The 71,513-nt window shown below is 47.6% G+C and overlaps 1 protein-coding gene across 4 annotated transcripts; it reads right to left on the bottom strand.

Annotated features, from left to right (window-relative positions):
- Nucleotides 1-4,923: 4,923 nt before the first annotated feature.
- On the bottom strand, nucleotides 4,924-21,326 carry METTL22 (methyltransferase 22, Kin17 lysine). Of its 4 annotated transcripts, none has more exons than XM_065411862.1 (12): nucleotides 21,247-21,326; nucleotides 16,973-17,121; nucleotides 16,400-16,504; nucleotides 14,071-14,111; nucleotides 13,841-13,985; nucleotides 12,845-12,916; nucleotides 12,110-12,163; nucleotides 9,680-9,760; nucleotides 7,719-7,821; nucleotides 7,347-7,379; nucleotides 6,797-6,965; nucleotides 5,015-5,129 (listed from the first exon to the last, which is right to left on the bottom strand). In XM_065411862.1, the coding sequence occupies exons 2-12, from the start codon at nucleotides 17,103-17,105 to the stop codon at nucleotides 5,097-5,099; spliced, it is 969 nt and encodes a 322-aa protein (XP_065267934.1). In that variant the 5' UTR covers nucleotides 17,106-17,121; nucleotides 21,247-21,326; the 3' UTR covers nucleotides 5,015-5,096. The 4 variants fall into 4 exon arrangements, with proteins under 4 accessions (XP_065267933.1, XP_065267934.1, XP_065267931.1 ...); XM_065411859.1 differs by having other exon boundaries at nucleotides 16,133-16,504; XM_065411860.1 differs by lacking the exon at nucleotides 7,347-7,379 and having other exon boundaries at nucleotides 16,133-16,504.
- Between the last annotated feature and the right edge of the window lie 50,187 nt (nucleotides 21,327-71,513).

The following is a 71,513-nucleotide window of genomic DNA, read 5'->3' on the forward strand; positions in this document are numbered from 1 at the left end:
TTGGCATGCTTGATTGTTGTCTCAATAGAAAAGGACAGGCAGTGAAAGAGAAGGTAGGCTGAAGAACACTCAGACAAATCAGCAGGAATCTGAGCTATATCTGTTTGGTGTTGAGGGTTTGGTTTCCACTGCAGCATCTTTGCCTATGTATTCAGCTCTTTCCACGAACACTCAAATTCACTGTAAGAGTCACTTGCTCAAACTACCCACTCAGTAAAAAGGGAGAAAAACTATCAGGGAGACCTGAAGCCTGTTGCTTCTGCTACTGAACCCTAATGAGCTATATTGTTACACTACATATTCTGGCCAACATTCTAAGATCTAAAGTGTGTCCAAAACACAATTCATGCACCAAACAGTTTTCATGTCTGCCACCATCTAGGCACACTACAAGTGGATGTTCTTCAAAGGTTAATTACAACACAGGCTTAGTAGCATTTTCTAAATCATGCTTTATTAGGAAAAAAATATCATCTTGCCAAATATATAATGGAGTCATATTAGAGAAGGTGAAAACTAAATTTCTGGGTGCAACACTTGTGTACACAGTTTTTGTATAAACTTTTGGTTTTGTTGCTATCAATAGAACAAATTAAATTGCTTTAGGCTGAAATGTGCAAGTCCTCAATAAGATCACATGGTATTAGTACTACTTAAAAGTGCTGTTAGGGCCAGAAACATGGCTATGTAAGAGCTGCACATTCTTACTCAAAACTTTTACTCTAGGTATGCTGAGTAATACCTGCCTAACTTTCTGGCATAGGTTTGTCCTTTTCTTATATGTTAGTACTGGACAGTGAAAGTTCCCTTTCTGGTTCTTGCACCCCCAGAGCTGTTACCTATTTTTGGTTGCAGAATTTGTTATTGGTGATAAGGGGCAACACAACAGGACTTCAGACAAACTGCAGCCACAGCCATTTTTAATCGTAATGGGAGCAACTCTAAATGAAAGTCATTGGTCCAAACATGTAACCCAGGGGTCGGCAACGTTTGGCACGCGGCTCGCCAGGGTAAGCACCCTGGCAGGCCGGGCCAGTTTATTTACCTGCTGACGCGGCAGGTTCGGCCGATCGCGGCCCCCACTGGCCGCGGTTCGCCGTCCCGGGGCAATGGGGGCGGCGGGAAGCCACGGCCAGCACATCCCTCGCCCGCGCCGCTTCTCGCCACCCCCATTGGCCCGGGACGGCGAACCGCGGCCAGTGGGGGCCGCGATCGGCCAAACCTGCCGAGTCAGCAGGTAAATACCCTGGCGGGCCGGGCCAGTTTGCTTTCCCTGGCGAGCCGCGTGCCAAATGTTGCTGACCCCTGATGTAACCAATATTTTTTTTAAAAAAACAGCATCCCTTTTAGAGTATAGCCAAACTTAAACATTCCAGAGAGATAAAAGAATTACCTTTGATTAACTAAAAAATTCTTTATTTTAAGTGAATAAATACCACCCTCCCTTTTATTTTAAACATAACTGGCTTTCACCTTCCCTCATACAATGGATCTCAGCATGCAATACTCCATTTAGATCTAATCAGAACCAGTTATGTTAAAAAAGGTGAATAAATCTACAATGTCACTCTACCTGTATGATTCAAAGTTTCCTTCTGCTGATGGCTGGGTTGACTTTTCAGGCTCCTCTGAAAGTAAAAAAAATCTGCACAGAAAAAGTAAAAACCCTCCCTTAACCACACACAACTTTTCCACATAAAGGTTCTGTTTCATTTATCTTGTTACACCACACTTTCAAAACACAAATTAATTTTCAAAGTAAAATTATGCCTTTAGTATTCGCCCAAGAACAACACAGACTTTCACCACATTAATTACATAACAAAACAGTTTTGCAAAAGCACATTCCACAACTGCAAAGGCTGTGCTTCCTTTCAGCAGTCACCACTGACCCAAGATCTCCATATTTTCTAAAGCTTATAACTTGGTTGTAAAAGTTTGCTTCTAGCTGAAACTTCTTTGGCAGCAATTTATTGACATTACGCAGCAAGCTAAGAAATTTGAAACAATTGCTCGTTTGCTGTCTTAATATCACTTTTAAAAATGCAAAAACTGCAGAGTTTTGATATATTAGATAAATGCTGTAAGGCACATTTCAACACACCTATTAAATTGTCAGTATATTTTAAAAAATTAAATACAAGTCGTCCCCCCCCCCGAAGAGTGATCAACACAAACAGCTCAGCTCCAACTTAGGCACCTACATGAAGTGGCCAGACTTCTAACACTGCTCAGAACTTAGCAGCAGCTTGTCTACTGCTGGGCATGATGCAGTTTTAAAGAGCTGGCCACTTCTTTAGATGCCCAAATGGGAGGTGCTGGGCTCTTGAAAATCTGGCAAAAATCTGAACAGTCAAATATTCACATGAGCAGACTCTAAATGCATGTTCCCCCAAACAGTCCCCACCAGGTGTCACATTTCAGTCTTCAAGAAAAATACATATTTTAAGTCTTCTTGGAGAGATTTTCTGAACCACAAGAAAACGGACAGATTTACTTCATGTAAGGTTTGTGACTCAAACTGAATATATACAGAAAAATCTTTTAATCCATTTTAATAAGTTCAGATAGAATGCATGTGCACACACACCCACTCCCTGACCTCAGATCACACAAGATCCCTAAGACATTTTTCTGTCACTTGGACCCTAAATCCAACAAAGCATCTAAGCATGTGTTTAATTTTAAGCAATTTTAATTTTGAAATCAATTGGACTACTTGCTAGTTTAATAGTTTTGCTGAATTGGAGCTTCAGCTCCCTTCCCTCCGCTGACCAACTGACTGTATCCCTTCTTCCTGGACATTCCTCTGCAACTGGCAGCTCCACTCTACCCCTGGCTCTGGATCCTGTTTCCTCTACTTGTAGCAGGGCCCCTAGTGGAAGCAGCTAAGTTGCCTTGTTATTTCCACCTATTTTTACTGGTTCTTTGCAAAGAAGAGCCTGGATATTTGAAGAAACAAGAATCAGCAGCCTGGACTACATGAACTGTCAATTCTATCAGATCACCAGTACGCGCTCTGCAAAGTATCCCACGGACAGCAACTTGGAAACCCTGGATTAAAATATGGTTTTTATCATTGTATTTGAAATTAAACAATACTAAAGAAATTCCTGTTTACAGAAGCATTTTTGACATTCATTATAGCCATTACATACTCCCACCTCTTTTAAAGGGGTGCAATCCATTTGCATTCAGAGCCACAACTTTGCTTCTCTGTATGTCATTGGGGTTAGTGAACTTTGTATAGCTTTTAAATAACAAAGTTCAAAATTAAAGATGCTATTCAGTACTTAACTCAGATGGTTAAAGAAAACTTGTACGTTATGAATAAAATGTCAGACTAAAACAGTGTGAAGTTTATGACACAAGATGATACTACCTAGAAAAACAAAGCTAATCTCAGATTTCTATATTCATTAAACAAAACATCAGTCCCAATGGAATTAAGTCATTCTTACCACATATTATCCAAGATACAATATGTAGCCTCTTTGATCAATGCACCTATCTGAGATAATGAATTACACCTGGGCTAAGATCATCATTACAAAATAATATCCAAGTGTTTTAAAATGGTTAAATAAGGGGTTTCACAGACTGATATGCTACACAAATCTAGTCAAGGATATATTAACCATATGGTTAATGGATCAACTGTGCTATCTAAAGTGCTTCTAACCAAAAAAACAAAAACAAAACCCTCCCACAAAACTATTTTAACCCAACTAAGAACATCACGTGGAAATAATATCCTCATGCATGTAAAGAGAAAAGCAGTAATTACTTCCCTAAAAGAATTAACCAAATCAAGCATAAACCCTCTTTTAAAACTACTACTAGAGGCCTTGTTTGGCCATCTAGTATAAAGCACAACACATTACTACATGAAAGATCACAGCTCTCTGGGCTGGAAGAACTATGGAACTAGCACGTTCAGACACTGGGAGCAGCATGCAGCACTTTAACCCACTTAAAACAACTCTAGAGAAGAAGTCTAGAGCTCTTCAGCAGGAGGAAGAGTTCCCATGACTGCACGTGGGGAAAGCGGGTGACCATGACAGACTACCTCCACCAAAAAAAAAAAAAAAAAAAAAATTATGGCAGAAATATATAACATATATTGTGGGGTTTGTTTTTTATTAACCAGGAGAGCTGTGATCAACAAACCCTACTTTTATTTAATAGCCAAGAGGTCCAAGAATATGCAATGTGGGCAATGCAAAAGAGGCTCCATGTCATTAACTTCCTCCTTCTCCCAAAATCTCACCCACCCACAGGTATGTTGTGAGACTAGAATTCCATGGACTGAAAGAGGGTGGACAATTCATGCCACCCTCAGCTTGGCAGGGATTGAACAGCATAAGGTGTGAGCAGGATTGCTCCAGAGGGAGGCATACAAAACCTGAAGGCTGAACTCTGTGCTTCAGTTGAAATCCTGGCCTCTACACTAAAAAGGTCCATGTAGGGGAAAAGGTAGTCCTCCATTTTCATAGTTCATTCCAAAGTTTTAAAAATAGATTGCTCTGAACTGAGAAAACAACCACCTGATGAAAAGCAGCTGGGCCTATTGCAGATCACTCCACAAGAGTCTATAATATCAACATGGTATGGAAGTAGAATCTGGGTCTGACTGAGTTTACTGATTATTAGATATAAATGTAAGTGTATGAGACTGACACTTCTGTAATATGGAAAGAGGTTGGATAGGTGGTTATTAGTGTACAGGGACAAAGTCATAGAAAAAAAATTACTGATCCCAGGAGTAGAGACACCTTATCACTACTATTAGAAAGCCAGTATCTGTGGATCCATCACAAAGTTGACAGAAGTAGTTAAGAGTAGGTTTTCAGATCTGTACTATGAGGAGCAATTTAAAAACAGCATCATATAATTAAAAACTATAAAGAAATCATCCTCTAAGTGATACAAGATATATTTAATTAGTTTAAGGCAAATCTGCATCAAATTCAATTTCTTGGCTTGTGGTTCCATTGGGAGCACATCTTCTGGAAAAAACTCTAGATTGTTTTATTTGTAGAACAGCATTAATTTTCTGCCTCAAGATTTTCAGCTGTCTAATGTGAAAGAGGTCACTAAAGTGGTTCAGCAATGATCTTCCACAGCTCCTGTGAAGAGGGAAAAAAGTGTATTTTCAGAATGCACTCAGGTCACTATATCATGATAATTATTAAGGAATATTAAATTAGTTTCAACACCTGCCCCTTACATAAATTGGCTTGCAGCATGCATAAGGTAAGTATCATCTTTGAAGACTAATTAATTTAGCTATTATTCTTGGAGCTTTGTACTTTTAGCTGCAGCAAAAGAAGTTGAATCTACCTATTCCTGAAGTTAGCAAGGGAATTCTGTATTCTAAATAATTAACATTGCCATAAATTAAATATCATTACAATAATTTCACAAATTCTGGGGTCTGCAGAAGGTACGTTTTCGCTGATAACCTGTTCTGTGTTTTTTGCTTGGTTCTGCAAATGGTTCCTCATAATGCCTTCGAGGGTGTAACTGAATATATGCACTCAATATATTTTACTACAAAAATGCGAGGAACAGGAGACGTTGAAAAGTATCTCTATTTCTGGATAATGAACAATAGCAGATGTGTGTTTGCTAAATGGAACATTAGAAAGAAGACTGTCTTGGTCACAAGTGTAATTTATAGGCAATCCTCCATCACCACCATATTTTAAATTGTGATTAGAGATTTTACCTATAGTTTCAAGTAGAACAGAAACAGTACATTCAGTTTTTATTACATACAGATTACTAAAGACCTACATGATCATAATATAATCTTTGGCAAAAAACATTTATGAAGTCAGCATATGAAGCCTAGAAAATACATAACACAAAAATAGTATGTTGTTATTTCTTATGGTTTTGGTCATTTTACACATCAAAGCTGAATAAAAAAAATAATTAACTATGAAACTAGGGCTCCGTCCAAATCAGGTCCTATTACAGACAGGTATTTTAAAAGGAAAAAAAACAAAAACAAACAAACAAAAACCCACACAGAATATTTGACCAAATGAGTTTCAATCTTTATGAACCTCCAAGAGATTCAAAATCTAGTTCAAGGTTACTTATTTCTTCTGCAACAGCAGATAATAATCACTAACATCTAAAATGGTACAAACTGTTACATTCTCTATGTGACTTTAGGTATTACTGAAGTCATATACAGTTGGGACAACAAAGCCCTCTGGTAAAGTAAGTAAATATGGAAACCATTTTAAAATTACTGCATTTGCTAATTTTTAAGATTATTAAAATTTATGAATAATTTGATATTATCTCTTTTTCAGTAAACTTTAAGTAACAAAGTTTTTTGACTCGAAACTTGGAAAGGAGCTTTTATTACATAGAGAAACATATCATGGCACTATTATAGACATTTACTAGCAAATAAATGAATATATTTTAGTTCTGTTTTGTAGTTACTCTGAAAATCATGTTTTCCATTGCTCTAGTGAGCATGTTCATGATGCGGATTATATTAATTTACTCAAAGATAAAATAATGCTTATCAACATAAGCTTTGCCACGGTATGTTATTAATTGATAAAACCTTGATATGCTATGACATAACCCAGCATAAAAAATGTAAATATAAATGACAGGTCATTTCTTGGGCAACAAATAGCTTCTTTATGAACATAAATAAAATGGTGAATTGTTTGTGTTTTTACTCACTATATTGACTAAACAACTGAAAACTAATTTGATGTGATTCTCTTAACACATTATATTTAGTTTGATAAATACCACTCACCAACTGCTCAATCCGTTCATAAACAAGAAATTGGCAGAAAGCAAGCTTAATGGGCTCAGAAGTATATTTCATTTTGCTATCTTGTAAGGTTTCCAGATCATTCAAAGTATTTCGAAAATGATTGTAAGCTTCACATGTAATGTCCATATGTCTTAAGGTGAAGTTCAGCCTGGCAAGAAAGTATCCATTTAAAGTGATATCTCAAAACATTTTTCCTGTCCCTTGTATCTTAAATAGCTAGTTAACTTCCCCAAATATAGCAGCAGATAGAAAACGCAATATAAATTCTTTTTATTGATGTCAAACAATAATGACCATGTTCTTTTCATAGCAAATGTGTTATCTTAATTAGGATCAGAATACTGATAAGTTCTGGATAATATTTCTGTCTCATAAGAAGAAATTACCCTCCCTTCCCACCAATTTTAGGCCATTTTCTCCAAATGAATTCAGTCTTGTAGTTTGTGTTTCTACAGAAATGATGCCAATGCCCACATAGAAACCCATTATTTGCAGCTCTACAGAGACTCAAACAAGGCCTGTTACTCACATTTTAACACGGGAATACGCAGTCACATTCATTCTTACTCAAAAAAGAACACAAGGCAATTTAGTACAAGGAATTATATTAAAATACTATTATGGCAGTGAATTAAAACCCACAAATAGTCTATATCCGCTTATTTAGCTACATTTGCATAACTCTACCCAAGAATGGCATGACATGATACATAGCAAGAACAATGATAGAGAATCGTAACTCTTTCTCTTGATTTTTGTAGGTTCAGAACCTTAGAATGCTAGGAGGCTAAAGTGCACCGAATATTCATTGAAATGTCTGATCAGTTAACGTTATGAGAATCAAAAGATTTAATTTTGAAGCAAAAACAAAGATCTTAAGGAAGGTCAAGGTGGCACTTACCTCTTTTCTATTGATAAGTAAATTGTGCAAGAGTTTTTCAAGTTGTGGGTGATTTTGTACAGTGTTTTGAATAAAGCATCTGTTAAGTCATCATCATAAAAAACTAAAATACAAAAGAAACATTAACATAGTGATGAACATTTGACTGTTTTAGTCATACATGATCTTAAACATAAAACGATCATCCTTACTTACGCAGATTATTTCTAATGAACAATCTTTGGGACAAATCCAGACATTGGTGTAGCAGAAAGTAGGAAGAGCTTTTAATGGCAACAACTGACCCTGCTATATTAATCACAGCTGCTTTTTGTCAAGCCTTCACCAGTTTTTCAAATGTCAATGCAAATCATTAGCCTGGCAACTTGCATTATCCATAAACAGGCTCTCTCCTGACCAAGAAATATCTTACTGTACGTCTTAAAGGAAGGAGGAGACATAAATCCTGAGGCCTTATGTCTCACATCAGGACAAAATGGTAGTGGTTCCACTGAACTTGACGGGGGAGGGATAGCTCAGTGGTTTGAGCATTGGCCTGCTAAACCCAGGGTTGTGAGTTCAATCCTTGAGGGGGCCACTTAGGGATCTGGGGCAAAATCAGTACTTGGTCCTGCTAGTGAAGGCAGGGGGCTGGACTTGACTCAATGACTTTTCAAGGTCCCTTCCAGCTCTAGGAGATAGGATATCTCCATTAATTTAAAAAAATTAAATTTATTTATGTAAGTCAAAGTTAAACTTGTGTCAGAAGAGAATCAGGCCCATCAAGTTCCTTAAAGTCAAAAAGATATAGTATGCCAAAAAAAGCCAACCAGGGACTGGTTACATCATCAGCAACAAAATCATATGATGTATAAGAAACTTTGCCTCCTGATCTGACTGTCTAAAGACACTAGGTGGGACTTACACAAACAACTGAATTCAACAAATTCAGGCACTACTTACTATGAAACATACTGCAGAACAGCTACACTAGAAAATTATCACCAATTTAGGATAGAAACGAAAGGCTGAAAGTGTGATCAAATTAATAAAAAGAGCAAACAGCATGGTTTTCGAGGAAAAACGTCTCTTTTTTCCCCCAAGGTCTACAGTGAAGGGTACAGAGTTCAAAAAATACCATCTAGAAAATTTTCATTTTCTGAGAGATAAGGTGTGGTAACTTCACTACTGACTGTATGAACTGTGCTCCGTTTATAACAAATTTGCTTCAGAGAAGTTAAAATTTCATATGTGGTAAAAGAATATCAACACAATCATAACACTGCCTGAAACATTTTTTACCCAGTATTATTAGAAGTAACACCTATGACAATTATAACCCAAACATAAGAGAAACATGTCCCATCAGTCTATTTACTTCATTGCCAATATTTCGCTGTTTCTCCTATATGGTGAGGTCAGTCTGTTAGCTTGTTCTGTTATTTGTATGGGTCTTCCGCTCAGCAACAGGACAGAGAAAAACCATGTAAGAAAATAGGAAAATATAAAACCACACAAGTTGGCAGGGAGACTCTGGGCAGATGTAGTTCAAGAAACTAGTTGCAACTGTTTTAAAAAATTTACTAGGTTTCAAGTTGCTGCTTCCGTTAAACAGTTTATCCAGATTTTGTTACAATGTTTATCATCACAAATGAAAGAACAGGCTATGTTTCAGAGTTTTTCAATTTCTAATTTGTAATTATAACCTATAATTTTTGAAGAAAGACAGCAAGATACTTCAGATAGTGAAGACTAACATAACTCCCTTGAAGTCAATTAACTTCAACAGAGCTGTGATAATTTACATCAGCTGAGGATCTGGTCTACTTTCAAAAAAAACAAAAACAAAAAACAAAAACAAAAACAAAAAAAAACCACCAACAACAACAACTGAGTTATCCTATTCAAAGTTAAGTACTTGACACTTGCACATTCAGATGTCACTTTCATCAAGTTCCCTGGCTTCAGTTACATTCTCTTACCATCAGCTGCCAGTATCACCGTGGTGTGGTCATGCAAATCAGCAATCTCTGCTTCAGACCAACTGTAGGGAGCTTCAGGGTCTATAACAAAGAACATACAAATGGCCTTACTGGGTCAGACCAATGGTCCATCTAGCCCAGTAGCCTGTCTTCCAACAGTGACCAATGCCAGATGTTTCAAAGTGAATGAACAGAACAGGGCAATCATCGAGTGATCCAGCCCACTGTCCAGTCTTTTCTAAACCCAGTTATACTTTTGGCCTTCACAATATCCCCTGGCAATGAATTACACAGACTGACTGTTCGTTGTGTGAAGTAGTACTTCCTTTTGTTTGTTTTAAACCTGTTGCCTATTCATTTCATTAGGTGACCCCTGGTTCTTGCGTTATGTGAAGGGGTAAATTACACTTCCCTATTTATTTTCTCCACATCATTCATGATTTTTTAGACTTCTATCATATTTCCCCAGTCATCTCTTTTCCAAGCTGAAAAGTCTCAGTCTTTTTAATCTCTCCTCATAATCTCTTCATCATTTTTGTTGCCCTTCTCTGTACCCATTTTTATTATATCTTTTTTGAATTGGGCAACCAGCACTGCACGCAGTACTCAAGGTGTGGGCATACCATGGATTTATATAGAGGGATTATGATTTTTACTGTCTTCTTGTCTATCCCTTTCCTAATGGTTCCCAATCTTGTTAGCTTTTTTGATTGCCGCTGCACATTGACTCAGAGATCTCTTTCTTGAGTGGTAATAGCTAATTTAGAACCCATCATTTTGTATGTATAGTTGGGATTATGTTTTCCAATATGTATTACTTTTTATTTATCAACACTGAATGCCATCTGCATTTTGCTGCCCAGTCACTCAGGTTTTTGAGATTTTGTAACTCTTCACAGTCTGCTTTGGACTTAACTATCTTGAATAGTTTTGTATCATCTGCAAACTTTGCCACGTCACTGTTCACCCCTTTTTCCAGATCATTTATGAATATATTGAACAGTACTAGTCCCAGTACAGACCCCTGTGGGACACTATTATTTATCTATCTCCATTCTGAAAACTGACCATTTATTGATACCCGTATTCATTGCCCCCAAATTAGCTGTATTGATTTTCATTTATTCAGAACAAAAAGGCCCCGATCCCAGTTATGTGTGCCCTCACCAAATATTTAAAGTATAGCAAGTTCACCTCAAAAAAACAAACCACCCCCCCAAAAAACCCCACACAAAATTGCATGCATCCCATCACAGAGCTACTTAATTGTTCTAACCACCCCACCCTGCCCTTCCCTTCCCAAAGGTTTGGAAGAATAGATGGGTTTTGCAGCCAGACAGGTCAACAGATTGGGCATTAGTGTATGTGTACGATGTGCATAATGTATGCTTACACACACACACACACACACACACACACACACACACACTTCACCACAACATTAAGATAAGATCAAAATGTGACAGGTCTAAGATCTTGGAAGCATGAAAACTTCAAAAGACTACTATAGTGAGGAATGCCAGACACTATAGTCCCATGGAATATTCATAGACTTTGGTATCTCTTAAGTACGGCATAGATCTTTGAGAGCTAGGGATTGCATTCTGGCTCCATGCAGAAGAGATACAGAGCTTCCCCAAGGAACTACAATCTATGAGGGATATGTTCTGCAGATTCTGGGACAGAGAAGCAACTCCAGAGAAGTACCACCCCCGAGAGGGTATTGCACATACTGGTTCTGACCAGGTTCAAGCAGCACAGTAGGCAAAGAATGGGCTTTTGGTAACAAGGGGCAGCCTGAACTGACTCAGGGTCCCTCATTTGATCCTTGAACTGGTATGAGACTGTAACCAGGAGGTCAAAACTGTTGGAAGAGTTTGAAGGACTGGAAACCTACCAGTGTCTCCACATAGTAAGCTTAGCAAGGGTGTAGAATATAGTGGTTTGTATGTTTTTTCGTGTAATGATTTTGTCCTAAATAAATTTACTGTACTCTTAAAGCTGGGTGGTCACTCTCATAAGCTCCTGGGAGATAGCAGAAAGGCAGGAATAAGACTAAGGTCAGAATTGCTGGGATAAACACAGTACATTGCAATAAGACGGCAAGCGTGAGTCCCCAGTCTGGAGGGAGATGGATACGAGTCCCTGCTCATAGAGAACTGATGGCTGGAGGCCTGAGACCTAAGGGGGCACCCCTTGAGGAGACCACAGAGGGAGAAGAACTGAGACACTTATTGGTTTAATGCAGACTTTCGTAACTCAATACTCCTGCTCTTGGAAACGATCACTAATTTCAGAAGGGGCCATTTCGACTTATTAAAAAGTGATTTTTACTAGAACCTGATGTAACTGAAGAGTTGTTTAGTATGTTTAACTATTTCAAAACTATCATGGAAAACAGTTTGAATTAAACGCATCACAACTACTTACCTATACAGAACTCATCTTTCAGCCAGTCCAGCTCTTTTACCTTAACTTCACCTCCTATACACACACACAAAAAACCACAGCTGATGAGCAAATTAATTGCATCCACCCTTCAGACGGCAACTTAGTGGAGATCAAAGGCCAAAAATCAGCAGTGAAATGGTGCGGTAAGTGGAAAAATAGTAAAAAATTTGACATGAACTGATTTGGCATTCAGCCAAATCAGATAGCTACACATGCAGGAGAAAATGATGGGAGAAGTGCAGAAGAGGGAGCCTGCTTTACCTTATGCTCTCCTGTTAGCTCCCATCCCTTTGACACTTGTTTTATACATTCCAATGCGAAACAATTACATCACTTCGCCATTGACACTCAATTTACACCACTGCTGACTTTGGCCCAAAGACTTTCATGACTCCCAATTATTCCAGGTGACTCTTGAAGGATTCCGTATTACACAATAGCTTTGTGCAGCAACCATGGTTACCTGTATCTGACTGGAAGAGAGCAGTGCTCTGAAAGAGTCCTGCGCTGTGCTCAGAAGAGCAGCAGTCCCAATGTGGACCCTATATAGAGTTTTCATATCTTTGTTTCTATGAGCCATATTTTCAATTAAGATAAAAGTTTCATTATTTGTAAACATTTATAAAGTGCAGTGGTTCCCAAACCTGTTCCGCCGCTTGTGCAGGGAAAGCAAAGGCACAAACTTGCAATTGAGAAACAACAAATGGTTCTTACCTTCTGGTTCAGTAAGATGTTTGTTTAATGTTACATTTTGCTCACACATAGCCAGAAGATCTTCACCAACATCTGCAAAAAATTAATTGTACTGAAAACATTATTATATTCAGAATGTGCTGAAGCCCTAACCTACGTGATTGACTCCTTCTTGGGATGAGAGGATAGCTCAATCTCCAGGGCCTATTCATAGTTCTTGTGCTCTCTAATGACACTGCCAATAACAAAGCCCAATATTAAGGCTAGCAGTGATGAGCATATTTTATGATCTGGACACTTCTTCATGAAGAGCTGAACTTAGACTGCCAAACATTTTCACACAGACAACTAGCAGCTAAATACATAGGATGTATTTGAACAGGAGACCTAGAGCTGAAAGGCTCTCACTATCCACAAGAGCAATCGTTTTTACAAAAACAACAGTTTTCTAGAGAGTTACAATCAAAGGCAGATTCATTTCTTCTGGAAAACAAATTTAGGCAGGATCCACAATGTTAGTTGTTCTTAGTATTATCTTTTTCAGACTTTTTGGCTGTTTTAAAACTGCAGTTTTAGCAAAAGCTAAGTTAATACGTAATTGACTGACAAGGTTATCTCCAATGTGCAGCTGAAATTTCAATGGCATATCAATAAAATAAGATCCACAAAGGAATACAAAAATAGCCATAGAACTGGTTTTTCATTTGCTGGTATCAATCAAGTTTGAGACACTATGCAAGCTGCTCAAATAAAATTAAAATTCCATTTCATACTTGTAAGAAGGCACCACTTCTTTTTTGTGTCATCTACTGAGAAATTTCGTGCACGGTATTATCAATAAATCGAGAACCTGTTATTTGGGGTCAATATGTATAATCAGAAAAAAAGAAAAAGAAAGGACTAAAACAGAAAAAAAACAGCAGAAATAAGAGATGCTTCATTCAAATTTCCTGTGCTTTTACACAATTAGACTTCTTTCATGTTAGCGTTTAATTAAAAATAATTGCATCAAAGTACCTGTGCAGTACACAGTCTTAGCAACCATTGCCATGACAATGCTTGTAATTCCAGTGCCTCCTCCAAGCTCTAGTACCGTGCAACATCTGAACATATCCCGTTTGAACAAGATATAATCTGCAAGAAGAAAGGCTCCTCGCCAGACCTTCAGGAGAGAGCAGAAGGCATAGAAAGTTAAGGCTCTGATGCACAGTTCACGAAGTGCAGGATACTATGAAGAAGATACGTACTTGTTTACCAACATCTTCCAACGGTGTTGCCATTGTATGCTCTGGTAAAATGAAAGCAAAAAAATGAAATAAGTACTTTAAAAAAAAAAAATCTTTAGTTATGACTCTTATTTATGTTACTTGTTTAAAAAAATGTGGTTAAACTTAACGTCAAAGGACACGATCTTTACCATCTGGGATCATATTCTTTAAGTTACATGAATAAGGAAATTTTTAAAAATTGTATTTTTAGACTTGCACATAAAACACAGTAAAAAGTAGGGTGTGTAACACTATACATGCAGTCTCTGAACATAAGCAAGGAACTGTTTACAGTAACATAACAATGAATAGGTATTTATAAGTGGCTGTTTTTATGTTAGAACATTTATCACAGATCTTCCATTTAACCATATAACAGGTGGACTACAAGCAGCGGTAGCATAAGCTTCTTTTGTAATTTATCAACCTGCTTCAATCCTGACTTGAAAAAGACAAAACTCTAGGGATGAGAGATATTTTGTTGTGGACTCGGAGACTATCAAAAAGTATGCTAAGGTAGTGCCAGCTATAATGGTGGTTTGAAAGGTGGACAACTACCCTCCAACAACTGGACTAAGATCACATATATGCCACTGAGAGCCAAATGTTAACAGCTTTTGTTCAATACCATCTTAAGCTGGTATAGTTCAGCTGAAAAAGCTTTCTGGAATTTTGGATCCCTGGAAACCATCGGACCAATTCTGATTCCCTGTATAATCAATCCCCTTCCTAACTAAAAGTTTTAAATAGAATAATAGAAGCACTGTTATTGTAGCCATGTCGGTCCCAGGATATTAGAGAGACAAGGAAGGTGAGGTAACATCTTTTATTGGACCAACTTCAGTTGGTGAGAGAGACAAACTTTCCAACTTACACAGAGCTCTTCGTCCTGAACAAAATAATCATACTATGTAAAGAACTACACACCTGAACATTTTGCTTTCGTAGCTAAAACATGAAAGAGGCAAATATAAATAGATCACATTCTTCTTGCACTACTGATAAATACCAGCAAACGTGAATTGACAATACAAACTGCCATATACAGCAACATGTTTACAATATGTCCCCCTGTACTTTAGGATTTATTATAAATTTAAAAAGAAGAGAACCCATTTGAACCATATTAGCCGTAAAAACTACACATCTTAAGCCAGCCTTAAAAAGAGAAGAAAGTGTCTGTTTTTCAAGAAATGAAAAGATTCCAAACCTAAAGAATGACACAACTACAAGCTTGAGTTTATGCTTTGCAACCACTAAAGGCCACTAAAAGCTATATTTCAGAGCCTTGACAGGTGCAGAATGTCAGGAACTACCTGAGTTACATGACACCTGGTTGATGGGGAATTTAATTTTCAAAAAGAAAATTTCATATTGAGGTAACAAAGTGTTACTACTCAACTAAATATCAAAGCAAGAGCAAATCAAGTTGGGAGCACTTGTTCATTTGGCATAAAATAACTCAATCGATTTGAAAAAACTTAATTCTCAGTGTCAAGGCCTCCAGTTAACAGCCACAGACACCAAACCTAAGCAGAATGCTTTAATGACAGGGCTCACCAGTGTCCCAGCACTAAGAGAGAAGAGGTGATTTTGCAAACCTATAGCATGAGTTCTCAAGCATAAGCAATAAGATGTTGGAGCAGTTTTTTTGGTTGTTTTGTTTGGTTTTTCTTTTTAGTAAAAAAAGTATTTTTTAAATGTCCCCCTTGTTACATGGATGGTCTGCATAAGAAAAGGAGATGATAGGAATAAGCACTTTTCTTGGAACATTCTGAATCACCAAGCTGCTGAATCAATTAGTATTGAACAAATTTATGAAATATGCTTAAGTATTCAAAGTACATGTAGTTTCACAATATTTGGTGAAAGGGGATATGTTAAGCATGAGAGCTTCTTCTTGATCTACAGATTAGCACAAAAACTACTTGATCTACAGATTAGCACTCTTGCTACTGCTGTATTACATAGCCCATGTTTTCTTTTGTATGAACAAAGGTAACTGATTAATGTCTGTGTATCAGCCTATAGCTTTGCTTACCTATGTTAATAATATTATTGTGGGTACTTTCTTGCTTTGCATCTTCAAAAATACCTTCTCCTCCTTTAGTCAGAATTATGGGATATACTTTGTCCCTTGAAAGATCCTCCACTTCTGGATCAGACACATATCGAGGTCTTCTGACCACTTCCAAATCCCCATCATCATCCAGCAGAGCTTCTATCCCTTTAAAATTATTTGCTTCTCTTCCATTTTTGTTGAGAAAATCTAGATTATTACTACCTTTGTCACACAATTCCTTCCCACCTCTGATTTGATGTCCCATATTTTCTGTTATAAGTTCTTTTTCATTTTTTCTCTCAGACTCCTGATTATTTTTGTTCAAAAGAAGCTGGAATTGTGACAGAAATACTATAACAAAAACAGAAAAAAAGGACGTCAAAGACAAACAAAGAAAAATTAAAGATAGAATCAATATGAAACTTGCATTTTCAAAATGTATTTCAGTATAACATATAAAAATAAACATAACAGGATTTTTTTGATAAATCACTTAGTTTACATGAGAGCTAAACCAGGAGATTATGAGACTGCTCTCTGTAGCTCGAAAACTTGGCACTATGATTACAGTGAAATATGTTACTCTGTAAACATTAACAACTATTAAAATATTTTATAACTAAATACAATTAATGCTGACATTTCTGTTTGGAGGCAAATTTTTAATGACCAATTAAGAATTTAATTTAATCATTGAAACCAGGTTTCATTGTTACAAATAAGTAGGTAAATTTAAGATAAGATAAATAAGTGCAATATAAGAGCTAGGTATTTATTTTTCATCTGTAGATCACAAAGCACGCTCTGATTGTAAATTACCTGGCTGTCCAACAGTATTCAATCGCACCATGAGATGTCTTTTGCTTGGCGTGTGTAGATGAACATCAGAAAGTACAGTGTCGCTTCTAAATGTGATGTCATCCATAGTCTCTTTCTTTGCCACGTCTACCATTGTATGCTGGGGACATCTAAAACAAGACGACAGCACCTTGTGAAATGCTGTCACAACAGGAGATGCTTCTCTTCTCAATACACTTTATTTAAAATGTTTGCTCATTGGAATAACCTCACAAGACAGTTCTGGTGAAGATCCCAGGCAAGTCAGAATCATGCAAGCTTAGTACATCACTCGCCAATAAAATATTTTAAAAAACCCGTAAAGCAGGATGTTCACTGTAAAAACAAATCAATATAAATATAGCTTTGAGTTATAGCCTGGTAGTTTTAAAAATTGCCATATCATTCCTTATAAGAAAAAAATATAGATATCATTTATGCATTCAGTAAAGTTGCTGACATCTCATTCTGTCCTCTACAAAACCAAGGCTTTAATGTGCTGTCAATACCTGTTAAAACCCAGGATTTATAGGCTGACCGGCACAAATCGTGCACCAAACTGTTTGGAAAGAGAAGTTTTGTTTGTTGTTGTGTAAAAAAATATTGTACCACATTCTGAAACCATATCAAACAGGTCTTTACTTTGGTACGTACATACACGGCTCAAAGTTTTCAAAGTGACTAATGGCTTTTGGTAGCCAGCTTGAGACAGCTTTAAAAGGCCTGATTTTTAGATGGTGAGCGCTCAGCACTTTCAAAAAGTCTGGCAACTTCAATGCATTTCATTTTGGGCAACCAAAACCACCAGTCATTGTTGCAAGTTGTGGCCAGAGTGTCTAAGTGTTTCATTACAAGAGCAAAGTAAACCCCAACTCTTGGCAACATCGGTATTTCAACATACTTTATTGAACATAGGCATTCACAAATCTGATTTTCTGCCCTGCAGCTTCAGAATTAGAGGGCAAAGAGCATTTAAAAATATTAGTTACATTCTTTCTAGTCATTCATCCATACATGCTTAGGTGGACTAATGTCAAGGGCAAAACCATGCTCCCTCTACAGAAGCAAACACATAAATTAATAGAAAATAACCCCTCACTATGGAAATGTTTTTCAACATTTAAAAATCTCTATAATTTACATGATAATTTTGAACCTTATCTGTGATCCTGTGGATAGACAAACACAAACATCAGCTGTTTGGTTTCTTTTCGAAAATGGAAACTTTTGGCCCCTTTCTTAGAATACATTTTGTGGACAGTCTGTTCTAACCTAGAACTGTAACTGAATCAGTAGAAAAAATGCATTTTTTTTTTAAACTGTTCCCAAATGTGGTCTTTTATCAGAGGTGTTAGGGAAGCTGATGTGTAGACCCTAGTAGAAAATAAGAAACCAGAAGAATGCGGTAAGCTCTGGGGTGAATATAGAAGGGATCAAAAGTATCTTGTATTTTGGCCCTCGGTCTTTGTAACCAATAAAGCAAGGAGTATAAGCTATTTCAAATAAAATTTAGGCTCCTATGTGTCTTCTCAAGCAAGTAAACTCCCCCCTGACTATCCATGACTCTTCAAGAATCTGCCTCTCTCTTCACAGGTAAGAGTTACACATTCTAAGTGCAGGGGTGGGCAAACTTTTTGGCCTGAGGGCCACATCGGGTTTCCGAAATTGTATGGAGGGATAGTTAGGAGAGGCTGTGCCTCCCCAAACAGCCAGGCGTGGCCCGGCCCCCGCCCCCTATTTGACCCCCCCTGCTTCTCGCCCCCTGATGCCCCCCCCCGGGACTCCTGCCCCATCCAACCCCCTCCCCGACAGTCCCCCTGGGATTCCTGACCCATCCTCTCCTTCCTGACTGCTCCCCCAGGACCCCTACCCCATCCAATCACCCCTTCTCTCTGCCCCCCAACACCTCATCCAAATCCCCCTCCTCCCTGACTGCCCCCCGGGACCTCTGCCCCCATTCAACCCCACTGATCCGCACCCTCTGACTGCCCCAACCCCTATCCACACCCCCGCCCCCTGACCACCACCCCGAACTCTCCTGCCCTCTATCCAACCCCTCCTGCTCCCTGCCCCCAACCGCGCTGCCTGGAGCACCGATGGCCGGCAGCACTACAGCCACGCTGCCCAGAGCACCAGGAGAGGCAGCCGTGCCGCCCGGCTGGAGCCAGCCACGCCACTGCGCAGCACAGAGCACCGGATCAGGCTGCGGCTCTGCAGCTGCACTGCCGCCCAGAGCATAGCGCCGGTGGCGCTGTGAGCTGAGGCTGCGGGGGAGGGGGGACAGCAGGGAAGGGGGGTCAGCAGGGGAGGGACCAGGGGCTAGCCTCCCAGGCCAGGAGCTCAGGGACCCAGTAGGAGGGTCCCGTGGGCCATAGTTTGCCCACCTCTGTTCTAGTGGAAAGAGATGACAACTAAAGGGAAAAATGGAGTGATGCAAAATCTTTTGAATGCATTTCTGACGAGGAACATGAGATCAGGACAAATTAAAAACAAGATATACACAAGGTGGCATATAACTCTTGGTGAAGCTGCCAACAGTCAACTCTCCACTCCAGCACACATCATATAGGCATACTTTAGCTCCTGCTCAGAGACAAAAGTATCACAACAGGGACAGGCCACTAAGGATACCACCAGTGGTTGGTCCTTTAAATTTCAAATAATAGGTATCCCCCCCTTTTCTCATGAAAGCTCAGCTGCTTGTGCGCTCCTCCACAAAATGAGGCGCAAACCCCTCGATGTGCTTTCCTGATGAGGAGTAGGCTTTCCCTCCATGGGAAATAAGATAAATTTAAATTTTCTATTTGTTTTAAAATTAGGCATAGTGTTTCCAGTCTAAAAAGCAGTGTGTCAATATTACAGCATAGAAATGTTCTGAGAACATAATAGTTGTTTTGCTGTCACAGAACAAAAATAGAAGGTAATCTCTTCTTAAACATCTCTTTTCCCCATTTAATCTGTATCATGTTCATTTTAACTCATTCTTATTCTGGGATTTTTAATACGCAGGCCATGTGTTGAGTCTTCTCCAAGGACACAAACTAGAGTGTAAACCTTATGAATACTAGAAAATGTTTCTTTTTCCTGACTGCATTTATCACTTATTTGTGATCAGCAGTATTTCACAAGCTGTATACTTTGTAAATAAAATAAAAATAGTTAGTCCACTCAAAAAAAAAAAAAAAAAATCACAGCACCACAAGAACCACTGTTTAATTAATGAACATGAAAGGCTATTTCAGTCTGAATAGCTACTACCACTGGTAAACTTACTAGACAAATACCAATTCTGGTCATTTTTAACTAAATATTTTGTTTCACATTAGCAGAAAAACTCCTTAATTTCAAAATATAGTAGTAAAATGAAAGTAGAATGATTTCTTTATTTTTATTTTGGAGGGGGGTGTAAAATACCCTAGCAAAGACAAGACCTATAAGGACAGCTACAAGCTACACTTCACAACTTGGATGCAACTGCTGTATTTTGGATATTCCCCACCCGCAGGCGTCTCAATGTTTCAGGCAAGGAAGCAAGTAGGTGGTAAGTCGTGAAGGCAAGCTGTAAAGAAAAAAAAAATGGACTCGTGCCTCATCTCCCTCTACCCCGCTGCTTCTTGATGACAATTCAAGACGGCATGGGATATTTTGTTTTCCCCATAGCCGTACAGAAAGGAGAAACACGAATTCTGCTCTGTACCACTTGCGTTATTATCAACTCGGATGGGGGGGGGGGGGGGGCGGTGTTTGCTAACTGACTTTCTCCCAAACACTCTTGTTAACCAAACAAAACACGCCGGGCTGCCAAAGGTGGCGAGGAACTCCTTGTTTCAGGGACTCCGCTTCCCTTCCCTGCAGTGCGGGGCGGGCTGTGCCTGTCACAAACAAAGCCGCGCAGGGCTCTCGCTGACAGCGCGTCCCACCGAAGCTGCGGCTCCCGCAGTATGACAGACATTCCCGCGTTCCCCGACCCCTCTGCACCGCCTGCCATGACTGCAGCAGCGCCGCGGTGTCACCAGCTTCCCAGGCCCGGCATTCCCAGCCCTGGCGGTCTCCCCCGGCAGGCCCGGGGCACCGGTGCGGGACCACCGCCGGAGCCCGGGGTGCCGGAGTTTTAGGCCTGGGCGCTTGCGGGGAGAGGCCCGGCACGCTGCGGAGGAGCCCGTGCGGCCCAGCCCCGGCGTTACGGGGGGGGGGACGAAGGCTGGGGGGAGCCCGGCCCGGCGCTGCGATACCTCCCGCGCTGCCCCGCCGCTCACCTCCCACGGTAGAGCTGAGGCGGCCGCCTCCGCCGCCATTGGGCAGCCGCAGCTCCCGCATGACGCCATCACCTTGCGTCCCGCCCAGGAGTTGAAGGGGGGAGGGGCCTTAGCAGGGACGTGGCCTGCTGAGAGCCAGAGGGGGAACAAAGCGGGGCAGCAGGGACCCGGATGCTGCTGCTGTTCCCCCACTTACCCAAGAGTCCTCTCGCTAAGGGGCGGGGCTAGGCTGGATTCGCGCCTTTAAGGAGTCTGGCTCAGTGGCCTGAGGCCTGGCTTTTAACCTGCCCCTCCCCCCGGCTTTAGGCAGCTCCCTGCTCTTTGGGAACCTCACCGCCCCCAGGGCTGCCCCAATGGCTCCTGCAGCCTCCTGCATTTTCACATCCGCCTGCTCCCGGGTATTGAGAGGAGTCAGCTCCAGCGCCACACGTCTCTAACGGGCTGGCTGCCATGGCTACTGGGTGGTTTGCACAGTCACTGCCAGCACTGCGTATCTGATGAATCGGTGCTGACGCAGGATGTTCCCTAAAACCCTTTGGAGACACACCGTGGGATTGTCTCCATAGTGTGGCAATGCAGGCTACAGTGGTGTGATCAGGGCCGGCGCTTCCACTAAGCGACCCTAGGCGGTCGCCTAGGGTGGCAGGATTTGGGGGGGCAGCATTTTGCCGTCCCCGGCGGCAATTCGGCGGTGGGGGGGTCCTTCCGCTCCGCGTCTTCAGGGCGCTTTGGTGGCGGGTCCTTCACTCGCTCCGGGACCTGCCGCCGAAGCGCCCCGAAGACGCGGAGCGGAAGGACCCCCGCTGCCGAATGCTCTGAGGAGGAGCGCTGCTGCTTAGGATGGCAAAAACCCTGGCGCCGCTCCTGGGTGTGATTGCTAAGGCACACTAACCTGTTACAAATTAGTTGGTCTGTGTAGACCAGCAGTAGTCAATTATTTTATGTCAAGGTCCAAATTTCTTGGTCAAGGTATAGTCAAGGTTCAGACTCTAGAGAAAATAATAATAAAAAACAATATAAAGAGATTTTAGGATCTGTACAAAAGTGTCTGGCACTCCAGATTTAGCCCACGGTTTGCCTATTGAATACCTGCTGGTGCACGCTAAAGGTTCCCCAGTGCACTGTAATGTAAAGTTTGAAATGGTAGTACATTAAAGTGCACTAAAGAACCATAGGATGGGAGAAAGATCATACCCAATCTGTCTCCTTCTGTAATGGGCTCTGGGGTGGCATACAAAGATCTATGCTGCCTACGGCGGCCAGGGGGGCAGTTTAGGGAAAACATGAAGGGGAGGGGCAAGATATCCTAGATAGCAGCTTCCATACCACCGATGCGGTAACCACTTATAGGCAGAGGTACCGCAAATATAAAAGGAGTGGCCATTCCCTACCAAGCCATTATAACCGCTACTCCACCTATTTGCTTGTCTGTCATTCAACGATCCGAGCCGGGCGGTAGAGTCGGATTTGCCATTAACATAGACAGGGATGGAAGTGTCACTGTCAGGGGATAAATAATACTGACAGGTGCTATTCCCAGCAAACCAGGTGTGATTGCTGGACTTAAACTGTCGATAGCACACCAAACCAGGGGCCACTGGCCGCAACCTAATAGGGGAAGGGATATACGTTGAGTTGGCCTGCGGCTTCCAGGGGTCGTCCCTTAATGCATACTGGGACTCAATGGTACAGTTCTGTGACAAGGGGGTACCCGAGACATTTTTCCCTCTACTGAACCATCCCCAACAGTTATCTGACCAATTCTGGGGAACTACCCTCCAGGGTAACCCTGCAGCATGGTGCGGGATTTGGGAGCATACCCAGCAGTTAGAGAGGTTAAACTCTTGGGCAAAGCAAACCTTCAGGGACTCATATGTGTTTGTCTCTAAGTTAGTAGGGATTCCTTTCCATCCCGCATGTGCCTGGGGGGAAACGGGAGATAACAAGAGGAGTGTCTCTATGGCAAAGAGCACCACTGTGGCAGACCCTAGACCTGAACTCATATTGGGCAGGTGATCCTAGGGCCTAACAATCACAATTCCCCAAATACCCACAAAATAACAATTACCAATAGCAAGCAGATTAAAAACAACAGGGACCAGGCCACCAGGTTAGGCCGGCCCTGTGAAAATAAACACAACCAACGCTCAGAGGTCTCACGGGGAGTGCGCTGTGACTGTCCAAAGAGAGCACAGGGCATTCCCAGCAGACACTATTGTCGCCTGAATAACAGCTTAAGTCCCAGATCGTCGCTGGCAGTCTTCTCTGCAGGCTGGACGGTCCACCGTTCAGGAGCAGGCACTGCTTTCAGGCGAGAGTGATGAATCCAGTTCTTGTGGCCCTCAACCTTTACTGCTGTATGGGAGACCAGCAGGACGGTGTAAGGTCCCTTCCACTTCTCTTGGAGAGGCTCGTCCTTCCAAGTCCGAACGAGTACGGAATCGCCTGGCTGCAAGGAGTGGATCGGGGCATCCAGCGGGAGAGGCTGCAAATCTTTGGTATACCTGTGGAGAGAACAAAGAACAGCAGACAGAGAGCACATGTACTGAGATAAGAAGCCACACCCTATTTCCCACTCCCCTGCCAGAACCGGTGTACCATTCATAGGCCATGCCCTTCCAAACATAATCTCGAAGGGACTGAGCCCTAACCTGCCCTTAGGGAGAGCGCGAATGTGGAGCAAAACAAGGGGCAAAGCATCAGGCCACTTAAGGGAAGCCTCTTGGCAAACCTTTGAGAGGTGCCGCTTAAGAGTCTGATTTGTACGCTCCACTACCCCACTGGCCTGCGGTCGCCATGGCGTGTGAAGCTTCCAGGGGATCTGTAGGGCATCCGATATCTTCTGAACGACTTGGGATGTGAAGTGTGGTCCATTATCAGATTCCATCCACTGGGGGAGCAAATTGAGCCTTACTCTGTGCTACTCGATATCCTCGGAGTCCAACAAAGTTCAGGAGGCTCACAGTGGCTTTAAGGCAAGAGGTTAGACCCACAGCAGCAATTAACAAGTCATCCACATATTGCAGGAGGAGGACTTTGTCCTCGTTGTCCCACTCCTCCAAGTCTCTAGCCAGGGCCTGGCTGAAAAGGGTGGGGGAATTTTTAAATCCCTGGGCCAGCACTGTCCAGCAAAGCTGCTTTCTAACCCTCCTTCTGTCCTCCCACTCGAAGGAGAAAATCTCCTGAGACTGGGGGTCAACCGGAATCGTGAAGAAAGCATCCTTTAAATCCAGGACTGTAAAATGGGTGTACTGCCCCCCTATAGAGGCCAACAATGTATACGGATTTGGAACAAGGGGGTGTAGAGTCTTAACCCGCTCATTAACTGCCCTCAGGTCCTGGACCAACCGATATGTGCCATTGGGCTTTTGTACAGGCAAGATAGGAGTGTTCCAAGCTGACTGGCATTCTCGAAGTACCCCGCACTTTAGGAACTGGTCTATAGTCTCCTGCAGTCCCTCTCTGGCTTCCCTTTTGATTGGATACTGCTTGATTCGCACTGGACCTTTTCCTGGCAAGAGCTGAACAGTAATAGGAGTATGATGGGCTGCCTTTCCTGGGATCCCTGATGCTCATACCAGAGGAAAAACCCGCTTCTCCCACTGACTCCACTCTGGGGCTTGCATAGCTGAGGGCTCAATTGCAAGTGTCATTATCCAGGCATTCTCTGGGGGTAAGGTGAGGCTTATTTCATCTTGAGTGAAATGCAGGGTGGCACCTAAGCGACAAAGCAGGTCCTGTCCTAATAGTGGCGTTGGACAATCGGGGAGGTAAACCAGTCTGTGAGATAGAGTTCTGTTCCCCAAAGCACATTCCGCTGGGGCATATACTGGGCACTTAGTTCCTTTCCCTGTGGCTCCCACCACAGTGAGGGAATCTGCCACAGGCAGCTGAAGGGGTTGGTTTACAGCAGTTCGTGCAGCTCCAGAGTCTATTAAAAAGTCTATGTCTGAATCTCCCACCCGCATTTTTACTCGGGGTTCCGGGGGCAGGATAGTCCGTCTCCCCTGACACCCCTATTCTTGATCCTCTGCTGCCATCATAGGGGTACCTTCCCTTTCGGGGCACTCATTTTTCCAATGTCCCTCCTTTCGGCATATGGCACACTGATTGCGACCCAGACGCCTTTCTTGTAAGCCAGGGCGCCCACGCCCACGTCCTCTCATTCCCCGGCCCCTTCCACCTTCCTGAAATCTTCCCCTGCCACCAGCCTGTACTGCTGCAACCATCATTTTCACTTGCCTCTTTTCCTTTTCTCCCTCCCTAAGGCTGTAAGCCCTGTTTGCAGTTTCCAGAATCTGTGCCATTGTCATGCCCATCAAATCCTCCTTTTTCTGCAGTTTCCTTTTAATATCAGGGGCAGCACGGCTGGTAAAGATACCCTTTATAATTGCCTCAGTAGCCAGATCATCGGGGTTTGCATTAGTAGTTTGCCTGATGGTATCCCGAATACGCTGCAGAAAAGCAACCGGACTCTCTTTTGGCTCCTGTACTAGCTCATACGGCTTAGCCCAATTGTTACATCGGACAGCTGAGTGTCGGAGACCATGTAATAGGAGCTCCTTGTATACAGTGAGAAGGGTGAAATCCGCCGGCACATTGGGATTCCACTGGGGGTCTGCTGTAGGGACCTGAACTGCAGCAACAGGGACGTTTGCTGCATCTGCCTCATGTCTACGCTGTGCCTCCTCCCGTGCCTTAGACACAACCTGATTTTGCTCCACCTCAGACAGCAGGGTCCGCATAAGGACATTACAGTCATCCCAGTCAGGCTTATGACTAGCCAGACACCCTTCAAAAACCGAGATAAACTTGCTTGGATTCGTAGAGAATTCCCCTGCCTGTGTCTTAAAAGCTGCTAGGTCCACTGGGTTAAAAGGCACATGGGTATAAACCTGCATTGTAGTGGCCGGACGATTATCTGTTCCAGTACGGGCTATCCGAGTCTCAGTAATCAATGGATAGAATCCCACCGAGGGGGCAATCTCTGGGACCTGAGGCACCCTGTCTTTATATGGTGGGGGTGTTGGAGCCGAAGGGGACACCGACTCTGCCATCACAACCGGGGGAGGGTTCTGGGGACTAACAGTAGTTACTACCGAACCTGTCGGAGTCAAATTACACCTTTGCAAAAGATCTGACCTATTTCTTAACAACATAAACAACTGTACATACATATGTTCATTCCATTTACCCGTTCGCTGACAAAACAAAAGCAATTGAAGGATCGTATTATAATTAAGTGATCCCTCCGGTGGCCACCTTTCCTGGTCCTCTAGCTGATATTGAGGCCAGTCTACTGTACAGAATCTTTTCAGTTTACTTTTAATCAACGGATCTGATCCAAACACTTTCCAGTTCACCAGAATGCATTCTAAGGGCGTACACCTTGCCCTGCCTGCAGTACTCTGCCCCTGCCCCATACTCTAGGGAGACACTGGGCGTCCCCAGGTCAAAACAGGTAAAGTCTCCACTGGACTGTTCCTACCTTATCCAAGGGTCCAGTTCTGCACCGTCGCCCGCAGCTGTTTCTCCACTAATCGAGCGCGTTGCACCGTTGTACCCTCCGGGGTCGACCAAACCACGTCTCCGCCGAGGCCCCCGATGAAATCACCGGTGCGCGCTGGGCGTCGGTCGTCGCCGCAATCCGTCGACCTCCGAGAGGGGTCCGGGCAAGGCTAAATTTCAGCCTCGAGCCCACCCAGGGACGCCAAGACTGTTGCAGGCACAGAGGCCCGAGGACAGCAACAGCTGGTTCGTTGCCCGGCGTGCTTCGCGCCAATAAACACACCGGGGTGGAGAAACAATCAAAGGTTTATTTGAGATCTCAAAGTGGTGCAAGGAGACAGGCAAGTCTCAAATCGAGCACACCAGAACAAAATATTTTCTCTCTTCTTATACTTTACAACTAAGCCCTCCCTTCTCTCCCCCTGTACCACCCCCCCACTCCCCCTCCCTTCTCTACCGAAGACATGTTTATACATTTAAGCCGTTAAATCATTCTAGGGCTATAAATCTAGCCTGTTAGTAACATTCCTCTAAACAATCATTTGGTTCTATTTACCCTTAGTTTACCACCCCTCCTCCAGCTAGAAACATGCAAACCTCATCATTATTGCTTAGGACCTGGTTATAAACAAGGTCGTAATAGGTAACTGGTTATTTACACATTCCAATTCCTGTCCTTGGCTCTTGAGCTCGATTAGAGTTAAATATGGAAGGACAGAGTTTAAACATGGAAGAACTCTGGTTCATATATATATATGCCTAATAACCCCAACACCAGCAACATCCACATGGACCAATTAATGCACAACAGATTAGTGTGCTTTCAAAGTCACACACCTGCAGTGCACGTTGCCCCACTGTGTAGACAAACCCTTATTAGTTTCCTACAAGAGTGATAAGGGGCTCAGAGGATGAGGTAGCCTAGTAATTAATGCATCCAACTTGCAGCTCTTTGCCCCTTTGTCTGGACAGTAGCAATATTTGTGCCTGACCTTAAGCCAGGAATCTTCAGCGGCCATGGCAGCCAGCCCTTTACCCTTTTAGGGTGTGGTAGGGGGACCTGGGCCCTCCCTCTCCACTGTGTCCCACCTCAGGGCCCTGTGGGAAGCAACACAGGCACGGTTGTCCCTATAGAAAGTCCAAATTAATCTCCCTACCACAATTTCCCTTCAGTTTGGGGTGTGACCCTTATAGTCCAAACAGTCTCCCAAACCCCCCCCCCCCCCGCCGCCCCCCAAAAGTCCAAAGGTGCAAGGCCCTGCATGATCTGCTGGTTCTCAAAGAAAGCCGTATTTAAAGAAGGCATTGCCTGTGGGCCTTACCTGCTCTCCCCTCTCAGGCTCAACCTGCAGGAAACCAGTCAGAAGAATGGCTCCTCTCTCTTGCAGGTTGTCTACCACCCTTCACCTTGGCTTCTGAGTTCCCTTTTAATCAGCTCCTCCAGTCATGGCATGTTCTGCAGGTCCAGAGGCTGGGGCTACATAGGCCAAGTATTGTCTTTTAACCTGTTCAGACAGTGTGAGGTTTTTGTACCTCATCATAAGGCCCCATGAAGGTCCTTGGAATTACATGCATCTGGTAGCAGGAAAATCAGGTCAAAGAACTGTCAGTTACAGCAGACTTAACCTTGACCTGATTTTGACAGCTGTGCCTGTGACTGGTCCTTGAGAATCCCTTATGCCTTATAGGGTTGCCAGGCATCTGGTTTTCAACCGGAACTCCTGCTGACCAAGCCATTAAAAGTCCTCCTGCATCCTAACTCCCTCCCTGAGCCCGTACCCCAACCCCCTGCCCCATCCCTGAGCCCCCTCCTATACCCCAAACCCGGCATCCCCAGCCCCACCGCAGAGCCCTCACCCCCAACTGGAGCCTTCACCCCCTCCCACACTCTGAACCCCTCGGCCCCAGCCCAGAGCCCCCTCCTACACCCCAATCCCTCATCCCTGGCCCCACCCCACAGCCCACACCCTGAGCCCTCACCCCCTCCCACACCCAGCACCCCTCATTTCTGGCCCCACCCCAAAGCCCTCACCCCCTTCTGCACTCCAAACTCCTGCCCCAGCCCGGTGAAAGTGAGTGAGGGTGGGGGAGAGCGAGTGGACAGAGGGAGGGGGGATGGAGTGAGCAGGTGGCAGGGCCTCAGAGATGGGGCGGGGCATGGTGAGGCCTTGGAGAAGGGAGTGGGGCAAGGGTGTTCGGTTTTGTGCGATTAGAAAGTTGGCAACCCTAACACCTTAGCTGCCTCAGTTCCTTATATGTCTCTTATAAGGGTTGTCTTGGGATAGGCAGGGAGGGGAAAGGTTATGAGGATTAATGAGTTAATGTTGGTAAAGCACTCCGAAATTGCAAAGCATTCATTTATAGACTTTTTCTGACTTTCATCACCATACTAGTTGAGCCCTCCTATAAATACTATCAGCAGTGCTGACTTTCTAATGTGCTGTGGGGTGCTCAAACCCGGCTTTGCCCCAGTCCCCATCCCCACTCCACCCCTTCCCCGCAGCTCCCACCCTGCCTCTTCCCACCCCTGTTTCACCCCCACCCTGCCCCCACCCTGTTCTGCTCCTTCCCCCAAGCGTGCCCGGTTCCCCCCCCGTCGCTCCCCCACAGCGTCTCCTGCCATGGAACAGCTGATTGTGGCAGGTGGGAGGTGCTGGGAGGGAGGAGGAGGTACTGATTGGTGGGGCTGCCAGGGAGCAGGAGGTGCTGGGTGGGAAAGGGAGTTGGCTGCTGGAGGGGGGCTCAGCACCCACCATTTTTTTCCTGTAGGTGCTCCAGCCCTGGAGCACCCATTGAGTCGGCGACTATGAATACTATGGATTATCAGGAACTTTAGGCTGTGGAACTCTTAAGGTCCACAACGTACAGTTGTAAGGGAAGAGAAGGGGGGAGGGATAGCTCACTGCAGGGGGAGGGATAGCTCAGTGGTTTGAGCATTAGCCTGCTAAACCCAGGGTTGTGAGTTCAATCCTTTAGGGGGCCACTTGGGGATCTGGGGCAAAATCAGTACTTGGTCCTGCTAGTGAAGGCAGGGGGCTGGACTCAATGACCTTTCAAGGTCCCTTCCAGTTCTAGGAGATGGGATATTTCAATTTCAGAAATATCCAGCCTTTCACATCCATTATTGTAATTACTGTTATAAATTATTTTGGGTCAGCATCAGAGAAAAGTGCTTTGAAGATTTTTTTCTTCCTTTCATCTGCCTCTCATGAAAAGACCAGAATATTATTTTGACTCGTGGGGTGCTATGCAGCCTCTTAAGTTATTACAGAAGCCTCTCTATGCTAGCATAGTCCCTGCTGCTGCAAAGTGCTAAAACCATTCATAGAAGCAAAGCAGGTCATGTTCATTACGAAATCTTATCAATTCACAATAGAGAAAAACAACCCAAAAACTACATCAGTAAATGTCACTAACAGTGTATCTAAAAAGTTAAATACTATTACTTTACACAAAGATGTTTTTAAACCAAAGTGCAAATTATATAACAATTAATTAGTGTTGGAACTTCTGTCCCAGGGAGTCTGAAGAAGAATGAAATTATCAGGCCTCTGCATGTTATTTACCCAGTAAGCATTATAGGCCAAATCTTGTGGGTGGCAGAGGGGTCTCCAAGGAACCGGAGTTGCATTGTGCAGAGGTCCAGCTGTGGAGAGGCTCTGCATATGAGGGCTCTTTTTGTGGAACAGGATTCCACAGTAGCTCTCTGTGTCTCTGCCCAGGAATGCTTTGGGGACAAGATAGGCCATGGATGGGAAGTGGTAGGGCACTGGGCCCAGCTGCTTGATGTTGGCCTAAGTCCCCTGCAGAGGGAGAGTAGAGGATGCTAATGACGTTTCAGGGGACAGCTATTTCAGAGTGGCACTGCCAGTGATTTTAAAATTAGGCAGAACTTTTATAGAAATTAATCCTATTTAGTGGACAGGAAAAGACCAGACTGTGCATCTGCCAAATCTGGAGCTAGGAAAATAGAAGCCATACCTAATGCTTACATCTCAGAGCCTTTCATCCACAGTTTCCAGGAGACCGATTCCTAACTAAGCTGCTGCACCCTCTCATAGAATTCCCAGCAGCAATCATAGCTCAAATCAAAAACGATAGTGATGGGATATGTAAGGGTAAAGCAGAAAACTGGGAGACCGCTGGTGTGCAGACATGGCATTAGGGAATGGAGGCACAAGCAGGCACTGCTTCCAAGCTTGATAGATAAAGTGCAGGCACCTGTCTCAGCTTGATAGATAACGTGCTACCCCTCTCCCTTCCCTTCTCCTTGTTAGGGGATCGATAAGCTTGAAGCTGCATAAGGATCTAAAGAATACCTTTTGGGTAAAGCAGTGTTATCTCCCCCTCCCTTCCTTTCCCAGCTACACAAACGAGCTTGGGGTCATGGCCACTTCCTCCCTTCCCTGCAAACTGCTGATCCAGGGAATTTGTGGCGGCAATTATTGTAAAGAAATGTATCTTCAAAGTAAAAGTTATCTGTAGACTATGTTAATGCTGTAAACAGTAATCAGGGGTGGGGATTATTATATTCAGTATATAGTTATTAATATTCATTGTATGGGCGTTCATATTACTTAATAAGAGTTTTGGGGGTGTTGTAGTAATTGTAAATATTTACATAGTAACTTAGATTAAAAGAGTGTGCTGTAACTAATTCAGTATTTACTCGACAATTGGGTCGAGGGGAACAAGTATCGCAGTAAAGAAGCCCAAATTCGCCTCTGGGTCAACCTGCTCATTCTCTAACATTTGGCGCCATGAACAGGATACCAGGGGAGAGTCGTGCCTGATCACCACGTCTCGCCATGGATTCAATGAGTAAGTTGAACAGGCCCTTTACTGCAACCCCGGTTAAGGAGTTTATTAATAAAGTGGTGGGGAGATGGGGGGGTCCTTATGCGGCCACCCGTTGGGACTGTCAGGATTGGCCATCCATCCAGGGGTGGGTGGAAGCTGCTCTGGCATCCAAATGCTCCCAGGATAAGAAAAAGGCTGTTTTGTTGCAGGCTTTGTGTGAGAGTCTGTCAGGTTTATGGGAGGAGGTTACGAGTCTTAAAAGCAAAGTCTGCAGCAAATTGCTGAGGAACAGTGCATGGTAAATCATCACAGTGTGCTGGCAGTCAGAATGGCTGAAAATTGTGTGGATGATTTTAATCGCCTTAAGTCTGAGAACCTGGCCCTGAAGGGTCAATTACCCACCCTCAGCACCTCCTGCACCCTTAGCCCCTTCTGTCCCCTCAGCCCCTCCTGATTATGAAGACCCCGATTCTCTAATAAAACCCATCTATCCCGTCATGACACGAACTATGGTCAGGATGGAACAGGAGAATCAGGCTGCTAGAAACGAGGTGGCAGAGCTCTTGTGCTGGTCTGGTGGCTCTGAATGCTGAGGACGGTGGTGGTCCTACTATCCGGCAAGAGGTTACCATCACATCAATGTTGGACGGGGATAGGGAAAGCCTGTACAGAGAATTGGGCCCCACCCCAAGAACGGAACATGTTCCTGCGATGGCTAGAGTGGGTGGAAAGCCGGCTAAACTGGTATACCAGAAATGATTTGGTTTTAGCCTGGGAGACGCTTTTGGGTCCCATGGCAGTGGTTGTAGGCCTCCAGAACAAGGGTTTCCAAACAATTGTCCTGGACACGGCCTGGATTCTCTTCGGGGTATATTCCCAAACAGCGGGCTTGGTTAAATTAGCCCCTATACCGGGGGAACACCCGCACGCTGTTATTCCCTGCATCCAAGTCTGGAATAGTATATTTGGTGACCTCGGGGATGAATGGCTATTACCCTCTGGGAACAGTGGGGGAACAGCCCTTCTCGATGCTTGGCTTCAATGCCTAAGTCCCCCACTCTGTGATTGGCTGGAGTTACAGGCAGGACCCTTCCAGGCTGACAACCTGCCTGCATTAGTGGAAAGGGCCTCTGTGTATACACGACAGACTATGGCCTGGGACACCCCTGCATCTCAAAATGGACCCACCGGTAAGGATACCTCCACCCAGATCTGGCACTTGGAGGAGCATCTTGATGTCCTCCTCAGGGAGCGCAGGCCAAAGCCCCAAAGGTTGCAGCCCAGTCCCCTAACTTCCTTGGGCTCTAAGGCCAGCCCTGTAGCAAGGAAAGGAAACTGGTCCTGCCTCAGTTGCCAAGCCAATAATTTTACCCGAAGGGAGACATGCTTTAAATGCGGGCATGCGCGGGCCCCTGCTGTGGCAGCCATTGACTAGGGGAGCCCTCAGGCCAGTCCACGGAGCTGGTCTCTCTCCGTGGATCAGTTCAGCTGCCTGGTAATCTGGGGGCGGCTGAATGGTGGGCCTGAAGTGACATATCTTTTGGATTCTGGATTGATCTTATATCTGGTACATGGTCCTGCCTGGGAACGGGGCCAACAAATATCACTTGGAGGCACTATGGGAGGCCAAAATTGGGGAACTGAACAGGATGGGATATTCTTGCCATTCGAGGGAGAGCCTTTTGATTCCACTCCCTGGGTTCTTGGCCCCAATATCCAGCTCAATATCATGGGGTACCAGTTTAAAGCCCAGTTCATTGACCTGTGTAACTGCCAACTGTGGTCCATCCCTAATGGGCACGGCCAGGTGATCACCCATGGAGTTGGTAAGCAGTGTGGCGAAAGGACCAAAGCCGGGAATCATTCTCTCGGGTTGGGAGGACCTGCCGGGATGGGCAATGGACAGCCTGGATGCTGGGCAGCTCCAAATTTTAGTGAGTATTGAGGGGGGAGCTCCTCCAGCAGTTAATCAGTACCCCATCCCTGGAGTGGCTATCCAGGATCTCTCCATTACGATGGAAATCCTAGAGCAGTGGGGGCTTATTAAACCCGCCTCCTCCTGCGCTAATGCCCCCGTATGGCCCGTACGTAAACCAGATGGGTCTTGGAGGCTAACCATTGATTACCGGGAACTAAACTATGTCACCCCCTCCTCGCCCCACTGGTGGCATGTCTGCCCGAAATGATCACCCAAATTCAGTCAGGGGACCAGTGGTTTTCTGTGCTAGATGTTTCCAACGGATTCTGGTCCATTCCTCTGGCCCAGGAAAGCCGGTGGAAGACTGCCTTTACTTGGCAGGGGTCTCAATTCCAATGGCGGGTTCTGCCCCAAGATTACAACAATACCCCCACCCTGTTTCACCGGGAGCTCAAGCGGGTTCTGGATGCATTGGGACCCGTAAGTCAGCGATGTATTCAGTATGTGGATGACATCCTCATCCTGGGACGGGAAAAGGAAGAGGTAGCTGCAGCTACCCGGAAAATAATCAAGAGTCTTGGGGAAGCAGGACTAAAGCTGAATGGGAAAAAGGCTCAGCTGGTCCAACCCTCAGTAATCTTCCGAGGGGTAACCATTGAGTCGGGTAGCCAGTCTGTTGATTCAAGTCAGGCAGCAGTAATCACCCAGCTGCCCCGTCCCACTGATGCTGGGGCTCTAGCTTCATTTATTGGACTAACTGGGTTCTGCCGAGAATTTATTCCTCGGTGCAGCACCCTGCTGCGACCCCTGCAAGCTCTGCTCCGCTCTCCGAATTGGGAGTGGGCACCGGACTGTGAAAGAGCCTTCATGGCGCTGAAACAGCATATTACCTCTGCCCCTGGTCTGGCCAGCCCCGACCCCGAGAAACCCTTCATTCTGTACCCAGAAGTCTTTGGGGAGGAAATTGGAGTAGTGGCTTGTCAGCAGACAGGGTCGGATCTGTGACCGGTAGCATTTGCTTCCCGGCGACTGTCAGCTGTAGAAAGCAAGTACAGTCCCTGTGAAAGAATGGTGCTAGCTTGTTACTGAGCATTGCAAAAGGTAAAGTACTTAATCGGGGGGGGGGGGGGGGGGAAGGGGAGGTCATTCTGTGAACATTTCATACTCCAGGCAAACTGGTTTGTTCTGGTGACCTGCTAAGAGGGGGTGTAACTGATACTCAAATTGGTCGGTGGGCAATTGCTTTGGAAAACAGCCAAGTTGAACAAAAGTAGCTAAAAGATCCAGAGCGTCGGGTTGCTGGACTGCTAATCAAGGATACACCCCATACCTGCATGATCCCGGAGTCATAGAATCATAGAATATCAGGGTTGGAAGGGACCTCATGAGGTCATCTAGTCCAACCCCCTGCTCAAAGCAGGACCAATCCCCAACTAAATCATCCCAGCCAGAGCTTCATCAAGCCTGACCTTAAAAACCTCTAAGGAAGGAGATTCCACCACCTCCCTAGGTAACCCATTCCAGTGCATCACCACCCTCCTAGTGAAAAAGTTTTTCCTAATATCCAACCTAAAACTCCCCCACTGCAACTTGAGACCATTACTCCTTGTTCTGTCATCTGGTACCACTGAGAACAGTCTAGCTCCATCCTCTTTGGAACCCCCTTTCAGGTAGTTGAAAGCAGCTATCAAATCTCCCCTCATTGTTCTCTTCTGCAGACTAAATAATCCCAGTTCCCCCAGCCTCTCCTCATAAGTCATGTGCTCCAGCCCCCTAATCATTTTTGTTGCCCTCCGCTGGACTCTTTCCAATTTTTCCACATCCTTCTTGTAGTGTGGGGCCCAAAACTGGACACAGTACTCCGGATGAGGCCTCACCAATGCCGAATAGAGGGAAATGATCACGTCCCTCAATCTGCTGGCAATGCCCCTACTTATACAGCCCAAAATGCCATTAGCCTTCTTGGCAACAAGGGCACACTGTTTGACTCATATCCAGCTTCTCGTCCACTGTAACCCCTAGGTCCTTTTCTGCAGAACTGCTGCCTAGCCATTCGGTCCCTAGTCTGGAGCAGTGCATGGGATTCTTCTGTCCTAAGTGCAGGACTCTGCACTTGTCCTTGTTGAACCTCATCAGATTTCTTTTGGCCCAATCCTCTAATTTGTCTAGGTCCCTCTGTATCCTATCCCTGCCCTCCAGGGTATCTACCACTCCTTCTAGTTTTGTGTCATCCGCAAACTTGCTGAGGGTGCAGTCCACGCCATCCTCCAGATCATTAATGAAGATATTGAACAAAACTGGCCCCAGGACCGACCCTTGTGGCACTCTGCTTGATACCAGCTGCCAACTAGACATGGGGCCATTGATATTGGCTGCCAACTAGATATGGAGCCATTGATCACTACCCGTTGAGCCCGATGATCTAGCCAGCTTTCTGTCCACCTTATAGTCCATTCATCCAGCCCATACTTCTTTAACTTGATGGCAAGAATACTGTGGGAGACCATATCAAAAGCTTTGCTAAAGTCAAGGAATAACATGTCCACTGCTTTCCCCTCATCCACAGAGCCAGTTATCTCGTCATAGAAGGCAGTTAGGTTAGTCAGGCATGACTTGTCCTTGGTGAATCCATGCTGACTGTTCCTGATCACTTTCCTCTCCTCTAAGTGCTCCAGAATTGATTCCTTGAGGACTCCCCTGAGTCCTCTGAGGTTACAAGTTGGTTCCGGGCCCTTTCCTCCGATCAGGTCAAAAACGGGGATGAGCTCTGGTTTATTGATGGTAGTTGCCACCTTATCCCTGCTGGCAAGCGGGTTACGGGTATCGGAATAGTCAGCCCCCGACAAAGCTGGTCCTACTCCCTTTTGGGGGGAAGTGCACAGTGGGCTGAACTGAGTGCCCTATGGGTCTTGCTTCACTTATGGGAAGACTTTGCTTTCACAGGACAAAGGATAATAGTCCTGGATAGTGAATATGTATTCCGGGGGGCTACCAAGTTATAGGGTGGTGGGCCTCCCGTGAATGGTAGGATACCTCGGGAACCCCCATATGACATCACAATCTGTGGAAAGCAATCTACGATAAAGTTCATAATCCAGTCCTCATGGTTAAGGTAAAAGCTCATCGGAGGACAAGTATCAGGGGGTAGCCGTGTTAGTCTGTATCTACAGAAACAACAAGGAGTCTGGTGGCACCTTAAAGACTAACAGATTTATTTGGGCATAAGCTTTCGTGGGTAAAAACCTCACTTCTTCAGATGCATCGGAGGACAGAATCTGGAGCAGCAGGAAATGCACAGGCAGATGCAGCGGCTAAAGCTGCAGCACAGCCGCTCTCAGCCCAATACCAGCCAGCTGCCCCTTTGGAAACACCCAATGGCAGCCGTCTGCACCCGGAACCAAGTGGAGTGGGCTGCTGCCTTTGAGCGAGAGCAGCGGGACTGGGAACGTCCTACTTCTCCAGGTCTCCGACAGGAGAAAGGGCTGTAGGTCAAGGAGAAGGAGGGCCAATTGGTTCCCTACATACCCCTTCGGTGGAGGGACACCTTGCTGCTATGGGTACATGGCTCTAAGGTGGGCGGACACCCAAGAGAGGAAGAAATGATGGGTATGGTAAGCCGCCTGGGCTGGTGGCCTTCATGGAAAGGGGATGTTAAAGCCTGGCTAGCCGCATGTCTAGAGTGTGCTCGACACCAGCCAGCCCCAGTTGGTCACAAAGGAAAGCTCGTGGAGCGACCCTTAACTGGTCCCTGGGAAAGAATACAGATGGACTATGTGGGCCTCCTTCCCCGCGCTAAAGCTGGGTATTGGTTCATGCTGGCAGTAGTAGAGGCATTCAGTAAATGGGTGGAAGCCTTCCCTACTCAGGACCAAACCACCAAAACCACTGCCTCACTGCTTGTTACCTAGGTCTTTGTACGCTGGGGGGTTCCCCAGATCATGGATTCGGATCGAGGGCCAGCATTTCACAGTTCCCTATTGTGGCACCTTGGTGAACTGCTGGATGTGGAGCGGCAACTCCACATCCCCTACCACTCTCAAGCGTTGGGCAAGTGGAGTGCATGAATCGCACCATAAAGGAAGCGCTTCGGAAGGGTGCCAATCTGGGAGGCACCAATTGGGCTGAGCTCTTGCCTTTTACTTTAATGCGTATCCAAGCCCGGCCTGCCAAAGCCACAGGCTTCAGTCCTCATGAACTGCTAACAGGCAGACCAATCGGTGGGAAAGCCTGCTCACACCCCCGCCAATGGAACAGGTTGTGCAGGCGAACATGGAGGATTGGATCCTCCAACTTCAGGAGCAAATCCGAATATTACACATGAAGGCTGCCCAATCAGAAGGCAAGGCTAAGGCCAAAGCCAAGGCCTGGTACGATCTTCCACACAATCCCCTGGATCAAATACGAATGGGGATGTTGGTAATCTATCGTGCTCACGGTTCCCACCCCTTCCTGGTGCCTCGGTGGGAGGGCCCTTATCTGGTAGCTCACATGATTCATCTGTCTCTGGTGTGCTTATCCCATGAGGGTCAGCACTGGTGGGCTCATGTCTCTCAGGTAAAGCGCTATAATGCCTTAACCAAATGCCAAAAGGAATGAAGTGATTCTGTTTTTCAGGACTATGGCCATTCCTGTGGCTATTTCCCATGGCTGCCTGGGTCGGGTTTGATCAGCCTCGTTATCCAGCCCCTGATCTGGTGGATATTGGAATGCAACAGGAACCAAAGTACTACACCCCAGAGCAAGTCCGACAGTGGCCCTGGTATCGAAGGCAAACAATTCCTTGGTGGCAGGGAGGAGCTTGTGGTTCAACAGGCTGTGGTACTGCATACTACTGGGGGGTTATTCCCTATGCTCACCAATGTAGATTTGGAGAGGTGGGATTAGGGTGTGAGGCCTTACCCGAAGCAGCCGAAGTGGTCAGTGACCTTAGGCCTACACCCTTTGTGCTACCACACACTATGGCCCATGGGACACGCACGGATACCCCATATCAATCCACTCTCCCCTCCCCTAACCCACCATCTACTGACCCTGACACCCTCAGTGCCTGGTGCCAAGCATACTTGCAAAATGGATGCGGCCCGACCAATCGCTTTGTCCAGTGGTTTAATAATGGCTCCTTACAAGCATCCGAATATAAGTTCAGCAAGGTGGATGCTTAAGGTGGGAGGAATGGGTGGTCACTTAGGTCACTTTGTACAAACCAGTCAGACAATTGTTTATGTAGGAGTGTGTACCTTTCTCTCCTCGTTAACCCTGCGGAGAAATGATTCGGCTCTCTGGGGAACGTGGACATCGGATGGAAATCTCACCCCCCTCTGGATTCCTCTAAATTCTTCAGGCATGGCACCCCCTTTTATTGGACATGTCATGCCGCCCCCTTTTGGACCAAGGGAAAATGCACTCTAATTAAACCTCTTCCCCTCCCTACTCCTCCACCTCCCTCCAAATTGTCTGTAACACACCTATCCCCATGGTGGTCTACCCCCATCCAAAAACCTGTGGTTCTTAATGCATCAGGTTTACAAATATCTATCACTCTGTTCCCCACTGACTGGTACCTCAGTAATACATTTGCTAACTGTTCTTGGTTTACCAAAGTAGGTGAAAGAATGGTGCTATGGGCAATTACAAACTCGGTAGAAAAGAACACCCTAAAACAGCAAGCTCTCACCCACTACCTATGGGAAGGTTGGAACTCGCTGCAGGAAGCTGACTCAGTGGCTCGAATTCAACACCTGGAACATGTCCTGGGGTATTGGACGGGGGGTGGGGTGGGGGATTACTGCAGGGGTCTGCACTTAGCTCAACTGACCGTCTGTTGGGAAATGTCATTCTAACTCTTGAGAATATTACAGAATCCCTTATGAGTGAACTGGTGAACAGTGTAAAAACTATTTTGTGGGGAGAAGCATGTGGCCAGGTTCAACAAACCCTCACCAAACATCTTGTAAACCTCTTGCAGGATGCCTGCCGGGGTTATGGCTGTCTGGATTAGAGGGGACCAATGTAGCAAATCAATTAAAGGTGTATTGGCCCTTTAGAGCCACCTGGTAGACAACTTGGGGGACTGTACACTGGGACGGTGTACCCTTACTGCCAGGGGAGTGGCTGGAGGAAAATGGACCTCGGCCACCCTTTTACAGCCGGGGCTTGGGAGTGGGTTCAAATGGAAATGGTCCCAAGAACCCGTTTGGCAGGTGCTAATGGAAAATGACACACGGTTTCTGATGGAGTCCGAGGTGTATTATCCATGCATAGGCTTAGTGTGGGTGGGACAGGGAAATGCATGGGAGGGATGGCCGCAGGAACTGCCACCCCTGCAGTGCACAGAACCCATACCCCCTCAGCATTGGGTACAACAGGGAAATAAAATTTGCTGGGAGGGATTGGCCATGCTTAATGGCCAGGTTTTGGAGGGTGGAAAGTATGTGGAGCAGGTGGGATTTGGACCAGGAACCTTTTCCTTGCAGCTGGGAAACTCCACTTATCAAATTCATATACCAGCCATGCATCGACTTAATGTAACTGGACACCCAACGATACCCACTAATTGGACTATGGTGGTACCGGAAACCACCTGGATGAACTGGAACCATTTAATACAGTTGCTCAGGCAACTCCAGTTCGAGCATCGCCGAACGCAGGTTTTGGAAGCCCAAGCCCTTCGAGGAATGAATGCCTTCCGACTGGCTACTGAACTGCCTGCTGATTGTACTTGGACTGATGTGGCCTGTGCCCTTCGGACAGGCCTAATGGACACTCATTCGCTACTTGGTCATATTACCCATGTTGTAGGGATGTTATTCATACTAATTGTATTATTAATTGTAGTCATGGGGTGCTTAAAATGATGTGCTGCCTTAGCCACTCCCCGGAAGCCATACTTGTAGATTCAGCGGCTTACACCCTTTTGTGACCCGCCTTCTCTCTCTCCCCGTAGCATGACTGGTGGACCAAGGTATCAGGCTAACTGGAGCCAGGGCCTCCAGCCCAAGTGCCCCGCCGTTCAGTGTGTGGGAAGGAGGGGCGCGTGGGCCCTTCTTTGAAGAGAATAGGGAATGTTGGTATATGTAAGGGTTAAGCAGAAAACTGGGAGACCGCTGGTGTGCAGACATGGCATTAGGGAATGGAGGCACGAGCAGGCACTGCTTCTAAGCTTGATAGAAAGTGCAGGCACTTTTCTCAGCTTGATAGATAATGTGCTACCCCTCTCCCTTCCCTTCTCCTTGTTAGGGGATTGATAAGCTTGAAGCTGCATAAGGAATGTGGGGATCTAAAGAATACCTTTTGGGTAAAGCAGTGTTATCTCCCCCTCCCTTCCTTTCCCAGCTACACAAACGAGCTTGGGGTCATGGCCACTTCCTCCCTTCCCTGCAAACTGCTGATCCAGGGAATTTGTGGCGGCAATTATTGTAAAGAAATGTATCTTCAAAGTAAAAGTTATCTGTAGACTATGTTAATGCTGTAAACAGTAATCAGGGGCGGAGATTATTATATTCAGTATATAGTTATTAATATTCATTGTATGGGCGTTCATATTACTTAAAAAGGGTTTTGGGGGTGTTGTAGTAATTGTAAATATTTACATACTAATTTAGATAAAAAGAGTGGTGTTGTAACTAATTCAGTGCTTACTCGACAATTGGGTTGAGGGGAACAAGTATCGCAGTAAAGAAGCCTGTCTACTCAAATCCGCCTCTGGGTCAACCTGCTCATTCTCTAATGGATAGCGTGTCCTATATCTAGCTGACATTTTCATTGTGTAACTCATTTCACAGTTTCTCTCTCTCTCTCTCTCTCTCTCTCTCTGCAGGTACTGTACATTACTGCCAGGGATGCAAGCAGAAGCATGATGAGAATTCAAACAGTTTTTAGTTTTAATTGATAAAATCTCTCATCCACAAACTGCTGATTTCTTTTCTTACATCTCATTTCTTCCTCTCCCCTCACCTTGTCCCCCCCACCCCCGCCACTGTGTATCAATCACATCCTGCTAAATAACAGTATTATAGTTCCTGTGGAATTAATGTGCCATAACTTAATTACTGAATATATTCTACAATTTAATTTTAAAAAGTGAATGTATAAGTGGTGTGAGTTGCCTAACAGACAGGCCTGCTGAAGACCGAAGCCCTCTGTTTATAAAACATGGGGTTGGGGGGCACCCCATTGCTAGGCTCTGTGGGGTAGGGGCTGTGAGGTGTCTGGGCTGGGGGGAACCCTTCAGTGTCATACTAGGAGCTCATGTTCAGCTGATTATCCACCATGACTCCCAAATCATTTTCAGAGTTACTGCTTCCCACGATAGTGTCGCCCATCCTGTAAGTATGGCCAACATACTTTGTGCCTAGATATATACATTTAGCTATATTAAAACACATATTGTTTGCTTGCACCCATCTTACCAAGCTATCCAGATTGCTCTGTATCAGTTTCCTGTCCTGTTCATTATTTACCATTCCCTCAATTTTTGTGCCATCTGCAAACTTTATCAGTGATGACTTTATGTTTTCTTCCAGGTCATTGATAAAACAGTGTTAAATAGCGTAAGGCCAAGAACTGATCCCTATAGGACTCCACTGGAAACATACCTGCTTGATGATGATTCACTATTATAGTTTGAGACCTGTCAGTTAGCCAATTGTTAATCCATTTGATATTCTAGTGTTCATTTTTTTAATTAAAATATTATATGATACTAAGTTAAATACCTTACAGAAGTCTAAGTATATTATATCAATATTATTACCTTTATCAACCAAACTTCTAACCTCATCAAGTAGTTTGATAGGATACATTATCCATAAACCCATATTGATTGGGATTAATAGTATTACCTTCCTTTAATTCTTTATTAATCAAGTCCCATATCAGATGCTCCATTATCTTGCCCAGGATTAATGTCAGATTGAAAAGCCTTTTGTTACCCAGGTCATTCTTTTTACCCTTTTAAAATATTGGCACAATTAGCTTTGTTCCTATCTTCTGGAACATCCCCACTGTTCCAAAACATATTGAAAATCAACAATAATGGTCCAGCAAGCTCCTCAATCCGCTTTTTAAAAACTCTTGGACCCAAATTAGTGAGACCTGCTGATTTTAAAATGTCTAACTTTAGTAGCTGCTGGTTAACATCCTCCCGAGCGCCTACTGAAATGGAAACAGAGTCGTCATCATCATCATATGATATGCAAGTCTTCTACCTTATTTCACTGCTTTCTGCTTCTAGTCCTTAATGTGTTTGCATGTTGTAAAGAGCTTCAGATGCTTTTAGAGATAGCTCTACAAATAAAATGAAGCATGTTTATAAACCGTTATATTCTTAACTGCACTCTTTTGTGTCTGATGCTTAGATGGAGAATTTTCCTTAGGCAATTGCTGCAAAAAATCCTCTAATTCCAGCTCTTGCACTTCAGTCAGTTGCCAACCTTCCCCTCCGTTATAGCAGTGTTGAGGCCGATGAGACATTTGAGCACAGTAATCACATCAGGGTTTTCAAGCTGACATTCTTGCTTGTCCATATTTTATATTTTATTAAATTGCTTCACTCTGGTCTGTTTCTCCTCCTACTAATAGACTATTATGGTTACTATTCTCTTTAGGCCCTTTGCTACCAGCATAATACAAGCTACACACATTTTCCCTTATGTTTCCCTATAGATTAAACAATTTTCTCTTTCTTATCTTGAAATGAAAAGTATTATCTTTTTCTGAGCAGTTCTTAACAACTGTGTATTTTTCCCCTCAGCATTTTGATGATAGCATCTAATAACAAAGCTCGCTTTAGATCTTGAAACATTACAAGGCAAAGCAATCTTTTGTCAGCAATAGATTTGTGATGCTAGCTTTCCTTATTCAATCTAAAAGCATAGAACTAAAACCCTATTAAATGTCAGTGCTTATTTCTTATACAGTCCCATATATCAATAAATCGCTGCCTCTTGTCTGAGCCTTACTAAACTTTTATTGCTTTCTATGCCAACTATCCACATTGTGGTTCAGAATGTCAGCACTGCCAGCCTCATGTGTTAAAAACTCATGAGACAGACACACAAACAAAAATCATGACACTGGCTTAAAAAAATCATGAGATTTTTTAAAATACGTAAGTATATTTTAGGATTTTTTAAATTAGCCTTCTGGTTTCTGAGCCTTAGGGTGCACTGTGACCATGTTTCCAAGCTTTTCTCCACAGCCATAAGGGCTAGAAACTTGCTTTGTTTGAAAAAAAAAATAAAAATAAAAGCAGAGGGTTTCCTGTAATCACATGATTCCAGAAGCTAGGGCTTTAAGAGAAAAAACAAATCTCATAAGAATTGCAATAAGATCATGAGATTTGGCAACACTGGAATAGCAGCAGTAATAACTTCTACCTGAAGCTGCATTAATTTTTGCTCATTTCTTCCATGCTAGGAAACTGCCCTTAAAAAGGGACATTACTACCAAGGCTGTTGACAGGAAATGTCCTTGCACAGTGGCTCCAAGGGAGCTGTGCTATCAGGGCACAGGACTTGGTGCAGTAGGTATAGAGAAGAGAATATCCATGCAGATGACCCTAGGACAACCATGTAGTTTGGGGGCAAGCCTAGCCCTTTAGAGCAATTAACAATATGTCTACACTGCAATCAAAGCATATGATTGCAGGACACATCGACATACCTGAGCTAGCTTTAATGGTGCTCACTTGCCTACTGATAGAAGTGAAGCCACGGCAACATGGGTGTACAAGCTCACCTGAGACCCTGGCAATTCCTTAGATCGCTAGTCTGTGCTGAAGTTTATGCTGCTGTGGCTTCACTGTTATTAGTATGTAAATCAGATTAGATTAAAGCTACTCGATATTCCTGGTGAACCAAGATGGAACAAATAATGGAGGTACCTGCAGAAATCAAAAATGGCCAGCAGGATAAGACCTAAAACAGGAGCTGGAGGCTTCATGAATGGAATTCAAGGAGTATCTGGAGGTTTGTCAGAAAGGGGTCACATTGGACTTGCAGCCAGAGGTGAAATCTCTGTTGGAGCAACAACTACAAAACATCCAGGCAGATCTGCAGCTGGGCTTCCCAAACTCCTAGTCTAGAATGGTAAAACGGAATGATGAGGTGACCAATAATCTGGCTGCCATAGACAAGAAGTTCTTCCGTGAAACAGCGGAGACCAAGCAAGTTTTAGTCAATCTGGAATTTGCCTACAGAGATGAGCTGCAGCAAGGATTTACGGAGCTAAAAATTCAGTGACAGGAGGAAATCCAAGGGTCCTAGACCACAGTGGAAGACAGCCATCTAGATGAAGAATTGAGCCAGCCAGAGAACTAGGGTAAAACCAGACATTTACAACAGTTTTCTACCCTGCTTGTAACCCATAGAGACCCAGAAGGGAGAGGGCAGGCTATAGCAGCTCAGTGTAAAAGCCCACGGTTTTTGAGGGGGAAACTCTCTGGGTGGGCTTATTTGGCTCAATTAAACATTATAGCTCAAATGAATGGCTGTGAAGGGGGACAGCATGGTGGGTTTCTAGCAGCCAGCTTTTGTGGCCCAGCTCTAATTGTGCTGCAGAATTTACCCACATAAAAGAGACTGAACTAGCCAGACCTGGTACAAGCCTTGGGCCTAGCCATTAATCTGAGTTGGCTTGGGCACAGCTAAGGGCTTGAAGAGGGAAAGAAGAAACCCCACCTGAAGTGGCAGAGGACCTGTGACAGCTTGTGCTCCTGGCATATCTGGATGCCACAGATGTATAGATGCTCAGCTGGACTTGCAGATCCAGATCAGAGAAAGGAAGCCAAAGACACTCCAGCAGGCTGAGGAATATGCCACAGATAGAACTTGAATCTTTTCTTGCAGCAGTTCCCCAGAAGAAGAAGCAGCTGCTATTCAGGAATATGGGAACTGATTGCCATGAGCCTTCTCAGTACAGGTCTTTGTCTAATATGTGTGACGAAAGAGGGAATTCTAATCTGGTTCAGAACCATATTCAGTGGTTAGCACAGATAATAAATGTGGTTTGGAAAAAAAAAAGGGAAATTGGGCAACAATGTAAAAATCATAGGAAACAGTTCAGTTAAAAATGCAGGTAGTGTGACAAAATTGGCCACAAAATTTAAAGTGGGCCAAGACAGACTGCCGCAGGTGTCTAGGTGCCTCTCTTCCAGTTTGGGAAACTGGGGGACATGAAGCTGAAGGGGCAAAGCTTGGAGATAGAAGGATCAGCTCCACAGTTTTAGTTTAGACCTTGGCAGTTAAACAACAATAATGGAAGTTTGGCTACTGAGTGTATAATAGAATCTGTGATGGGCTAATTGACACAGGCTCAAACATAACAGTTATTAGACCAGAAACACTAAAAAGGCACAGGAATAGGGGATCCAAAACTGAACCACCTAATTGGTCTCCAATGGAGACAGTGACTGGAGCAAAGGCACCAGTCCAGAGACTGGAAAATTGGGTTTGAAGACTGGACCTCTAAAATTTGAGTAAGAAGTCTGGGTAGCTGAAATAGTGGATGAGCTAATAATTGGCTTGGATTTCATTGTGCTCTAATAGCTGTATAATCATGAAATGTGTCTTGAAAATTCACTCAGTGGAAATCCCTTTGAAAGATATGGCCCAGGCAGACAAATGTTTTGCAGACACTTAGTTTGCAGTGAACAAATTGCCCTGCCCTTAGGGGCAGTAACCATTATAACACCTATATGCTGTGGTAGCTTTCCTCCAGGGGACAGATGGTAAGTAGTTGAAAGCTGTTTTGAGACTTAGGGTCTTGGTGGAATCTTAGCTGCTAAAGTTCTTGTGGATCTGAACTGATCCCTATTCGTTTACTGAATGTTTCTGACAAGCAGCAAATAGTAAAAAATGGAAACTGCAGTTGTAAAATAGGAACCAGTGGATCTGTTACATTCTGGTATAGAAGAAAACTGCAATGGGGGAACAGATAAAGGTGAGTTCCCAGAGTTCCTATTGGACTTGTTCCAATACAATGCACTACACTTAGATGGAAAACAGCAGAACAGTTGAAGAGACTTTCTTGCTAGGAATCAGTTGTTCTCCCAGTCCCACAAAGATATAGGTTGTACTGAACTGGTCCAGCACAAGATTGATACTGGGGGTCACCAACCCACTAAACAGCCACCTCACCAGTTACCAATAGCAAAAAGGGAAGATGCACTACAGGCCATCAAGGAAATGTATCAAAAAGGCGTAATTGAGCCTTCATCTAGCCCTTGAGCCTTACCCATCATCCTGGCTAGGAAAAAAGTCTAATTGGCACAGGCTCAAACATAACAGAGACTGGGTAGCTGAAATAGTGGATGAGCTAATAATTAGCTTGGATTTCATTATGCTCTAATAGCTGTATAATCAGGAGAGGTGTCCTGAAGATTCACTCAGTGGAAATCCCTTTGAAAGATATGGCCCAGGTGAGACAAATGTTCACAAATATAAGTGTCTGTGGACAATAGAAAATTAAATGAAACCATTTTAAAGGATTATTACCCATTACCATGGAAAGATGATACCTTGGATGCTGCAGCAGGTTCAATCTGGTTTTCCACACTGGATCTTAAAAGTGGGTATTGGCAAGTGGAAGTTGATCCAAAAGACAAGGAAAAAAACTGCTTTCACAGCAGGACAAAGCCTGTGGCAATTTAAAGTGATGGCTTTTGGCTTGTGCAATACACCAGCCACATTTGAGAGGCTAACGGGGAGGGAATTACATGACATGCCCCTCTCAGCCTGTCTGTTGTCCATAGATGCTATCCTTTTACATGCTACAGCCTTTGAGCAAGAGCTAAAACATTTACAAATGGTCTGTGATAATCTGAAGATGGCCAGTATGAAACTGAACACAAAGAAATGTGAGTTGTTCCAAAAGGAGGTAATCTACCTTCAGCATACAATTAGTGAGGAGGGAATTTCCACTGAAAAAAGGAAAATTGAGGCTGTACAGAGCTGGCCAACTCCCCAGACACTCACAGATGTGCAGAGTTTTATAGGGGTCTGATCCTATTACAGAAGGTTCATTTGTGGGTCTGCCTATATTGCAACACCACTGCATAGGTTGGGTGAGAAAGGGAAACCATTCCAGTGGTCAGCAGAGCGTGATGTCGCATTTTCAGAGTTGAAAGAGGCTCTAATGATTGCTCCTATCTTGGCCTATCCATGCTTCAAAACTCCTTACAGAGATGCTAGTGCTTATGCAAGTGCAAAGGACTTGTGGGGTAGTTTTTTATATCAAAAGTCTAAGTTCTCCTGCGAGAAATTATTGCACCACCTGAAAGAATTTCCTTGCAGTTGTTAAATCTATAGAACTTTTTCATCACTACAGTATCTGTATGGGGGAAGTTTATGGTCAAGACCTACCACCATGATTCCCTGCAGTGGCTTCTTAGATTCAGGGATCCTACAGGACGGCTTGCCAGGTGGGTGGAGAATAAGTAAAGTGAGTCGTGACTCCATTTTAATGGGGTCGCCAGGGGCTGGCATTCGCCTTGCTGGGGCCCAGGACTGAAGCCTGAGTGTGTGTGTAGCTCCCCTTTCGCTTTGGATTTGCCGCCCTGCCAGGGGCGGCAGGACTCAGGCGGGCTCAGGCTTCAGTCCCCCCCCCCTCCTGGGGTCGTGTAGCAATTTTTTTGTCAGAAGGGGGTTGCAGTGCAATGAAGTTGGAGAACCCCTGAACTAGGCTCTCATTGTCAGGTGTTCCTAGATTCCAAGGCCAGAAGGGACCATTATGATCATCTAGTCTGACTTCCTGTGTAATACAGGCTATAGAGTTCCCCCAAAATAATTCCTTCTTGAACTAGACCCTACCTTTAAAAAGGCCCCATCCAATCTTCATTTAAAAATTGCTGTGATTGAGAATCCACCGTGACTCTTGGAAAATTGTTCCAATGATTAGTTGCCCTCTCTGTTAAAAATTTACACATTATTTCTAGTCTGAATTTGTCTAACTTCAAGTTCCAGCCTTTGGCTCTTGTTTTACCTGTATCTGCTAGACTGAAGAGCCCATTATAAGTATCTACATGGGGAACAAATATTTGATAGATGAGACCAATTCAACTCAACTTTCCTCTTTGTTAAGCTATACAGATGGGGCCTTTAACACAAGGCAGAGCTCAGTTTGCCCTGGGATGACACTGTACCAAAGAGCTATTGAATGGGGGAGAGGGAATGCCATCTTTCAGCTCACACTGAGGAACACAAGCAGACTGTAAAAAACTCAGTATTCTGAGAAACAGGCCCACAATTTCTCAGACTCTTACAGAGTGTACATAGCCAAAGCTCTCCTACTGCAGAGCTCATTCTATTTTATGTCAGACAAGTCAGTGGGTTACACAGAAGGCCTCCAACCTCGGAGTGCATATGGGACTTGATCCTGTGCACAATGTAGGCTTAAAGAATTACATTTTAGTGCAAGGTAAAAACCATGATGAGCAGGGGAGGGAGCACACAGGAACTCGATCCTGCTTGAGTGAGAGCATCACACTGCCCACTGCAGGAGTAAAACCGAAGAAGGGAATGTTTGGCTAAGACCCCCATCAAGAATGATGGCTTAAGCCCATGATTCCTCAGAAACACTCATTCTCTGCTGCCATCCTTTGCTCCTTGCTTTCCCTCCCCCCAACAAAACCCTCTGTACTTTTGAGAGTAAGGAAGTGGGCATGTAGATAGCCTGAGACATACTCTGTTTAGTGCGATCAAAATAAGAACAGGTGGTGAAGTTCTGGTCCCACTAGCTCTTATCCTTACTTCCACAGAGTAGCCTCCACCCATGTTTGTGCTGCAGAGCAACAACATTGCAATCTCTGCTCCCCATTATGTAAGCAGATGCTATAGATAATGCAGATGGAGGATGCCAGGAAAGCTGTTGCCATAACAGGTACAATCTCTCTCTTTCATAAGTGTATTATTTTTCTAGTCACATCTCTCCACTGCCAGATAACAATACTCTGGTGTCTGAATTCAACTTCCTCCCTGCCAGCATCTGAGGGGAAGTATGACACACTGCCTGACACTTGCTCCTAAAGATCTGCTTTGATCAAGCAATCTGAGTGGTAGGATGAAGTTGACACCAAAAAAAAAAAAAAAGTAGAAAAATCCCAAATAAATTGATATTAATATACCTAATATTTTTGTTCAGGATTGAGTGCATCTCTAATTTCCCAAGGCATACTGACAAAGTGAATTGCATTTTTCCATAGATATGCCATTGTCATGAGCCCAGACACTGAAAATATTTTAAAGTTTAAGAAACAAATAGCTGAAAGTAAGTTCAGAGCTCTCATTTCAAATTGTATTTAATCCACCATGGATGCTGACCTTCTCATTTTACGGTTTTAAATTAATAACTGTGGAAACTTGCAAAGACTGCAGGATTTGTCCCATTATGATTATTGCAATAACATTATTGGAATCAATGACAAAACTCCCATTAATGTCAATTTCATCCAGGGGCAGGATATTTAGTACTGCCACATCATACAGTTCTTAACCTTGGCCTGCCCCAACCTCCAAAATATAAACACCAATTTGTTAGCATGTGTGGAAATGACAGTTTAAATAAGCCTTTTTCTGGTTCAGTGTCATTACAATTTTGACACAAAGCCAGATTTTAATTTTTATAAATATCATATTTGTTTTTACCTCATACAAAGTAGCACCTAACACAATCAAGAGGAGATATTAGAATTAGCTCGATGGGATCACTTAGCAACTGTGTTTTCACATGAGGGGAAAAGTAACAATTTCTCTCCCTTTATCGTTTTGGCCTCCTTGAGTGTGTAGATTCAGATTTTGATTTTCACTTGAGGCAGCGTTGGGGGTTGGGGTGTATGTGCAAGATAGTGTAGTTCAGATTCAAGCTCAAAGCACCCTCTGAGTGTCCAGATTATTTTACTGTTCCCAGACAAGAATTACATTAAAGTGGAACTAAAGCCGAGAGCACACGCCAGTAATTTAGGGTAAAACATCAGATGAAATGTGTGGCTCTGTGTGGCATATACTCTGTATTTCATTGCGTGAGCGAGGGCCACAAGAGGATGTCACGGCCAAAGTGATGCACCAGCTCCGCATCATCCGGCACTTGCGCCAGGTGCCTGAGGCACTGCGGGGGCTGTGCCTCTGAGGCCACCAGCAACTCCCGCTCCCTGCTGCAGGTACTGCTCTGGCTCACTGTAAATGGGGAGCTAGTGGAAGGGGAAATGGAGCCCCCTGACACTCACTAAAAGGGAAAGTGGTGGATTCTCCATCTCTTGATGTCATTGAATGAAGACTAGATGCCTTTCTGGAATGTGTTTTCCAAAAAAGTAAGTGTTGTGCTATACAGGAAGCCCATGATATGCAGGGGGTTAGATTAGATGCTCTAAAGGTCTCTTCTGGCCATAAAGTCTACTAATTTTGGAAAAACTGAGTGTAGCATTGGGGGCAGCCTCTGATGTTTTACTGTCTAGCCGGCTTGCTTCCTAGAATGAACATGCATTGAGTGGGGTGATCCACAGGGAGTAGCTCAAACCTTCAAAGTGTCTGGTCAGCGGCAGGACAATAGCACTTCAGGGGATGGTTGGGTGTGGCAGTGACATCACAAAAGCCTTTTGCAGGACCTCAGCCTATTGGTCAAAGGTGGTGGGGAGGTGGTGACCTCACAGAGAAATGCTGACATGAGCCAGGCAGGATAGGGGCGCAGAGCCAGGAAAACCTCGGAGACCCCTGTGGCTTAGCTTCAGCAATTCTCCTTCTCGAGGTCTCTCTTTGAGAGAGTATTAGGGTTCACGTAGGTGAGTGCGAGGAGGAACCTCTTTCGAGTTTTCTCCTTTCCTTTTACTGATTTTACTAGAAAACAGACGTCCCTGTTGAGAAGGTAAGAGCCTCTGAGACGTTTGTAACCTGTTCAGTCTGATCCACCTGGTGCCAGCTGAATTCTAGGCATGGAAAACACTAGTTCAAGGTGGCAGAATTTTATAGCCCACCTGGGATTTTGTCCCGTGGAATCACTGGGCACATTAGGGTTTGTCCTTTTCGTTTTACCTTTTCCTCCATCCCTCCTTCCTTTCTCTTCATCTCTTACTTCTTTTGTCCTTTCTCCTGTTCCCCTCCCACCACCAGGAGGTGTGAGTGTGTGTGTGTGTGTGTGTGAGTGTGTGTGTTGCGTGTTGCGGGGGGTGCTCTGCATCTCCCATTGTGGGAGGTCCACCCAAGAAAGTGGGGCTGAAATAGTCCTCGGACAGTGATCCCTACCGGTGACCTGGGCCTTCCTTTGGGCTCTCTGGTGAGAACTCTCAGCCTCCCGCCCCTCAGTCTCTACCCTGATTGGTTGAGCAGGGGGTATTGACAGGGAGGAGACTCAGGTCCTTTTTGTTCTCTTTTAAGAACAAGTAAATAAGTCATAACCAGTCATCTGTTTGACGAATTTTGCTGCTTCTCTGCATTAATTGTCTCTGCGCAGTTCATGAAGTGTTGTTGGTCTGGAGCTCATTTGAGAGCACTTTATTCAGGCTCTGGCTTCAGCAGGGATGGGGAGGGACCAAAAAGGCTGGTTAGTGAGAGGCTGCCTTGACCCCAGACTCACGCCTGCTCCCCGCTCGGTTCCAGGCTGTCCAGGCTCCTGAGGAGGTTCAGGAAGAAGGCTCTGCAGGTGGCCCCAGAGCCTGAGGGAAGCAGCTGCCATCTTCCCCCGGAGCAAAGCTGCCTCTCCGTCCCTCCTGGCGGGGAAGGAGCTCCCGGCCGAGCGAGGAGGTGGAAGTGCCCAGCCTTCTGGCAGAGGAAAGCCACTCCCGGCGCAGGCGCTGAGGTGAGAGAGCCACCGGCCAGGCCGAAATGGAGCTGGCCCAGGATGCGGCTGGGCAGGCAGGACCCAGCCCAGAAGGGGAGCCGGGCAGGGTGGCTCTGGGGCTTGTTGTGTGGGAAGCACCGGCCCCAAGAGCCCAGCCCTGATTCTCAGCAGGAGGCATCGCCCTGCCTAGTCTCTGAGGACCTTCCAGCCTCCCCAGGGCAGGAGGTGGAGGATCCCTGTCGCAGCACCAGCAGCTCGGCCCGCTCCCCAGGGGACAGCAGCAGCACCTGGGACTCAGGCAGTAGTGAGGCCGATGGGTGCTGCTGCTTTGTTCCAGGTGAAGAGCCAGGCTGGGCTCAGGGAGCAGTGAGGAGGGGGCTGTGAACACCCTGGGCCACGCACTCGACCAGTACTATGGGGGCGGGTCCCCAGCCCAGGTGTCTGGTCTGAGCCATGTGAACCCCACTGACACTAGATGCTGCGATCCTGTGGCTTAGTATTAGTGTCTGGGATGACTTGGGGCAAGATCTCAACCTCCCCGCAACCCACTTCACTGCTGCCAGAATCCCTCCTGCCCCCCCTGCAAGAGCCCCCTCCCTGCCCTACCTGGGTGGGGCTGGAGGAGAGGGTTCTGAGAACTTGAGCTGTGGTTTGGAGGTGGATCAGCTGTCAAGGGCACTGAGGGGGAGGTAGCAGGAGCTCACCCTACAAGGAGGGGGTGTTACCAGATGTGCCCATTTCTTTGGGGTATGCTCATTTATTCGGATTACTCTTCTGGGGAAGGGGGTTCTGTAATTCTATCAATGTACTGCTTGTGTCACTTGTGTTTTCATATGAAGCTCTACTTCTCCCTTCTGCAAGTCCCTTCCCAGTGGAGCTATCCTGCAGGACCTAGGCTCCCTAGGGCTGGGTTACTCCAGCCCCAGAACCGGATGAACACCCACACACCCACACATACATTAACAGAGCAAGTGTGAGCGGACCGGGTCAATCAGCACTGTCAAGCTGACCCCTTATATGTCTCTGGACTCACTGGGCTGGATGAAGCAGCACTTTCAAGCTACCTCTCCTTATATGCCCCTGGGCTCCATGGACTGGGTCAAGCAGCACTTTCAAGCTGTTACCCTTATGCGTCCCAGATTCAGCACGTCCCTATCCCCACTCCCCCAACACAATTGTACTGGCAGTAACCTACTTGATGAGCAAACCCCACAGTATTTTGGGCGCTGCAGGGATCTTTAGCTTAGGTAAAAGAAGCGTTGCTGTAGAGTGAATGGGGGAAGCTAAAAACACAAAAGAGTAAAGTTCAGCAACAGAGAGAGAAGCAACCAAGTTAACCATAAAAGTTATTTATTGAATAATAGTGATAACTACACAAGGAGAGCTAAACCAACATAACATATATTATTAAAGTTTTATACCTAAGATAGAAAGGAAAACACAGAGAGAGAAAGAGGGGGGATCTCACCCATTCCATGAGGCTTGAACTGGTCGGGGTTCCCAGGTGATGGTAGTAGCAGAGGGTCCTGAATGCTGGAGACAGGCAGAGCCCCCAGCACGATCAGTCAGGAAAAGATGGAGTTCCAGTGGAACTGATGCATAGTTTGGATCTAAGCATCAGAACCCTGATTAGAGGGTGAGTAGGGATTTTTGTAGAGAAATTGCAATTGTTCAAGGGAGAACACTAGATTTGTTTATAGGTAAACTGATGACTCAAGGGTTTTCTTTAGACTAGACAATAGGAACTGATCACTCTTGGCTATGGGTGGTGTTTTCTTCCAGGGAGCTCACAATGCAACTAGGGTACTTCAGTATTTGGATATCAATTAAGGATTCATTACTAGAATTGGTCTGATAATTGCTGAGCTAGGTATGTGCAGCCATAGGTTCATTAGCATCTGGAGCAGAGATTCCCATGATGCAGTGCTTCCCTGCTTTTTCTGGTCGCAGAGTTCAGTGTGGTTCTCTGTTCTCCATTCTGTATGTAAATTGAGATGTCTTCCTGTCTCATCTTTCATGCAGATGAGGCTAGGGGAGTTGTCTCTGCTCTCCATTCTGTATGCTAATGGAGATGTCTTAATCTTGTCACCCTTGCCAGGAGGGGTCTAGGTGTGTCACCCAACGCCCTTCACTGCTCTCCGCAAGTTTTTTCCTCTGATGGGTTTTAGTTTAAGCAGAGGTGTGGGGGGTGTCTTTCATGAGTCAGGCTGGATACTGCACCCTGGTTCCCCAAGAACACAGAGGTGTCTGGTATCAGGGGGTTGGCACTGGAGGTTACTAGAAAGGACAACAAGACTCCATTCTGGGGGTCAGAAGGTGAATCCATCCCTCAGTGGTGGGCAGGTGCTGGGTAGAATGCTGTTGGTTCCAGGTGCCCTTAATTCCCCCTGATTCCTCGGGGCGTTTGAGTCTCTGACAGGTTCTCGTTCCCTTGCAGCAGGAGGACGTCACGGCCAAAGTGATGCACCAGCTCCGCATCATCCGGCACTTGCGCCAGGTGCCTGAGGCACTGCGGGGGCTGTGCCTCTGAGGCCACCAGCAACTCCCGCTCCCTGCTGCAGGTACTGCTCTGGCTCACTGTAAATGGGGAGCTAGTGGAAGGGGAAATGGAGCCCCCTGACACTCACTAAAAGGGAAAGTGGTGGATTCTCCATCTCTTGATGTCATTGAATGAAGACTAGATGCCTTTCTGGAATGTGTGTGCCCAAAAAGCTACTATTGTACTATACAGGAAGCCTATGATATGCAGGGGGTTAGATTAGATGCTCTAAAGGTCTCTTCTGGCCATAAAGTCTACTAATTTTGGAAAAACTGAGTGTAGCATTGGGAGCAGCTTCTGATGTTTTACTGTCTAGCCGGCTTGCTTCCTAGAATGAACACTCATTGAGTGGGGTGATGTGCAGAGAGTAGCTCAAACCTTCAAAGTGTCTGGCCAGGATCAGGACATTAGCACTTCAGGGGATGGGTGGGTGTGGCAGTGACATCACAAAGGCCTTTTGCAGGACCTCAGCCTATTGGTCAAAGGTGTTAGGGAGGTGGTGACCTCACAGAGAGATGCTGACATGAGCCAGGCAGGACAGGGGCGCAGGGCCAGGGAAACCTCAGAGACCCCTGTGGCTTTGCTTCAGCAAGTCTTCTTCTCGAGGTCTCTCTTTGAGGACTGAGAGAGTATTAGGGTTCACGTATGTGAGTGCGAGCAGGAGCCTCTTTCGAGTTTTCTCCTTTCCTTTTACTGATTTTACTAGAAAAGGAGACGCCCCTGTTTAGAAGGTAAGAGCCTCCAAGAGGTTTTGGAACCTGTTCAGTCTGATCCATCTGGTGCCAGCTGAATTCTAGGCATGGAAAACACTAGTTTAAGGTGGCAGAATTTTATTCCCCCCCTGGGATTTTGTCCCGTAGAATCACTGGGAACATTAGGGTTTGTCTTTTTTGTTTTACCTTTTCCTCCATCCCTCCTTCCTTTCTCTTCATCTCTTACTTCTTCTGTCCTTTTTTCTGTTCCCTTCCCACCACCAGGAGGTAGGTGTGTGTGTGTTTTTGTGTGTGTGTGTGGTGTGTGTATGTGTTGTTGGGGGTGCTCTGCATCTCCCATTGTGGGAGGTCCATCCAAAAATGTGGGGTTGAAATAGTGCTTGGACCCCACCGACATTAGATGCTGCCACTTTGGTCGTTGATGCTCCAGTTGGGTGGGGGGTGGGGAAGGCACCTCCTAGGGAGTCCAGGACAGTGTGTGTGGGTCTCTTTGCTATGAGCTGCTGAAGGAGTTGGGGGCTGAAGGCATCACTGAGAGGGGGGAGTGTGGGCCCAATCTGCCCTGGGTCCCGGAGGTGGGAAGGGGGCACATTGCCCCACCATGCTCCTGTCCTTTCCCCAAGTGGCAGCACGCGTCACCCTGTCCCCTTCTCTCCCTGGTGCAGGGACCCCCAGGGACTCAGAGGAGGAGGAGGCGGAATGGGTGGACGTGGCCACAGAGGAGTCTGCTCTCAAAAACATCCGAGAGCAGCTCCAGGGCCGAGAAAAGGTGCAAAGGTTCCCCAGCTGTGCTGGAACCGAGATTGTCCTGCCCCTTCCCAGCACCCTGACCCCCTTCAGAGGGTCTTGTCTCTGATGATCCACCCAGCCCTAATGGGGACCTTTCTCTACCATGATCTGGGACCCCCAAGATGGGGGTATTTGTCACAAACCAGCTGGGTCTCCTCCCCCCACAGGTACTGTCCCAGGTCCTGACCCTGCTTGTGTAGGAGTTGTGGGTGATTTGGACAATGGGCGGGTCTCCACTATCCCCCATTCAGGCCTGAGTCCTGCAGCTGGTGTGGGTGGGGCAGGGAGGTCCCTGGCTAATTGACTCTCTCTCCCCTAACCCCACTCCTGGTGGGTGCAGGATGAGGCCTAGCAGCTCATGTTCCTGCACGCCATCCACCTGAGTGTCTCCCTGCACAGCACAGAGGGCAGGACACATTGGAGCCGCACTGCTGCAAGGCGGCTGTGGTGGAGAGGATTGTGGTGAGTGAGACGCGGTGCCCAGCAGCTGGAGGGAGGACAGAGACACGGGAGGGGCCGGGGTCTCCCCGGGCCAATGGATGGGGGATGGCTAGTGCTGGAGGGGCAGCTGAGGGCAGGGATTGCTGGGGCTGAAGATTGGGGAGAAGAGACAGGAGAAATTCTGAGATTGGTCACTAGTGGGCAGGAATCGGAGGAGCGGGAGGCAGGTGGGGGGATCCTGCTGGCTGTGTGGGGTGCTGCCTGTGTAATCTCCTCACTGGCAAGTGTCAGTGAGGCCAGAATGTCACATGCTACTTTGTCTCCTTTAGGTCTCACAGGAGCTCATTGAGGCGCTGCTTGATAACTCTCCACCCAGCGGCGTCCTCGCTAACTCCCTGATTGCTGTGGGCAACCTCAGGTACCGAGACCCTCCCGCCTGGTTCCCCTAACCCCGGTGCTGCTCAGGCCCAGGGCTGGGAGTCACTGCCCCTCCCACTCCCAGCTCACCTCCCAAGGGTGACACCAGTGGCCGAGGTGGTGGGAAGGTTCACTCTCTCCTGGCTGGGCTGTTCTTTTCACTCCAGTAACATTGCAATGGCTTTGGGGAGAGGCTCACTCCCAGGATCAGATACAGGAGGGGCAGCAGGGTCCAGGGAACAGGCGCTATTCCTGCCCTGCCACTGTGTGTCTGGGAAACCTTGGCCTTATCATTGGTGCCTCAGTTTCCATTTTCGCCAGCCTCTGCCTAGTTCCCTGCAGCTTCGCGGCCGTGTTGGTGCCAGTCCCACCCCCGCACTGCACAGTCTAATACCGGCTCCTCTCTCTTCCCAGCACCATGACACCTGCCCTTGAGCCAGAGCTAGAGACCCATCTCCTTCGAGCTGCCCTGCATGCTGTCTTCACCCTGGGCACACAGAAGGACACCACCCAAGTCCAGGTAGATCATGCTAAAGTCATGGATTGAAGAGCCAGCTGTCATCCTGCCATGAATCCTGGCTAATTGCCAGCAGTGGGATGTGAATGCGAGAGGCCAAGATATGTTTTGGGGGGGGGTCTCACAAGTGCTTCCCAGGGACCCCTCTTCCCATCCAGTGGCAGGTGTAGCCCCACTTTCCCTAACTCTGACCCATGGCTCTCCCTTGCTTTGCAGGATCTGCATAGGGTCTTGCCACACCTTGTGGATGCCATGCTGGGGAACCTGCTGGCAGAGTCCCCAGACACCGACAGGCTCCACTGCATCTTGGAGGTGAGCCCGATGAGAGGGGTGGGGGCAATTTTTCCTTCACTCTTAGATCCATTTTCCAGTCTGTCCTCCTAGCTGGGTCCCCAGTAGCCCGTCCTCGGTCAGGGCAGTCAGTGCAATGCAGTGTCAGGCCCTTCCTCCTTGAAGGTCAGGGGAAGGAGCTGGGACTTCAAGCCAGAGCTCTGCCTGGTTCTGTTGAGCACTAACCACAGGGCCCCTGGCTGGCTTGGGGAGTGAGAGTCTGAACCCCTCCTGTGAGATCCAGAAGATGGTCCTCAGAGAAGAGTCACAGGCTCCTTCCTAGAGAAACAGAAGGACCCCAGAGAATCAGCCCTTCTCTCTGACGGGCCCTGAGATTCCTGGGGGGATTGTGCTGACACTCAGTCCCTTCACCCAACCAAGGACTCGAGAGGCAGGGAGGGGTGGGGATCTGTCTCCTTCCTGTTGAGCTGTTCAGGAATCAGGCGTTCAGGGAGGATGGGACCAGCCCCGACACCGAACATTGTTCCAGTCTACAGAGACAATGACAAGTTGTGACCTGCAGGATACAAGCATCGTCCTGGGGGCAACAATCCCCTTCTAAAGCTCTGCAATCAACGAATCAGATATGCCACCCTGCGCACAATGTCTCAGAGATTGGGGAGGGGGGGGGGTTCATTTGCACAACACGTGCACTTGCCCATTGATCCTGAGCTGCCTCCTTTCCCCGCAGCACATAACTACTGGATGGTGTCCAGGGTGTCGCAGGAGAGAGCCAAGGCCATTAGGAGCAGCACGGCCCTGCTCCGACTCACCATCACCCTCCCTGAGTTTGACATAAGTGACCTCTGACCCCAGCTTCCTGACTCCAGGCGTAGGCAGCCTGGCTCTAACTGGCTGTAGGATCTGCTGCTGAAGGGGCTGTGGGTTAAGAGTGTTCCTCCTGGGGAGGCAGAGGCAGAGCAGAGCTTAGCTGGAGTCAAGTTCTTCGTGTCCTGGTTAAGTGGTGACTGGGCTTTTAAGGGGACCATGCTCCAGGTTCATGCCTTCCTGTCATCCTGGAGCAGCTGGGGAAGCAAGTCCTCATGGAGGGCCCTGCCCATATCCCTGTTCTCCAGGCTCCCTTGGGGGCAGAGGAAATTAAGGGTCTAGCTCTACCTTTTATCCTCTATCATCTCCTGCAGAGGGGCTGAGGGGAAAAAGAGAGTCCTGGCCCACGGGGGACTGGAAGCTGACAGGAAAATGCTGATGGAGTCCCCTCTCCCTCTCCCTTCCATTAGAACTCAGCAGAATTCCCCAGGATGGGTCACCACGTGGCACAGCTGGCTCTGTTGATCAGTGACCCAGCCCAGGACATCAGCCGGCAGGCCAGGGAGGGGGTTTACCGGCTCTACCAGCTGCTGCTGCACCAGAGGGGTAAGGAACCCAGCTGGGAAATGGCACCCGATAGAAGAGTGAGACTGGGACCCCAGCCAATTTCTCTCAGACTGACCCCGGCTGGAGGATGAGTCTCTGTCTGTCTCTTTCTCTGTTCTACACCCCTCCCCTGAAATTCTGTTGGGCCAGGCACGCAGCGAGCACTCTGCCCACTGTGCAGCCACCAATGGGATTGGAAGGACACAAGCACTGCAACCAGAATGACAAATGTGTGTGTGTCTCTCTTTCCCAGGGCTGAGCATCCATGAGGCCGAAGACCTGTGGTGCTGGGACTGGCACCAGGAGAGCAGGTTCCTGGGCTACAGGAACACAGCCAGGATGGGGGAGGTAAGGACACTCTGCCAGGGCATGAGACAGCTCAGGGAGTGGGGGTGGCTGGGTCCCCTGCAGTGGCTGCCTTCTGGAGCCACTAGATGGAGATGCCGTTCTAGCCCCAGGATTGGAGCCTGGCTCTGGGCAATCTGCTAATGCCTCGCATCCTGTTGGTTTTAGGTCTTGGAAAGTTCTTCTCGGAAGGGCAGAGAAGATTCTTCCTCCGGACGGCAGTGCTGGCCATCCACAACCCCCTGCTACATGTCAAGCAGGCTGGGCTGGTCCTGGCCTACTCCCTCCTGGGGGAAGCCCAAGAGCTGATGGGGGACAAGGTAAGCAGCTGCATCAGGAGATTGGGGCTGTGCCCAAGCCTCATACCCATCCTATTGCCATTCGCTGGCCTGGCAGCAAGGAGCCTGGTGGGGAATGAGAGTGAGAGCAGGTGCTACTGGGAAGGGAGATGAATTCAACTCCATGAGCAGGAGGGAACCAGCTTGTCCATGGTGCAGCTCCAACACAGCTCTTTAGCAAGGCTAATTAATGACAAGCATTAACTCATTATGGACTTATGTTCTTAGGGAATGGTGCGTTCGCTGTCGGGAAGAGTAGACAAGTCCCCTAAGTGCCCTCTGTGAGCCTCTCCTGTCCCAGAGGGCCTCACCTAGTTCTCAGTGGCCTAGTGTCCATGTCAACCAAGCCACCACCTATGGAGAACAGCAGAATTCAGTCAGCAGGGGCTGCTAATCTGCCCCATTCACCAGGGCTGCCATCCTGTGGCTTCAGCATTAGTGTCTGGGATGACTTGGGGCAAGATCTCCACCTCCCCGCAACCCACTTCATTGCTGACAGAATCCCTCCTGACCCTCCTGCTAGAGCCCCCTCCCTGTCCAACCTGGGTGGGGCTGGAGGAGAGGGTTCTGAGAACTCGAGCTGTGGTTTGGAGGTGGATCAGCTGTCAAGGGCACTGAGGGGGAGGTGGCAGGAGCTCACGCTACATAGAGGGGGGTTGGCACTGGAGGTTACTAGAAAGGACAACAAGACTCCATTCTGGGGGTCAGGAGGTGAATCCATCCCTCTGAGGTGGGCAGGTGCTGGGTGGAAATGCTGTTGGTTCCAGGTGCCCTTAATTCCCCCTGATTCCTCGGGGCGTTTGAGTCTCTGACAGGTTCTCGTTCCCTTGCAGCAGGAGGACGTCACGGCCAAAGTGATGCACCAGCTCCGCATCATCCGGCACTTGCGCCAGGTGCCTGAGGCACTGCGGGGGCTGTGCCTCTGAGGCCACCAGCAACTCCCGCTCCCTGCTGCAGGTACTGCTCTGGCTCACTGTAAATGGGGAGCTAGTGGAAGGGGAAATGGAGCCCCCTGACACTCACTAAAAGGGAAAGTGGTGGATTCTCCATCTCTTGATGTCATTGAATGAAGACTAGATGCCTTTCTGGAATGTGTGTGCCCCCAAAGTAACTATTGTACTATACAGGAAGCCTATGATATGCAGGGGGTTAGATTAGATGCTCTAAAGGTCTCTTCTGGCCATAAAGTCTACTAATTTTGGAAAAACTGAGTGTAGCATTGGGAGCAGCCTCTGATGTTTTACTGTCTAGCCGGCTTGCTTCCTAGAATGAACACTCATTGAGTGGGGTGATCTGCAGAGAGTAGCTCAAACCTTCAAAGTGTCTGGCCAGGATCAGGACATTAGCACTTCAGGGGATGGGTGGGTGTGGCAGTGACATCACAAAGGCCTTTTGCAGGACCTCAGCCTATTGGTCAAAGGTGTTAGGGAGGTGGTGACCTCACAGAGAGATGCTGACATGAGCCAGGCAGGACAGGGGCGCAGGGCCAGGGAAACCTCAGAGACCCCTGTGGCTTTGCTTCAGCAAGTCTTCTTCTCGAGGTCTCTCTTTGAGGACTGAGAGAGTATTAGGGTTCACGTATGTGAGTGCGAGCAGGAGCCTCTTTCGAGTTTTCTCCTTTCCTTTTACTGATTTTACTAGAAAAGAAGACGCCCCTGTTTAGAAGGTAAGAGCCTCCAAGAGGTTTTGGAACCCGTTCAGTCTGATCCATCTGGTGCCAGCTGAATTCTAGGCATGGAAAACACTAGTTTAAGGTGGCAGAATTTTATTCCCCCCCCTGGGATTTTGTCCCGTAGAATCACTGGGAACATTAGGGTTTGTCTTTTTTGTTTTACCTTTTCCTCCATCCCTCCTTCCTTTCTCTTCATCTCTTACTTCTTCTGTCCTTTTTTCTGTTCCCTTCCCACCACCAGGAGGTAGGTGTGTGTGTGTTTTTGTGTGTGTGTGTGGTGTGTGTATGTGTTGCTGGGGGTGCTCTGCATCTCCCATTGTGGGAGGTCCATCCAAAAATGTGGGGTTGAAATAGTGCTTGGACCCCACCGACATTAGATGCTGCCACTTTGGTCGTTGATGCTCCAGTTGGGTGGGGGGTGGGGAAGGCACCTCCTAGGGAGTCCAGGACAGTGTGTGTGGGTCTCTTTGCTATGAGCTGCTGAAGGAGTTGGGGGCTGAAGGCATCACTGAGAGGGGGGAGTGTGGGCCCAATCTGCCCTGGGTCCCGGAGGTGGGAAGGGGGCACATTGCCCCACCATGCTCCTGTCCTTTCCCCAAGTGGCAGCACGCGTCACCCTGTCCCCTTCTCTCCCTGGTGCAGGGACCCCCAGGGACTCAGAGGAGGAGGAGGAGGAATGGGTGGACGTGGCCACAGAGGAGTCTGCTCTCAAAAACATCCGAGAGCAGCTCCAGGGCCGAGAAAAGGTGCAAAGGTTCCCCAGCTGTGCTGGAACCGAGATTGTCCTGCCCCTTCCCAGCACCCTGACCCCCTTCAGAGGGTCTTGTCTCTGATGATCCACCCAGCCCTAATGGGGACCTTTCTCTACCATGATCTGGGACCCCCAAGATGGGGGTATTTGTCACAAACCAGCTGGGTCTCCTCCCCCCACAGGTACTGTCCCAGGTCCTGACCCTGCTTGTGTAGGAGTTGTGGGTGATTTGGACAATGGGCGGGTCCCCACTATCCCCCATTCAGGCCTGAGTCCTGCAGCTGCTGTGGGTGGGGCAGGGAGGTCCCTGGCTAATTGACTCTCTCTCCCCTAACCCCACTCCTGGTGGGTGCAGGATGAGGCCTAGCAGCTCAAGTTCCTGCACGCCATCCACCTGAGTGTCTCCCTGCACAGCACAGAGGGCAGGACACATTGGAGCCGCACTGCTGCAAGGCGGCTGTGGTGGAGAGGATTGTGGTGAGTGAGACGCGGTGCCCAGCAGCTGGAGGGAGGACAGAGACACGGGAGGGGCCGGGGTCTCCCCGGGCCAATGGATGGGGGATGGCTGGTGCTGGAGGGGCAGCTGAGGGCAGGGATTGCTGGGGCTGAAGATTGGGGAGAAGAGACAGGAGAAATTCTGAGATTGGTCACTAGTGGGCAGGAATCGGAGGAGCGGGAGGCAGGTGGGGGGATCCTGCTGGCTGTGTGGGGTGCTGCCTGTGTAATCTCCTCACTGGCAAGTGTCAGTGAGGCCAGAATGTCACATGCTACTTTGTCTCCTTTAGGTCTCACAGGAGCTCATTGAGGCGCTGCCTGATAACTCTCCACCCAGCGGCGTCCTCGCTAACTCCCTGATTGCTGTGGGCAACCTCAGGTACCGAGACCCTCCCGCCTGGTTCCCCTAACCCCGGTGCTGCTCAGGCCCAGGGCTGGGAGTCACTGCCCCTCCCACTCCCAGCTCACCTCCCAAGGGTGACACCTGTGGCCGAGGTGGTGGGAAGGTTCACTCTCTCCTGGCTGGGCTGTTCTTTTCACTCCAGTAACATTGCAATGGCTTTGGGGAGAGGCTCACTCCCAGGATCAGATACAGGAGGGGCAGCAGGGTCCAGGGAACAGGCGCTATTCCTGCCCTGCCACTGTGTGTCTGGGAAACCTTGGCCTTATCATTGGTGCCTCAGTTTCCATTTTCGCCAGCCTCTGCCTAGTTCCCTGCAGCTTCGCGGCCGTGTTGGTGCCAGTCCCACCCCCGCACTGCACAGTCTAATACCGGCTCCTCTCTCTTCCCAGCACCATGACACCTGCCCTTGAGCCAGAGCTAGAGACCCATCTCCTTCGAGCTGCCCTGCATGCTGTCTTCACCCTGGGCACGCAGAAGGACACCACCCAAGTCCAGGTAGATCATGCTAAAGTCATGGATTGAAGAGCCAGCTGTCATCCTGCCATGAATCCTGGCTAATTGCCAGCAGTGGGATGTGAATGCGAGAGGCCAAGATATGTTTTGGGGGGGGGGTCTCACCAGTGCTTCCCAGGGACCCCTCTTCCCATCCCGTGGCAGGTGTAGCCCCACTTTCCCTAACTCTGACCCATGGCTCTCCCTTGCTTTGCAGGATCTGCATAGGGTCTTGCCACACCTTGTGGATGCCATGCTGGGGAACCTGCTGGCAGAGTCCCCAGACACCGACAGGCTCCACTGCATCTTGGAGGTGAGCCCGATGAGAGGGGTGGGGGCAATTTTTCCTTCACTCTTAGATCCATTTTCCAGTCTGTCCTCCTAGCTGGGTCCCCAGTAGCCCGTCCTCGGTCAGGGCAGTCAGTGCAATGCAGTGTCAGGCCCTTCCTCCTTGAAGGTCAGGGGAAGGAGCTGGGACTTCAAGCCAGAGCTCTGCCTGGTTCTGTTGAGCACTAACCACAGGGCCCCTGGCTGGCTTGGGGAGTGAGAGTCTGAACCCCTCCTGTGAGATCCAGAAGATGGTCCTCAGAGAAGAGTCACAGGCTCCTTCCTAGAGAAACAGAAGGACCCCAGAGAATCAGCCCTTCTCTCTGACGGGCCCTGAGATTCCTGGGGGGATTGTGCTGACACTCAGTCCCTTCACCCAACCAAGGACTCGAGAGGCAGGGAGGGGTGGGGATCTGTCTCCTTCCTGTTGAGCTGTTCAGGAATCAGGCGTTCAGGGAGGATGGGACCAGCCCCGACACCGAACATTGTTCCAGTCTACAGAGACAATGACAAGTTGTGACCTGCAGGATACAAGCATCGTCCTGGGGGCAACAATCCCCTTCTAAAGCTCTGCAATCAACGAATCAGATATGCCACCCTGCGCACAATGTCTCAGCCCCCTGGAGATTGGGGAGGGGGGGGGTTTCATTTGCACAACACGTGCACCTGCCCATTGATCCTGAGCTGCCTCCTTTCCCCGCAGCACATAACTACTGGATGGTGTCCAGGGTGTCGCAGGAGAGAGCCAAGGCCATTAGGAGCAGCACGGCCCTGCTCCGACTCACCATCACCCTCCCTGAGTTTGACGTAAGTGACCTCTGACCCCAGCTTCCTGACTCCAGGCGTAGGCAGCCTGGCTCTAACTGGCTGTAGGATCTGCTGCTGAAGGGGCTGTGGGTTAAGAGTGTTCCTCCTGGGGAGGCAGAGGCAGAGCAGAGCTTAGCTGGAGTCAAGTTCTTCGTGTCCTGGTTAAGTGGTGACTGGGCTTTTAAGGGGACCATGCTCCAGGTTCATGCCTTCCTGTCATCCTGGAGCAGCTGGGGAAGCAAGTCCTCATGGAGGGCCCTGCCCATATCCCTGTTCTCCAGGCTCCCTTGGGGGCAGAGGAAATTAAGGGTCTAGCTCTACCTTCTATCCTCTATCATCTCCTGCAGAGGGGCTGAGGGGAAAAAGAGAGTCCTGGCCCACGGGGGACTGGAAGCTGACAGGAAAATGCTGATGGAGTCCCCTCTCCCTCTCCCTTCCATTAGAACTCAGCAGAATTCCCCAGGATGGGTCACCACGTGGCACAGCTGGCTCTGTTGATCAGTGACCCAGCCCAGGACATCAGCCGGCAGGCCAGGGAGGGGGTTTACCGGCTCTACCAGCTGCTGCTGCACCAGAGGGGTAAGGAACCCAGCTGGGAAATGGCACCCGATAGAAGAGTGAGACTGGGACCCCAGCCAATTTCTCTCAGACTGACCCCGGCTGGAGGATGAGTCTCTGTCTGTCTCTTTCTCTGTTCTACACCCCTCCCCTGCAATTCTGTTGGGCCAGGCACGCAGCGAGCACTCTGCCCACTGTGCAGCCACCAATGGGATTGGAAGGACACAAGCACTGCAACCAGAATGACAAATGTGTGTGTGTCTCTCTTTCCCAGGGCTGAGCATCCATGAGGCCGAAGACCTGTGGTGCTGGGACTGGCACCAGGAGAGCAGGTTCCTGGGCTACAGGAACACAGCCAGGATGGGGGAGGTAAGGACACTCTGCCAGGGCATGAGACAGCTCAGGGAGTGGGGGTGGCTGGGTCCCCTGCAGTGGCTGCCTTCTGGAGCCACTAGATGGAGATGCCGTTCTAGCCCCAGGATTGGAGCCTGGCTGTGGGCAATCTGCTAATGCCTCGCATCCTGTTGGTTTTAGGTCTTGGAAAGTTCTTCTCGGAAGGGCAGAGAAGATTCTTCCTCCGGACGGCAGTGCTGGCCATCCACAACCCCCTGCTACATGTCAAGCAGGCTGGGCTGGTCCTGGCCTACTCCCTCCTGGGGGAAGCCCAAGAGCTGATGGGGGACAAGGTAAGCAGCTGCATCAGGAGATTGGGGCTGTGCCCAAGCCTCATACCCATCCTATTGCCATTCGCTGGCCTGGCAGCAAGGAGCCTGGTGGGGAATGAGAGTGAGAGCAGGTGCTACTGGGAAGGGAGATGAATTCAACTCCATGAGCAGGAGGGAACCAGCTTGTCCATGGTGCAGCTCCAACACAGCTCTTTAGCAAGGCTAATTAATGACAAGCATTAACTCATTATGGACTTATGTTCTTAGGGAATGGTGCGTTCGCTGTCGGGAAGAGTAGACAAGTCCCCTAAGTGCCCTCTGTGAGCCTCTCCTGTCCCAGAGGGCCTCACCTAGTTCTCAGTGGCCTAGTGTCCATGTCAACCAAGCCACCACCTATGGAGAACAGCAGAATTCAGTCAGCAGGGGCTGCTAATCTGCCCCATTCACCAGGGCTGCCATCCTGTGGCTTCAGCATTAGTGTCTGGGATGACTTGGGGCAAGATCTCCACCTCCCCGCAACCCACTTCATTGCTGACAGAATCCCTCCTGACCCTCCTGCTAGAGCCCCCTCCCTGTCCAACCTGGGTGGGGCTGGAGGAGAGGGTTCTGAGAACTCGAGCTGTGGTTTGGAGGTGGATCAGCTGTCAAGGGCACTGAGGGGGAGGTGGCAGGAGCTCACGCTACATAGAGGGGGGTTGGCACTGGAGGTTACTAGAAAGGACAACAAGACTCCATTCTGGGGGTCAGGAGGTGAATCCATCCCTCTGAGGTGGGCAGGTGCTGGGTGGAAATGCTGTTGGTTCCAGGTGCCCTTAATTCCCCCTGATTCCTCGGGGCGTTTGAGTCTCTGACAGGTTCTCGTTCCCTTGCAGCAGGAGGACGTCACGGCCAAAGTGATGCACCAGCTCCGCATCATCCGGCACTTGCGCCAGGTGCCTGAGGCACTGCGGGGGCTGTGCCTCTGAGGCCACCAGCAACTCCCGCTCCCTGCTGCAGGTACTGCTCTGGCTCACTGTAAATGGGGAGCTAGTGGAAGGGGAAATGGAGCCCCCTGACACTCACTAAAAGGGAAAGTGGTGGATTCTCCATCTCTTGATGTCATTGAATGAAGACTAGATGCCTTTCTGGAATGTGTGTGCCCCCAAAGTAACTATTGTACTATACAGGAAGCCTATGATATGCAGGGGGTTAGATTAGATGCTCTAAAGGTCTCTTCTGGCCATAAAGTCTACTAATTTTGGAAAAACTGAGTGTAGCATTGGGAGCAGCCTCTGATGTTTTACTATCTAGCCGGCTTGCTTCCTAGAATGAACACTCATTGAGTGGGGTGATGTGCAGAGAGTAGCTCAAACCTTCAAAGTGTCTGGCCAGGATCAGGACATTAGCACTTCAGGGGATGGGTGGGTGTGGCAGTGACATCACAAAGGCCTTTTGCAGGACCTCAGCCTATTGGTCAAAGGTGTTAGGGAGGTGGTGACCTCACAGAGAGATGCTGACATGAGCCAGGCAGGACAGGGGCGCAGGGCCAGGGAAACCTCAGAGACCCCTGTGGCTTTGCTTCAGCAAGTCTTCTTCTCGAGGTCTCTCTTTGAGGACTGAGAGAGTATTAGGGTTCACGTATGTGAGTGCGAGCAGGAGCCTCTTTCGAGTTTTCTCCTTTCCTTTTACTGATTTTACTAGAAAAGAAGACGCCCCTGTTTAGAAGGTAAGAGCCTCCAAGAGGTTTTGGAACCCGTTCAGTCTGATCCATCTGGTGCCAGCTGAATTCTAGGCATGGAAAACACTAGTTTAAGGTGGCAGAATTTTATTCCCCCCCCTGGGATTTTGTCCCGTAGAATCACTGGGAACATTAGGGTTTGTCTTTTTTGTTTTACCTTTTCCTCCATCCCTCCTTCCTTTCTCTTCATCTCTTACTTCTTCTGTCCTTTTTTCTGTTCCCTTCCCACCACCAGGAGGTAGGTGTGTGTGTGTTTTTGTGTGTGTGTGTGGTGTGTGTATGTGTTGCTCTGCATCTCCCATTGTGGGAGGTCCATCCAAAAATGTGGGGTTGAAATAGTGCTTGGACCCCACCGACATTAGATGCTGCCACTTTGGTCGTTGATGCTCCAGTTGGGTGGGGGGTGGGGAAGGCACCTCCTAGGGAGTCCAGGACAGTGTGTGTGGGTCTCTTTGCTATGAGCTGCTGAAGGAGTTGGGGGCTGAAGGCATCACTGAGAGGGGGGAGTGTGGGCCCAATCTGCCCTGGGTCCCGGAGGTGGGAAGGGGGCACATTGCCCCACCATGCTCCTGTCCTTTCCCCAAGTGGCAGCACGCGTCACCCTGTCCCCTTCTCTCCCTGGTGCAGGGACCCCCAGGGACTCAGAGGAGGAGGAGGAGGAATGGGTGGACGTGGCCACAGAGGAGTCTGCTCTCAAAAACATCCGAGAGCAGCTCCAGGGCCGAGAAAAGGTGCAAAGGTTCCCCAGCTGTGCTGGAACCGAGATTGTCCTGCCCCTTCCCAGCACCCTGACCCCCTTCAGAGGGTCTTGTCTCTGATGATCCACCCAGCCCTAATGGGGACCTTTCTCTACCATGATCTGGGACCCCCAAGATGGGGGTATTTGTCACAAACCAGCTGGGTCTCCTCCCCCCACAGGTACTGTCCCAGGTCCTGACCCTGCTTGTGTAGGAGTTGTGGGTGATTTGGACAATGGGCGGGTCCCCACTATCCCCCATTCAGGCCTGAGTCCTGCAGCTGCTGTGGGTGGGGCAGGGAGGTCCCTGGCTAATTGACTCTCTCTCCCCTAACCCCACTCCTGGTGGGTGCAGGATGAGACCTAGCAGCTCAAGTTCCTGCACGCCATCCACCTGAGTGTCTCCCTGCACAGCACAGAGGGCAGGACACATTGGAGCCGCACTGCTGCAAGGCGGCTGTGGTGGAGAGGATTGTGGTGAGTGAGACGCGGTGCCCAGCAGCTGGAGGGAGGACAGAGACACGGGAGGGGCCGGGGTCTCCCCGGGCCAATGGATGGGGGATGGCTGGTGCTGGAGGGGCAGCTGAGGGCAGGGATTGCTGGGGCTGAAGATTGGGGAGAAGAGACAGGAGAAATTCTGAGATTGGTCACTAGTGGGCAGGAATCGGAGGAGCGGGAGGCAGGTGGGGGGATCCTGCTGGCTGTGTGGGGTGCTGCCTGTGTAATCTCCTCACTGGCAAGTGTCAGTGAGGCCAGAATGTCACATGCTACTTTGTCTCCTTTAGGTCTCACAGGAGCTCATTGAGGCGCTGCCTGATAACTCTCCACCCAGCGGCGTCCTCGCTAACTCCCTGATTGCTGTGGGCAACCTCAGGTACCGAGACCCTCCCGCCTGGTTCCCCTAACCCCGGTGCTGCTCAGGCCCAGGGCTGGGAGTCACTGCCCCTCCCACTCCCAGCTCACCTCCCAAGGGTGACACCTGTGGCCGAGGTGGTGGGAAGGTTCACTCTCTCCTGGCTGGGCAGTTCTTTTCACTCCAGTAACATTGCAATGGCTTTGGGGAGAGGCTCACTCCCAGGATCAGATACAGGAGGGGCAGCAGGGTCCAGGGAACAGGCGCTATTCCTGCCCTGCCACTGTGTGTCTGGGAAACCTTGGCCTTATCATTGGTGCCTCAGTTTCCATTTTCGCCAGCCTCTGCCTAGTTCCCTGCAGCTTCGCGGCCGTGTTGGTGCCAGTCCCACCCCCGCACTGCACAGTCTAATACCGGCTCCTCTCTCTTCCCAGCACCATGACACCTGCCCTTGAGCCAGAGCTAGAGACCCATCTCCTTCGAGCTGCCCTGCATGCTGTCTTCACCCTGGGCACGCAGAAGGACACCACCCAAGTCCAGGTAGATCATGCTAAAGTCATGGATTGAAGAGCCAGCTGTCATCCTGCCATGAATCCTGGCTAATTGCCAGCAGTGGGATGTGAATGCGAGAGGCCAAGATATGTTTTGGGGGGGGGGTCTCACCAGTGCTTCCCAGGGACCCCTCTTCCCATCCCGTGGCAGGTGTAGCCCCACTTTCCCTAACTCTGACCCATGGCTCTCCCTTGCTTTGCAGGATCTGCATAGGGTCTTGCCACACCTTGTGGATGCCATGCTGGGGAACCTGCTGGCAGAGTCCCCAGACACCGACAGGCTCCACTGCATCTTGGAGGTGAGCCCGATGAGAGGGGTGGGGGCAATTTTTCCTTCACTCTTAGATCCATTTTCCAGTCTGTCCTCCTAGCTGGGTCCCCAGTAGCCCGTCCTCGGTCAGGGCAGTCAGTGCAATGCAGTGTCAGGCCCTTCCTCCTTGAAGGTCAGGGGAAGGAGCTGGGACTTCAAGCCAGAGCTCTGCCTGGTTCTGTTGAGCACTAACCACAGGGCCCCTGGCTGGCTTGGGGAGTGAGAGTCTGAACCCCTCCTGTGAGATCCAGAAGATGGTCCTCAGAGAAGAGTCACAGGCTCCTTCCTAGAGAAACAGAAGGACCCCAGAGAATCAGCCCTTCTCTCTGACGGGCCCTGAGATTCCTGGGGGGATTGTGCTGACACTCAGTCCCTTCACCCAACCAAGGACTCGAGAGGCAGGGAGGGGTGGGGATCTGTCTCCTTCCTGTTGAGCTGTTCAGGAATCAGGCGTTCAGGGAGGATGGGACCAGCCCCGACACCGAACATTGTTCCAGTCTACAGAGACAATGACAAGTTGTGACCTGCAGGATACAAGCATCGTCCTGGGGGCAACAATCCCCTTCTAAAGCTCTGCAATCAACGAATCAGATATGCCACCCTGCGCACAATGTCTCAGCCCCCTGGAGATTGGGGAGGGGGGGGGTTTCATTTGCACAACACGTGCACCTGCCCATTGATCCTGAGCTGCCTCCTTTCCCCGCAGCACATAACTACTGGATGGTGTCCAGGGTGTCGCAGGAGAGAGCCAAGGCCATTAGGAGCAGCACGGCCCTGCTCCGACTCACCATCACCCTCCCTGAGTTTGACGTAAGTGACCTCTGACCCCAGCTTCCTGACTCCAGGCGTAGGCAGCCTGGCTCTAACTGGCTGTAGGATCTGCTGCTGAAGGGGCTGTGGGTTAAGAGTGTTCCTCCTGGGGAGGCAGAGGCAGAGCAGAGCTTAGCTGGAGTCAAGTTCTTCGTGTCCTGGTTAAGTGGTGACTGGGCTTTTAAGGGGACCATGCTCCAGGTTCATGCCTTCCTGTCATCCTGGAGCAGCTGGGGAAGCAAGTCCTCATGGAGGGCCCTGCCCATATCCCTGTTCTCCAGGCTCCCTTGGGGGCAGAGGAAATTAAGGGTCTAGCTCTACCTTCT

This window comes from Emys orbicularis, chromosome 10 (assembly GCF_028017835.1).
Source record: "Emys orbicularis isolate rEmyOrb1 chromosome 10, rEmyOrb1.hap1, whole genome shotgun sequence".
Taxonomy (NCBI): domain Eukaryota; kingdom Metazoa; phylum Chordata; order Testudines; family Emydidae; genus Emys; species Emys orbicularis.

Coding starts and splice junctions, on each gene's coding strand:
- METTL22 (XM_065411859.1), bottom strand. CDS start 17,105: ATGGTAGACGTGGCAAAGAAAGAGACTATGGATGACATCACATTTAGA. Junction 16,505..16,972: donor GAATACTGTTGGACAGCCAG/GTAATTTACAAT, acceptor TTTTTGTTATAG/TATTTCTGTCACAATTCCAG. Junction 7,380..7,718: donor TACTTATCAATAGAAAAGAG/GTAAGTGCCACC, acceptor TTTTTGAGTAAG/AATGAATGTGACTGCGTATT.